Source organism: Pseudochaenichthys georgianus, chromosome 15 (genome assembly GCF_902827115.2).
Source record: "Pseudochaenichthys georgianus chromosome 15, fPseGeo1.2, whole genome shotgun sequence".
In the NCBI taxonomy this organism is placed as follows: Eukaryota; Metazoa; Chordata; class Actinopteri; order Perciformes; family Channichthyidae; genus Pseudochaenichthys; species Pseudochaenichthys georgianus.
In genome coordinates this window covers 33,772,114-33,844,202 of record NC_047517.1, presented here as the reverse complement: position 1 = coordinate 33,844,202, position 72,089 = coordinate 33,772,114, and positions in this window count along the sequence as shown.

Sequence of the window (72,089 nt, the reverse complement as noted above, 5' to 3'; positions counted from 1 at the left end):
ACCGACCCCTCGTCCAGCATCTCTGGAAAGACTGGGAGAAGCTGCTTCCTCATACTTCGCTGCTTGGGGCAAGTTCTTCCCCTCATAGCGAGATCTGGAGGTCTCCTTGGCCACTTCAGGCCAGGGGATGTCCAGCCTGGACGCAGCGCGTTGGCACACGGTCTGCAAGTCTATACTGAGGCAGGGTGAAGCTGGTGTGCTTTCGCCCGGGGGAGCGGACATCGCCTCCGGTTTGGCAGCCTGGGCAGATGAAACGAAGATGTAATCTTCGTGCTCATCCGAGTCGGATAAGAGGAACTCAGAGGCATCCTCTTCATCCTCCTCCATATAATCCAGCTGTAGGACATCCTCCGCGGGTGGAACCACGGTGAGTTCCAGTTGGGAGCCCCAGCTTGACACAGCGCGGGGCTCCGCTCTCGCGGCTCTTGACGCCACCGGGCCCCAGCCTGACACGGCGCAGGGCTCCGATTCCGCGGCTACCGCCGTTGTTGAGCGCCAGCCTGACACAGGGCTCAATCTCCGCGGCGGTCGCCACCATGTCCCGATTGCCGGCCGGCGAATCAACGCACATGAAGGGGTCCCGTCCCGACAGGCTAGCTTGGCACGCTAGCTGTCGGCGGAGGCTCTTGATGGTGAAGCGGGCACAATGCCCGCACGAACCGGTGGTATCGATAGCTTCCTGGGCGTGTTCCAGCCCAAGGCAGGACGAGCAGACCTGGTGTGAGTCCGTGCCCGAGATCCTAAACCCGCAGCCTCCGAGCCGAGCCTCCGAGCCGAGCCTCCGAGCCGAGCCTCCGAGCCGAGCCTCCGAGCCGAGCCGAGCCTCCGAGCCTCCGACTCCTCTGGTGTGAGGGAGAGAAGCGTCCATCCTCATTTGCCAGGGTGTCGGCGCGGAGGGACAAGCTAGTAGCAGGTATGTTACCGAAAAAAATCCAAACTTATCGTTATTCTGAAAGGAAAAAACGACCGGGTAGATCTTTCTTTAAAAAATATTAACTGGTGTATTAATATCTTTCTTATCTCCGTCTCCTCTGGTGTGAGGGAGAGAAGAGTCCGTCCCCGCTTGCCGTGGTGTCGGCGCGGAGGGATAAACTAGCAACAGGTATGTTACTGTTTGAAGAAAAAAATCAAACCTTACCGTTATTTCGAAAGAAAAAACGGCGGGGCAGATTACAATATTAACTGGTGTGTTAATATTTGTTCAATTCTTCTGCAAAGCAAAAAAGTAACCGGCAAGCGCCCGTCGACCGAATGTTAGCTTGGGTTCAGTCTGTGGACCGTTAAGCTAGCCCGGCTACTGATATTCGAGATGTGCTCTGAAGCGAGAAGAGGTGTTTGAATGACGCTGCGACGTAGCGCAAGCTACTTAAAGGGTGGGTGGATTCCCTGACGTAGACGTCAAGATCACCAGCCAATCAGGATTGGCGTAATGAGATTGATGCTTCTGTTTGCATACGCGTTGAGGCGCATCCCATAGTGAGACATCGAACGGAGTGTTATGAATGAGAACACACAATACACACACACACAAACACAAAGGAACTGCTGCATTCGCATATAATATACTTTAACAATGGAAAGGCAATCACACAATCAAGTATCTATGCACAAGTAAGCCCTGCACAACACAAATAAATGATTTCCCCACAGTGCTATAGGATTAGTAATAGGATTCTGCAGAGAGAGCATCTTGAGGCAGAGGTAAATACAACTCGTAGACTTTAGACACCAGTCTATGCTTTAAAATGTAATAGTCTCTGATTTGTCTTGTTTTTTAAATCTGGCAAAGAACACTAACAATAAAGGCTAGTTCTATTTCGTCCCTACTGACCACCAGAGGTGGTGCTTTAGCACTGGATGTGTCCATCGCGCGCATGCGCAGCTCGAGTACCAATAACAACAAAGTCACCTGTGACCCACGTGACACCGGCTATATCAGCCGGTATTGTCAGAGGATCTGTTCCTTTCATCTTCTCGCTGTGCGAGGGTACCGTGGCTACGTTTTTGTAGCCTACAGCGTTCAGGTTTGAACGTTTGATCTGAGGGATTTCTCTGCAAACAGCTGGCCGCGTGCAGCTTCGCGACTGACAGTCGGAGCTACGGGTCATTAAACGCGTCCTCCAGGAGCTGTGGCCGGCTGTGCGCTGTGCAGAGCCTCGACAGACAGGTTTGTGTCAGCTTGTTGCTGGTGATGGCTTTGTTTCCGCACCCTCTCCCAGCCAAGATGTCCTGATTACCGTCTTATTGTTTGTGTCTTAGACTTTCTGGTGACGACAGTGTTCCCGTTTCCTCTCCCATAAAGTTGCCCTTATGCTCTTTTGAAAGTTCTGCTTGTGGCGTTGTGCCCGAGCTATCATTAGCATTTGAGTCCCAGCTTTGGCTGCGTCCCTCATTCAATTTAGTATGGAAGCCCAGAGGGTCATACTTTAAACCCGTTTTTCGTTTAGATGCAGAAAGTAAGGTAAGTACTTTCTATTTCTTAGAAGCTATTATCTGGTCTTAACATTTGTGTTCTGACTTGGTCGCTTGATTGTTAGCAGCAGCCGCTTGGCTAACACCTTGCTGTTGAGCTTAACTATTAACTCAGGGCAGTGCTCCCGCTCCCTGTAGCATAGGGTTTGATTGCAGTAGCGCTAGATCGTTGTATTACTGCTCCTAGTACTAGACTCCTAGCACTAGGATGATATGCAGAGAACATCTTCACGGCGGGTGCTGTGTGCTCGGCATGTGCGGTTACTACTGTAACCAGGCACGGTTCTATGCGGGCTGTTCTCTTTCTTAGAAGCTAATTATCTGGTCCCAAAGACTTTCGTGCCCCATGTTGCCCGCCTTCCAGGCGGCTTAGTGCCCCAGAGCCTTACCGGAACCCCCCAAGAGGCTCCAGGGTCCGGGGGGCTGGGCTCTGAAATCCCGGGGGTGGTCGGCGGCTGCTTTCCCAGCAGCAGCTCAGTTTCTGGGCAGTCTGTACTTCCGTCCCTTGGGTGGTTTTCACCTTAACCCAGGGGTACGAACCGCAGCTCCGGCCCCTAGCCTTCGGCCGGGTCTAATTGACAGTCGTCAGCGATCCGGCAGGGGCCCTACCTCTGGGCCAAGAGTTGTCCGTCCTTTTGTCCAAGGACGCAATCAACCCAGTAAGACCCTCTGCTTAGCCAGGGGGTTCTACTCGGCACACTTTCTCGTGAGCAAGAAAGTCGGCGGATTTCGCCCGATCTTGGACCTCAGAGGAATCAACAGATTCCTGAAGGTGCTGCCATTCTATATGCTGACTACTGCATACGCACAGGTGGAGTGGTTCTCAACCGAGGGATGCCTACTTCCACGTGGGCCGGGCAAGAGGGTGCCTTATATTCAGTTCCTCCGGCCCTTGGGCAGACTGGCAGCTGCCTCGGCCGCTGGGCCCTTAGGCCCGCTGTCGTTGTGCCCCATGCAGATGTGGCTGAACAGCCTTCACTTGGACGCCAAGTGGCACAGGCACAGTGAAGTCAGGGTGTCGCAGCATTGCTCCACTCTCCGTCACGCTGGAGGGGCAGGGCCTATCTCCTGGTAGGCGTGCCCATGGGCGCCATCCCATCCCGCCAGGAGACCATCACCATAGGTGCATGTCTCTCAGGGTGGGGTGCAGTGCAGCAGGGAAGGACCGTTCAGGGTCAGCGGTCTGCCCAGCAGAGTGTGCGCCAGGTCAACGTGCTAGAGCTTTGGGCCGTGCAGCTTGCACTCATGCACTTTCTACCCCAACTGGGGGGCAAGAATGTGCGTGTTCCTTGGGGACAGCATGTACATTGTTGCTTAGACAACAGTCCCTTCTAGATAGTGGACGTTCTCACTCCACTCTGAATTTATGTGGCTGCGATTCACGGCGGCGTCCCCCTTGCACCCCGAGGGCTCCGGCTTGGGACCTGCCCTTGCTGCCGGATGCCCTATCATCTCCTCCCTTCGAGCCCCTGGCCCAGGTGGGGCTTAGGTGGCTGCCCACGAAGGCAGCATTTCTGCTTGCCATAGCCTCAGGGAAGCGAGTCGGGGAGTTGCATGTCCTCTCCATAAACAATACATGCCCGAGGTGAGACTCTCAGGCGTTGCCCTTTGGGCAAATGTGGCATTCCCGCCCGGGGTCCTTCCACAAACCCACTTCAATCAGCCTACCCAGCTGGCACGCTTTGACATTCAGGAGTACGGCACATCGAAGTTGCTGTGCCCTGGGGGTGCCCAAAGGGCGTATATCAAGGCTACTGCCTGTATACGGCAGGAGGAGCAACTCTTGAGTTTGCCCTGGCGGCACTAAAGGAGGTTAGGCCCTCTAACCAGTGGCTGCCCCACTGGGTTGTCGATACCATCTCACAGGCTTACGGGGCCAGTGGCCGCCCCCTGCCATCAGGCTGAGATGCCACTCTACAAGGAGCATCTCAACATATTGGGCTGCCCTGAGAGGGGTGCCCCTGGAGACCATCTGCGCCGCGGCGTCGTGGGCGTCTTCTGGCACATTCTCCAGTTGTCATCAGGTCAATGTCGCCACTCCCCATTCTTTGGGCGTGGTCCTTTTGCCGAGCTCCGCTGCTTCCAGTGGTGAGCAAGGGCTTGGATTCTTCATGACATTGTTGGTATAGGTCATCCAGTGCTAAAGCACCGCCTCGGGCGGTCAGTAGGGACGAAATAGAACGATAGTTACGGCTGTAACTACGGTTCTATGAGTCCCGGATGACCGCCAGAGTTCCCTGTCACTCAGAATTCTTGTGTGCTCGCGAGAAGATTTGGGGAACAGATCCTCTGACAATACCGGCTGATATAGCCGGTGTCACGTGGGTCACAGGTGATTTTGTTGTTATTGGTACTCGAGCTGCGCATGCGCGCGATGGACATATCCAGTGCTAAAGCACCGCCTCTGGCGGTCATCCGGGACTCATAGACCGTAGTTACAGCCGTAACTATCGTTGTGTTTGTATCTATTGGTGCAGTGACTCTTAGAAATCAACAAGCTTTAAGGTAAACAAAGTCCTAAATCTATCAACCTTAATCTGCTTTCGTTGTGGGTACAGTATATTAGACTTGTTAAACCTTGTTCTGGACCATTTAAGAGGAATCTCATTCATCTAAATTACCAGAGTTGCTCAGGGGGCATGTTGTGTTGCTTCAATGCCTCATTCGGTGTTGCTGCTTATAAGACACACTGGCCTCTCAAATGATGAGGCTGCAGTTTGTAGAACCACTGGAAATACTTTTCAGGTTAAGGTATGGTGGTAAGTCTTGATGTATATTGTGGCTATTGTGTAGGACCATGAGTCACATTCTCAAATTGCACCACTGACTGTAGAGCTGACTTGTGAATGCAAAAACAATGCAGAGAGGATTTGTATATGTTTTATTTAGCCACCAAATTAGACAGTATGAAGTGATTTGTAAATATGAATACAGATTTGACTTAATTTTTTCATAAATATATTTTTCTCCCAGTGAAATTGGCATGGGACTTATTTTTACCATCTCAAAGAACAAGAATTGAGAACCGAAAATAACCGGAATCGAAAAGCAGAACCGGAATCTGAACCGTTAAAATCCAAACGAGACCCAACCCTAGCCATCTTAATGAATTAATTATGTTACCATTTCAACCTCATGTGTAACATTTTGGATTCTCAATAAGAGAGATTATTGGCCAGGAACAACATGGAGGAATACAATAACATTTGATTACATTGTTCATACTGTCAACAACAGCGTGGAGTATAGGTTGTTAAACTGTGAATTGATATATTTTGGCCACTTTATGATGTCATAACGATTTCTTGGCTTGTGTAACCATTAGCCAATCACTAACCAAGGTAACCCCCCCCCCCTTATCACCTGCATCTCCTCCTAGAGCACCATTGTGTTATTTGTAACCAAATATCTCTCAGAGGGGCGTGGGGAGGGGCTCCTTATTTTCATCTAAAGTAACAGACAGAGAATCAGCACTTTTGAAACAGGGCTGAAACAGAGGGGATTATGGGATGCTGCAATGATCTGTTTGGTGTTTGGAGCCAAACACTTCAGAGACATGTTTGTATATATCTGAGACCTTTAATATATTGATGAAAAACAGTATAATAGGGGACCTTTAATGTTTGTCAATTTCCCACTGCATTGTCCATCATTTATACAAGTGTAAATAATATTGTACCTTATAACTCATTTCATTATTTCAATGTAATTATATATCCACCTATCTGATCTGTTTCCTCCATCTGTCTCTTTCACTTTGTTATTCTGTCTGTTCCCCATCTCCTCCTTTGTGCTCCGAGGTAATGAGGTTAGCAGCTGAGGCGTACGATTGTGTCACTGTGTCATTTTGTGAAACGCTAAACCCTAATTAAATAATCAGACTGGTTGTTAGTGTGCTCTGTGCAAGTCATTCAATGTTCTATTTGAAAGTTCAAGAGAACAAACTCTGTTTGAAGGTTATGCCTTTTCTGCTGTGAGGAGAGGAAGAAGCCACAGGGGCAGGGATAATAAATATGGAGGATTGTGGCTAAATGAAGTTCTGAAATAACAAGCATGGAAGGAAATACCCAAGACAGAATATCAAGTTAAATCAAGAAGCTCACCATAAACCCTACACTGTAAAATATTACCATGATTTCACAATATTTAGCTGTAATATTTTACTATAAATTACTGTTTTACCACTTTACAGTCTTTACCTGTGATGTTCACAATATAATACTGTAATTGAATTGCACAGTGAAATCAATGCAGGCACAGTTAATTACTGTGAATGTACAGGATAAATGATTACCAGGATTTCACAACATGTTACTGTATTATTTCACAGTACAATACTGTATTCAGACCATCCTCTGTGATAACACAACAAATTAAGTGATTTTCTTGCTTTTATCACTCTTGCTTGGCTTTAAATACTAATTTATTTCTTGGGTGCAGGTTTTACTTAAATTGAAAGGGGCTCAGCTGCATGTGCCTTAAAATAAACCATTACAAATATAAATCTATGTAAAATTGAAATTGTTGTCTTGGCTTATTGTTTTCAGGTGCTTCCTGCACTGTAAAAAAAAAAAAGTTTTTTCACAGAAATGTACTGTATTATTTTACAGACCCTTCTTGTTTTTTTATATTACGTGTAAATACTATAACAATACAGTAAATTACTTTGATTTAAAATAAATAAAGGTTTTATTCTGTAAATTGGTTTGATGAGCAATTATCGTTTTTTTACAGGATAATTCCATTGTTTAATTGTCTTGAATGTTAAATTACATTGAATTCTATGTAAAAACACATAAAATACATATAACTTTCTTTTTTTTGTTGCAGTAAAACCTTAAATTTCATGTAAAAATGTCTACTGTTGTAGAATAAAAAGAAATCTTATTATAAAACATCTCTAAAATGTTAAATAGATGTATACATTTTCACAAAAAATGTAATATTGCAGAAATACCCAAAAATGATTTTGTGTAAATAAAGTAGTTTTCATAGTAGGCTCATAGCCGCGGGAAGTAGGGGTGCTGGGGGTGCTGCAGCACCCCCTGTTGGCGAGTGGTGTACATTTGAAAAACTGAGTGACCACCTAAATAAAAATGATTAAACTACATAAAATAGTTATGCTGTATACAGTAGCATGTAATAGTCATAGTATATATTTGTATATATCAGGTGGCTTGAATTTATTTTCCAAATAAAATCTGAGTCATCTAGGTCGTAGGTCGTGGGGGAGTGACATAATTGACGCGACACACACACTGCAGAGTGACAACTTTCTAGAATGGCGCAAAAAAGGATTTTGGATTTTTTTGATAATGTGTAGTGCAGATTGTCCATTGAATGTGCAAAAAGAAATAATAGTGCAGGATTGTCCATAGAACTAATATTTTTTTTTGCACATTCGATGGACAATCTGCCCTAATGTACATTCTTTTGATCAGACTGGTAGAGAATGGCCAACCATTAGCAACTAAGTTTTAATCAAATTCAAGAGAAATTACGTGATATTCATTTTCTTTCATTTAAAAAAAAAAAGCAGGCCAATTGGCAATGATCATCGGCCTATGTAGGCACAAACACCTGAATATCATCAGCATAGTGGCAGACTGTCCGATTAGATTAATGAAAGTGTTTAATTGAGGTTAAATCAAATAGATTATTATAAACTAATCACATCCAACTATGCTGTAGGAATATTATCACTATGGTTTCGGCAGACATTGATCATTTTAAAACCCTGTGAAGCCTGACACATCAAATAATAGTCCGAAAATTCTATTTTTTGGAAATTGAGGTGTTTATTGCACCTTTTAACAACATATAACAAAAATATTTGGTAATTATTTACATATATGATTTTCTTTTTGTATCATATTTGATACGTCAGGCGTTTATTTATTGAACAAAACAACGTCTCCTTTTGAAACAAAAACAAATATTGATTATTACATTTGGAAGATTTTGAACATGTCACAACCCGAACCAACAGGCTATATAAATACAGAGTATTTCTTTGCCATCTAAAAGTACATGCAAACACAAATGATGTTATACTCTCTGGTCAATATAACATAGATTATGATAGCCAAGGAATTGTTTTAAAAATCAATAAGTTGTGGCAATTATTAGCAAGTGAGTCATTGCAACATTTGACTCACCCGGTTACAGATTGACCGGGTTACAAAAAAAACACGTAAATATCTACATTTTTGCTTTTAATATATTACATTTTAATCTTTAATTTGTTTAATTAAATAATCTAAACAGTGTTGTTGCCATGGTGGTAGGCATAATGAAATGTACTACAATGACACTGATTATTTTTCAGAGAAATGTACTCAAATACCTACTACCTACCTATTTGATACATACATTTTCAACACGATTTTTCGATGAAATAAGCTACAAAATATAAACTGATTATAAGTTGCTTCAATGCAGTAAATAATCATAGTGAAATATCAGTAACAAAAGTAATTTTTACCGTAATTTATTCAATATTGGCAAAGATGTCACTTCCAAAAGCGTCTGCACTGTTACATGACGGTAGCCATTTTGGATGTGGTCATTAAAAGCGCTCTACAGCCTGCAGTGCCCCGATAATCCACCAGAGGGCAGAAGACATGCATCACATTGCAAACAACAGGTATTTTAGGAACGTAAAGGCCAACTAGTGATTTGGATGACGTAGAGTTCTCAGAAACTCTTGTATCAAATATGATACACTTGGCGGTTTTAATTGCCCTGGCTCGGCTTTCTAGTGGGATCTTTAAACCATCATGCTTACGTTTTAGGGGGATTGTGTTATTGCTAAAGCTAGTGCTTGCCTAGTTTATAAATAAAGTTTTATGTTACTTTGAACATATCTAGATCATAAAAACTTTGAACAGAGAAGAAAACTGTACATAGGGATCAAAAGTTATATCGAGATCACAGAAAGAAAGGAAGCTATCAGTAAAAAAGCTTTCCCAAAATCACACACTTAACAAAGTACAAAGTATTGCACCCTTAAGAGGAACAGCAACATGAGCTCAAGGGGGATATTATAGGCTTTTAAGGATTGGCACAGCTGACGCCGCATTTCTAAACAAGGAATCTCCCCACCAGCCAAGAGTCTTCTGAGCCAAATCATAAAGCTTATTTATAGGGACAAAAATTAGCCCATATGGGGCGAAGCCTGCGAGCTAGTTCAGGCAGTCAAATTGAACACCAATCATACATTAACCTCGTCCCTCTTACAACTAAACACATTCTCCTAAACATGCCGCTCTATTTAGGCTGCAGGTTTGCCTTCCTCTGCCTCACTATTGCTGCTGCCACTGTGTTCACGTTGCTGCTGCTGCTGCTGCTGTGTTTCATGTTGCTGCTGCTTGCCTGCCCCACCATCACCCAAGCTTCCACTCCAGCTTCCATCCCAGTATCCACCTGTAGGCTCGGGTGATAGTTATCTAATCATCACTCAATGTTCTTTGTAAATCTGTGGAGTGATGAGGCCCGAGCCTAGACGCCAAACTTAAACTATATGCATGCTTCTAATAAACATATTAAGAAACACGTGAGTTGTCTGACTGAACTGCAGATTTAAACAATAAATAACTAACATATCTGTTGATAGGTCTGTTGGTCAGGATCAATGACTCAACTATTATTCCACAAGGTGAACGTGAGAGTTTGTTTTAAATAGTCCTTTCGCACCGTGATGCAACAAAATAACAACTTTTGTAGGTCAAAAAACTCCTTGCAAAACAGTTGGACCAACTTCAAACTTCAGAATGCTTCCTCTATTTAGTGAAATAACTTGGCTCATGTTCATTTTAGCCTTTCTATAAGTGATTTCTCCTATTGATTATTTGTGTTTTGCATCAGTCTCTTTAGTATATGAACATCATGTTAATATGCTGTGTTTATCCGTTGGAAATTAAAATAATGCAATCAATAGTCATAAACTGTTTCCCTAACAGTAACAATGTGAAGACGAAGTATTTCAGGTGCATTTTGTTATTCTTGATGAATGTGTTCGATTATTAATGCAATATCCTCATAAACTCTATGATCGGATGTGAGCACAAATGTTGTTGTCCTGGCATTTAAAGGCTTTGTTTTGATAAAGTCTTAACGGTGGGTAACATAATTAGATAATGGGAGATGGGAGATACTAGCTGGAAAGCAGGTTGAAAGATTATAACATTTAGTCTGTAATGGTGAAAAGAAATTGTTCTAAACAATGTTTTTCTTGGAAAAGCTCACATTGCTTCAGTTCTATGTTTATCACATGGCCTCGAGTGATATTTAATTCACTACTTGCACTTTAGTTTTATATTTTTGAAGAGAAGAAGTTTAATGAATACAGAATAATGTTTTATCAAGGCTTTAGGGGATGCAGATCCAAACAAAAGAAAGGTTTTAATTTGAAAGAAAATGAATCATCATCCTTTACTAGTTATTAAAGGTTGAATCAAAAACCCACACAGAAATCTATTGCACTTCTGTGTTTCATTGAAGTCCTGTCCTGTCCTGTAAGGACCTCATAATGTTGGATTACGTATTGTAACCCTTGTTATATTAGCACAGGCAGAGCCCTCTACTGGACTCTATGGATACTACCTTACCCTGCGAGCATTCTCCCACTGAGACTTCTATAGACGTAGCCGGCCGTGGGCGGGCCTACCTGAATGTGCGTGCACCACACCGTATAAAAGGAGGCCTCGCCTCCTGACTATCATCCTACACCTCTCTTCAGCGAGCGGAATAGTACAGACAGTGCCCTGAGTAGAGGGTTCCGCCTGTGCTAATATACAAGAGTTACAATACGTAACCCAACGTTATATCTCTCACAGCCGATGTATACGCGCACTGTCGTCCAACAACAACATTCCACCCTACCGCCCCTGACCGGCTTTTCTGGTCAGCAGCTGTTGCCCCCCCCTTTAATCCGGTTGTGACCGTGGAAAAGTCTGGGCTGCGGCTGACAGAGCACACCCTGCCGCGCTTACCTCGCAGAAGGTGTGCTCAAAAAACAGTGCCGGGGGACCCCCCCGCCCATAGACGGATTGGGAGAGCCCCCTCGGCCCCGAATGGGCTTACTACACGCCTGCCTCCCTGAATCCCTAAGGATAACAGGGAGAGCGCCAGAGCCCATGCCCCACACTCAAACACTGACCACGTGCAGAGTGTGTGGACTAAAGTGTGGAGGGCTGCTCTCACCCATCCCGGGACCCTCAGAGGGCCCGAGAACAGCGAAGTCGCATTACGTCCGGGGAGGGGGTAATGTGGGCACGAATCCCCGTGGGGCAGGCTCTCCCTGCCTGTCCGTAGGCATGTGCAATGCACTCTCAGAGCCTGAGCCAGCCTGCCAGGCGTTTCTTGGACAGAGCTTTCCCGATCACCCCGCCCCAGAAGCACACGAACAGCTGTTCGGTGCGTCTAAGGGAAACCCCCAAAACCGGAGGTTGCCCTCCACCCACGGACTGGGATGGTCACCAGCCGCCATTTGTGCCTCTTGGGATCCAAACGCAGGCTGGAGAACCACCTCTGCAGGCGGCGCATATGCAGTAACCCCAGCGGGACCACAATGTGAGGAGCCGCCATGAGACTCAAAGTCTGCATGACAGTTAAAGCTGTCACTGTCGCCCCCTGTCACAGCCTGTGAACCGCCCGGAGAAGGGACGCACTTCTGCTCTCTGACAGGGTGGCGCGTAGCGCACCTGCATCGAGCACACAACGCCTGTTGGTGAGGAATGGGGGTGATCTTTTTTCAATTGATCGTAAAGCCTAATTTGGTTGGTATGTGATCAATTGTGCTGTGCAAAAATATTGCCTGTTCCTGGGACCCAGCCATGACTATGAGGTTGTCTACTAAAAGAAAACTCATGCCGTGGGCGTGCAGCGGTTGAAGCGCTGTGGCCACACATTTGGTGAATGTGCGTGGGGATAGGGAATAGCCGAACGGCAGCCTGTTGAACTCGGCTGCCGTTCGGATAGCGTAGGCTTTCCCCTGGAAGGCAAAACACAGACACTTTCTGTGCTCTGGAGCAATTTCTACATGAAAGTACGCATCTTTCAGGTCGATGGTGGTGAACCAATCGCCTGGCTGCACAAGCCCCAGTAACAACACACTCTCACTCCCTAAGCGTCCAATAGCGACGTTTGGTCAGTGTCCGTGGCGTCCAATTGTGACGCTCCTAGGCTCCTTCGGCGTCATAAAGGGACGCAAATAGCTTTCAACTGATTGCAATGTATTCCCATCTGCGTCGGGATTTGACGCTCATGGAAGCACGGCATTCGTTTATGTCGGCTGCCCTTAAAGGTAATGTGAGCGTCCATTCCCAGGAGTAAAGGATGGCAGAAGACACTACACTACCCAGAATCCCCAGCTATCGTTTGGACTACACCATGTGCTCTGTTTGACAAACCCCGTTTTTTTCACCATTCATATGTCACATGATCTTCAAATTTCTCCCTGCAGAAAAAGAAAACATGGCCGAAATTCGTTTTATTCTCGGTAGAAAATGCCTATTTTAAAGTTAGTTTGGCCATTAAAATGCGTTTTGATGTCATTTGATGCGAGAAATATGAGTTGTTATTTCAGATTATGTGTGCAGTGGATGTACATGATCTTTAGTTTGCTAGTTATTACGAAGATTACTTCAGGAAATCGCGACGTTTTCATTGTTACCAAGGTGGTTGCTAGGGACGCTGCTATCGATATTATTTCTGTTATGTAACTGTTTAATGGTGTTATCTTTATTGCTGTTTGACAAACCCCGTGATAGTCCTCAAGCTCTGTGATTGGAGAGTGTGCTCCGAGGGTTAAGCCGATTCTCGAACAGCACTTGAAATGGGATGGAACCACGGCAGACTGTCCAAAACTGTATTTGAACGGGTCCACCACGTCCCCCCTCCCCCACCCCATCCCCAGAACTACACATGCTGGCTATTCTGTTTCACAACATGTTCTCTATGGCACGTCTCTACTGGGAGTTGTAGTTTTAAAAGACGTTTTCGTATTTCCCATAATAAGAAGTTGCCAGTATTAAACTGTGTACATCCCTGGAGGTTTAGGGGACAGGAAACACTCACATTTAAAACATATAATTAATAAATGGGTGAAAATTGCTTGTGCCCATTATGGGCAGTATTAATATATATAGCCTACCCACATGCCAGCTAAGGTCAGAAGAGCTTTATTTAACAGCTGGTCTTATGTGTGTGACCCCTGTGATAACATTACATTACATTAATTGATAAGCCTGAAACATGCACTTGTCAAGGTTCAGAGGCACATTTTGCAAATATGGCAGTAGCCATCGATCAGCTTAAGATAAGATATACTTTATTGATCCCAAGTTGGAACATTTGCGTTACATCAGCATGTGTAACAGTTAAATATGCAGTTGTGTTTATTTGAAAATCATTTAGTATAATCACACAAATTCTGTGTTTTATATTCAACAATTCTGTGTTCTTTATTTATTGATTGTTCAATATCTGACAAGGCCGGAGATGAAATATCTACATACATCTTATAAGAGTATAATACATTATGTATAATATCAGTTAAAATAAGTGCTTCAACATAGTTAACATTGCTGGAGGTATGCACAAATATTGATAGATGTCTTGTAATGCACTATTGAGGAACCTGCAACCCGAGTTTTTCATTCAGTGCAGAACTACACCATAGTTGTGTAGGCCTATATGATATGTCAATAAACCTTAGAAAATCATGAAATCTTGAAAGGGATGTGCAAAATAGTCATTACATACAGTCTTTAATTAACTATTAGTAGAGAATAACGAGTAATTAATATACTTTATAGGGATCGTATTAATATCTAATAATAAAAATAATTAAATTCAATAACATGCTAAAGTATTATTATTATTTTTAAAAAATGTTTTCGGTCTGTTTCCGGTATTTGTTAATGACGATGTGCTGTGAGATGTGAGACTGGAATTGCACAGGGGGGAAATAACGTAGGCTATCTTTAGATGCGGATTTTGTTAAACTAATATGTTTAGGCTGTGGACCAACACTATACATTGACGGGGAAGGGGGTAGCAATAAATATAACACCATTAAACAGTTACACAACATAACAGAAATAATATCGATAGCAGCGTCCCTAGCAACCACCTTGGTAACAATGAAAACGTCGCGATTTCCTGAAGTAATCTTCGTAATAACTAGCAAACTAAAGATCATGTACATCCACTGCACACATAATCTGAAATAACAACTCATATTTCTCGAATCAAATGACATCAAAACGCATTTTAATGGCCAAACTAACTTTAAAATAGGCATTTTCTACCGAGAATAAAACGAATTTCGGCCATGTTTTCTTTTTCTGCAGGGAGAAATTTGAAGATCATGTGACATATGAATGGTGAAAAAAACGGGGTTTGTCAAACAGAGCACATGGTGTAGTCCAAACGATAGCTGGGGATTCTGGGTAGTGTAGTGTCTTCTGCCATCCTTTACTCAGAAGAAATATTTGTTTCTCCGAATCGAAGGGGAAAAATACAAAAGCATTGCACACAATTTAAACCAATCAATGTTGTGTAATTAACAAGGATAATCTGGTGTTTTTTAGTCGATGAGTAGTGCAGATATCACTGTAAAATCAATCGACAGTAAGAGGAATACTTACTTCCGGGTGTACAATTCTCCGTTATCCAATGGGAATGGACGCTCACATTGCCTTTAAGGGCAGCCGGTATAAACGAATGCCGTGCTTCCATGAGCGTCAAATCCTGACGCAGATGGGAATACATTGCAATCAGTTGAAAGCTATTTGCGTCCCTTTATGACGCTGAAGGAGCCTAGGAGCGTCACAATTGGACGCCACGGACACTGACCAAATGTCGCTATTGGACGCTTAGGGAGTGAGAGTGTGTTGCCAGTAACTGTTTCATAGTTAACATGCGGAATTTCCTGCAGGAAATGTGGCGATTCAGGCCGCGGAGATCTAGAATAGGTCTGAATTCCCCTGTCTTCTTGAGAACTAGAAATTACATGTAATAAAGATAATTTTCTCTGTGCTGAGGGTGCACAACAGACACAGCCTGTTTCTGCACCATAGCCTGAATCTCTGCTGAGAGGAAACACATCTCCTCCTGGGAGAACAGAATTACCTCTCGCATGCCCATAAAAAGAGGTGGGTGTGGGACACCCACAAGACAGTGGTCCATGTTATACAGTGGTACAGTGTATAGACATGTGGTACAGTGGGACGCTGCAAAACTGGAGTAAATGGCCCCGTTTCAGCGTCCTGTCCCTCCACCTTGTTTGCACACAGCTGAGTTTCCATTCCCCAGAACATTGTGTTAATGGACAAGCCCTCAGCTGTGGGGCCGCAGCTATGAAGCTGTGATACTCTCTGGTGACCCGTTCCGCCGCAAAACTCCCCGCGAAGGGAAGATTTGCCCATGGAGGGCTGACACAGAAAGCGCTGATTATTTACTGAGGACCCTGAACGCACCGCCGCACGCTCTTATGTGAGCGCGCGCTCCTACGGCCCGTCTACACTACCGGCATAGAAAAATGCTTTCAACGCTTCGCCCATTTACTTGAATGGGGTGACGTAGAAGATTTTGAATCTTCGCCGAACTGCATTGTGGGGAGCGGAGCATGGCTTTGCAAGCATCGTGAGCATCAAAAGTTGAGCAATGTTCAACTTTTGATGCTCCCGATACTTTCGAAGCTGGCATCAGCCAATCAAATCCCGTGTATGCAAATCCCGTCAGTACAAGCGCTAGCCAATCAAACCGCGTGCAAGCTGGGAGAGCCAAACCGCTGTTCATTTCCTCATATTCCAAACGAGAAATTACGGTAGCAAATCACCCGGTTCTTTCCGACCAGAACTATTTACCGGGATACAAACCGGAGGAACCAGGCATGGAGGGAGGTGGCAGAGACAGTGGGTGAAACTGGTAGGTTTTCGCCTGTTTGGGGATTTTATATCCAGTTTACTTCATTTTAACATTGCTATTGCTTTGTATGTCGGGGGCGGGAGATTCATGTGATTGGTTGTTGGTCGCGTTGCTCGCAAATAATCGCCAAGCTTCAGACACGCCCAGCTTCAAGATTTTTTGATGCCTGTAGTGTAGACGGGCCGTCACGGTACGTCCACTAGTGCTGGGGGGAAACGATTATTTCGAAAACGATTAATCGGGCGATTATTTGATCGATTAGTCGACTAATCTAACGATTATTTTTCTGTTGTTCAATTCATAAAAAACGTAATGTAAAGAAAACGTAATGTAAACATTTTTTTTTTCACGATACTGTGTCTCAGGGGATCTTAATATATAACAAACTATTAATGTGTTATACCAGATTAACAGAAATAATCTCAGCTAATTGACGATACAAACCATGTTTACCAAAACAAAACACAAGTCTCATAAGAAGCATCTAAATGACCCATGAGCGAAAAATGCTAACAGACATTGGCACAGAACTCAAGATAAAAGTACCCTTATTACTCATCGTAGCTGCACATACAAGATATCCGATTAAAGCTGAGACTCCACAGATTATGTAGGTATATAGTATCATCACTGAGTGATCCGGACTCGCGACAGGGGAAGCAAATACAGTCATCACAACACGTACCTTTACAGAGCTTCTAGGGAGATCGTCTCACCACCGTAGCTGTCAATCTGATCAAAAGACGTGTTCAATGGCATTACAACGAGAAAAAACGCGGCTGAATCGGTTAATCCATAGGTTTTTAACGTCTATGTATAAAAAAATGATTGAATTTATAATCCATAATTCCATTTTTATGTAAAAATCGGAGAGCAAATGCTAGCTGCTAATGGTAGCCACCACAGCTAGCTGCCGCTTTAAATGTTCCAACATAGCCGTTGTGCTTGTGTGATATGCCAACTCCATTTGGCAAAGACTGCAAATGACAATATCTTTGCGTTTTGGACTAACTTTAAAATATTCCCATGCTTTTGAAGACCTAGGGCGAGATGTTTTAGTTTGAGGGCTTCGTGTGCAATCCTGTGAGGAGGAGGTGGTAGCCGTTTCAGTCTCCATTGTGTTTGAAGTGCGATTGCGAACTGCTTGTTGCTTTGTTTACACACCCACGTGTGTGGAGCGACGCATCGACGCGGAAATATGTCGTCGACGATATTTTGAAGTTGACGCGTAGACGTCGTTGACGCGTAGACGTCGTCGACGCGTCGCTACAGCACTAACGTCCACACAGCAGCTTTTCAAAAATCTTGAACATCTTGGAGCTGGGCGTGTCTGAAAGCTTGGGGATTTTTTGCGAGCAACACGACCAACAACCAATCACATGAATCTCCCGCCCCCGACATACAAAGCAAAAAACCCCGGGGATTTTATGCGAGCAATATATATATATATATATATAAACTCCCCAAACAGGCGAAAACCTACCAGTTTCACCCACTGTCTCTGCCACCTCCCTCCATGCCTGGTTCCTCCGGTTTGTATCCCGTTAATAGTTCTGGTCGTAAAGAACCGGGTGATTTGCTACCGTAATTTCTCGTTTGGAATATGAGGAAATGAACTGCGGTCTGGTTCTCCCTGCTTACACGCGGTTTGATTGGCTAGCGCTTCTACTGTCAGATTTGCATACACGTGATTTGATTGGCTGACGCTTCCAGCTCAGCTTCAAAAGTTGAACATTGCTCAACTTTTGAATCCTGGAAATCCTGGAAATCTACGCTTCGCTTCCCCACAATGCAGTTCGGCGAAAAGCGAGGCAAAGTGACGTCATCCCCATTCAAAGTCAATGGGCAGAGAAGTGTTGGAAGCGGTGGAAGATTCGTCTAAAGCTGCTGTGTGGACGTACCGTAATGCTGTTCTCACCACTACAGTAAATAGCATTAATCTGAGTCTTTATAGGCGCAGTGTGTTTTACTAAGGTCCCTGACGCACCGCCACGCGCTCTTGTGTGAGTGCGGGCTCCGCCATAATGCAGCCTTTACCACTACGGTAAACTGCATTGGAGTCTTTGCTCTAGGCGTAGTGTGTTCTCTCGGTAGTATGGGTAGTACCCATAGAGTCCAGTAGAGGGCGGAGCCCGTGAGAGATATATCTAACCACCATGTGCTTAGACATGTGCATAAACCAATATGTATAAATGTCTTATCCAAAACACATTTGCAGTGAGTCTAAAGCATTCAATGTTAATCCAGCAAAAGTAAAAAATAACATAACCTGAAGAACTTTAATCGAGCAAAGCAACAGAACATTTGAAATGGTTGGCAAACTGAAAGTTTCTTGGCTTGCCCATTTACTTTTACCTTAAATAACACAAACAAATTAAGTTCTTGTCAACGCTAACATGCCCATGATGACAACTTTCACATACTAATGTTAGGCAGGTAATGTCAACATCTTACTTAGGATTGTCTCTATCTTAGTTTAGCGTGTTTATATACTAACATTTGCTAATAGCGCTAACCACAGAGCAAACCTTTGATTTTGATATAATTTATTAATCCCCATGGGGAAATTGTTTCTCTGCATTTGACCCATCCTAGTGTGCTGTCATTTTGAACGGCGCCCGGGGAAGATATCACTGTCGTTAAGCACTTTCCTCTGACATTTAAAACACTTTATTTTTTATTTAACCTGACACTGGCATTAGTTAAGTAATGAATAAGATATGTGTAATACATGTATGTGTAGGAAATTTAAAGGAAGGATAGTTCATTTTAGACCAAATTGCAAGACAAAATACATCCAGACGGTTACTTAGGATATACACATTTCAAGCTGTGGGCCTGCTGTTGAATCAGCTTTCCATAAATGAGTCTAGGTCGAGGTTAAACATTTTAAAAGGTTTAATAGTGAGTTATCGCTCCATGTAGCTTCTTGGAAATGGACACTTACTGCTTTAGAACTAGTGCAATGTCATGAATTGAAACCAGGGCTTCCCTCATTTATCCTCTTTTTACCATTACATCCTTTGCAATAAGAGTATTGATTCCTGCCTCTGGCCAAGAGGATAATGATCCTGATGATTAATGGATTACATGAAAGCTACTGAGCCAGCAACATGAAGCTAATGTGTCAAGCGTTGACTGGTTTCCCTGGGCTTAAAGTGGCATGCAACCTGCTTTTAGAAATGTTTCATTTTGCCTTATTCCTTGTTGTATTAGTACTGTCCAGTCATTGCATAAACCTAGTTCAAAGCATAGATATAATACAAAATTATCCTTTGTTTATGCATTTTTATTCAACCTCTATATTCCTCTCTTGCCCCCTTTCTCGGCTTCACATTGCCATATCCAGGGGCGTCGCCTGGGGTAGGCATCCGGGGCTTTAGCCCCGGATGTTTTTTCTTTAGCCCCGGACAAATTCTCCCTCAATAATATAATACATTAACCTACTTTACCTATAGGACGGACGGCATAATTGGAATTTCCCATGTTCAGTGAATGCAACACAGAGGCAAGACGACGCCACCAGACCAATCAGAGAGTTGCATGGAAATGTTTTATTGGCTGACAGGTACGTACCTCTCCTCTGTGACAATGTTTAAACTTTAAACTGTCAGCCCCGGACGCCGAGATTCTGAAGATGGACATTAGACATTTCTTTAATAAAAAAGACGACAAGAACCCCAGAGCCACCACCGGAGCCAGGTGAACAAGGTATGTACCTGTCAGTAAACTTACAAGTTATGTCAACATGTAAGCAAAGCATAAATTATAGCTACGTTGACGTTACTTTGAATCGCGCGGGTAAGCTAAACCGTTAGCAAGTAGCTATAGCTAGCCAGATATATTAAATAAACACTTTGTCATACAATCTAAATGTTGTGTTTTTTAGCTTTACTTGGTGATTTCAAAGAAAGCTCTCTGGGAAATGTTGACTTACTGTCTGTGTTCGACATGAAGCTAGAAGCTACCTTACAGTAGTAGATGATCCTGAGTCCTGCCAGTTAAAGTGTTTCATAGTTAGCTTAGCTAAGCATCAACCTAGCACTGAAATATATATGGATGTTATGTGATGGTATTTCTGAGAAAAAGTCAGCTGAAATGGTGGCATAGTTGCCACTGCTCCACGTGTCGACAGCATGTTTGAACGTATTTGCAGCAGTAAATGTGGCTGTCTGGCCACTGACGTTGCCATAACAACACCTGCATTTAAATGTGCAACCTCTTTTTGTGACAGATTTTTGCATGAAAATATAATTCTTCTGATTGATATTTCTTATTGACAGCTAGTTTCTATGTGAACATTATGAGATGGACAGCCAGCTAACAAGCTCTTTATACAAATATTTCATATCAAAGCCAATCCAGTGGGGCTCCTGAAAGGGAGCAAAGGACACTATGCTCCCAAATATTAAGCCTTGACCCGCATCTTAAAATTGATATGATCAAAAAATGATCTGCATTGTCGGAGGGCTTTTTCCCTCATTATCATGTCAAATTGTACAGCTTTCCTTAGTGTTGAATGCAGAAAGATGACTATATTAGAGTATTAAGTGAAAATGACTATATTAAAGTGTGAAGTGAATATATTAAGTGAATTACTCAAACTGCATTTGTATAGGAATGATTCTGTCCTATTGGCAGATACCTACTCCAACAGTGATATCTACAAGAGGTTTCCAATGTAAATGTAACTATTTTCAATTGGTTAGTATTACATTTTGTGACTTAGTTTGGTGACACTCATTTTAATGAAGACAAATGTGTATATCTTGAAATTCATTTATTTGACAGAGCTGGAAACTGATTGACTTACATACTTGTTTGTGTTTACCTACACAGTCATCACAGATGAGCCAAACAGAGTAGAGGATGAAGAAAGGAGAACAGGAGAAAGGGACACACGAGAAGGAGATACAACAGACAAGAACAACAATGAACAGGAACACCAGGGGCCTGTACTACGAAGCTGGTTCAACCTAACCTGGATATGTTTGAGTTAGCCGGTTGGCCTAATCCAAAACATACGCGCTCAAACCAGCCGTGTCCTATCTAGTTAGGTGCGCGTTCACATGAAAGCGGTGGTATCTGGAGCATTCGACCAATCTTCTTCGACAAACATGGAGAAGCGTACTGACAGCGCAGCGTCACACTTCCTAAATGAAAAGTCAACTATAATATTAGACACATGAAGAAGTTAAACTTTAAACATCCATGACTTAAACACTTTATCCAGGATAAAAGCCACATAGCTGCACCTGCAAGGTGAATACAGCTGGCAAAAGAAAAAGTGTTTGAATGCGTACATTAACAGGTTTATGATATCACTGCCCGGTCTAAGACACGATCTGACTTTCATTACATTTGTCTCGAGTGTTTCGTCAACTTAATGTGTTGCTTAAAATAATACTTCTGCATACAGTACGTGACACTGTGAGTGTTGCACGGCCAGATACGGCTCAGCTGACTCAGATAAGGAGATATATGATACATTATGAAGTGATGTGCCGCGGACTGTACTTAATGCACTCTGATCCGGTTACTTATGTTGTGGCAGATATTACGTAAGCTTTCTTAACGCTAATGTTATAATAGTCAGATTGCTCTGAAGATGGGAGGTGATATTCTATTAATGTTCACGTTCACACAGTCGGTGATTTTTGCCGGCCGTCTTTCCTGCGACGGCAGTTTTTCTGTATTTCCTTTCTCCTGTAATATGACTTGATCGATTTGAACTCCGCACACTGAGCTCTGATTGGTCAGCAGGCAGTGCTTTCACTGAGTTGAGCTCTTAGCCTGCAACCTAACCAGGGGGGTATACTGCGAAGCAGGATTTTCGCTTAGCCGGCTAAATTCAGGGAAAACTCCGGCTTTCCGGTCATCCGAAGCTGGTTCTCTTTTTAGCAAGCTAGATCTCCATGGTAATATATGCTAAGCAGCTAACCTGGTCGGGACCAGGTTAGGTTGCAGGCTAAGAGCTCAACTCAGTGAAAACACCGCCTGCTGACCAATCAGAGCTCAGTGTGCGGAGTTTAAAGCGATCAAGTCATATTACAGGAGAAAGGAAATACAGAAAAGCTGCTGTTGCAGGAAAGACGGCCGGCAGAAATCACCGACTGTGAACGTGAACATTAATAGAATATCACCTCCCATCTTCAGAGCAATCTGACTATTATAACATTAGCGTTAAGAAAGCTTACTTAAATATCTGCCACAACATAAGTAACCGGATCAGAGTAACATTAAGTACAGTCCGCGGCATATCACTTCATAATGTATCACATATCTCCTTATCTGAGTCAGCTGAGCCGTATCTGGCCGTGCAACACTCACAGTGTCACATACTGTATGCAGAAGTATTATTTTAAGCAACACATAAGTTGACGAAACACTCGAGACAAATGTAATTGAAGTCAGATCGTGTTTTAGACGGGCAGTGATATCATAAACCTGTTAATGTACGCATTCAAACACTTGTTGATCCTGGATAAAGTGTTTAAGTCATGGATGTTTAAAGTTTAACTTCTTCATTTTTGACTAGTATTAAAGTTCACTTTTCATTCAGGAAGTATGACGCTGCGCTGTCAGTACGCTTCTCCATGTTTGTGATTGGTCGAATGCTAAGAGAACATTCGGCTTCGTAGTATACCCCCCAGAACAGACAAGAGTCAATGGGTAACATGACTGATTTAGGGACTGCAGATACAGGGCCAAGGCAAGTGAGACACCACTGCTTTCCATCCAGCATGTTTGGCCAGCAAAATAGATAATTTCAACCGCAAACAGCAAGTGATGAAGGATTATTATGTCCTCCTTCCATCCCTTTTTTCTGTTTAATCTGATTACTAACAACTTCTAATAATTTGACATAGTTTATGATTTAATTGGAAAATGAAGTGTTTTTAAATAATAAACCCGTTTCTGATTCTTTGATTTTTTTTTTGACATCTGGGTGTTAAGAGATGTATCCATATCTCTTGATGTTGCTCTCAAAGTGCACAAGATTGATGCTTTTAACTTCAGTATTTAAAAAAAATCTTCCTGGGGGACCCCAGAGGAGGTGAGTTCCCCCCAAAATAGCACTTTATCTCTGCTTATGTAACTCTGGTGTAGTGTCCCCTCGGCAACAGATCACTCAGAGCTGATTACTTTCCTGCATTTCAATGGACAGCATATCAAAAGGACACGTGAGCTGCATTTCTTAAGAGATCCTCACATGCTATCTCTTTTACAAAATAAGTGTCCAGTCAACAACAAAACATCAGTGATCGTATAGTGGTAGTATATTTTTCACAAGCAATGTGAAACATTAAACTTATACAAACTGGTGTACAAAACTCACATACCTGCGTTGATCTCCTGGAGTGTCTCTACTCTTTCTTCTCCACATGTCTTGTCCACCATCAGAGATTGCAAACATTTCAGAAACAGCTAGAGGTAGGGGACAAACAACTTGTTCGCTGGGCATGTCAACAACCTCCCTGCTTTGATCAAGACTTTGGGGAGCCTTTCAGCCCCTCTAGCAAAGGGACTGGAAAGCAAGCTTTGAACATGCAGTACCATCTACATGCTGTCATGTTCCAGACACTGCTCTCAACACTCAGGGCTTCCAGACACTGCTCTCAACCACTCAGGGCTTCCAGACACTGCTCTCAACCACTCAGGGCTTCCAGACACTGCTCTCAACCACTCAGGGCTGCACAAATACCTGCAGAAAGAAACAATTGACTTGGTGCAGGCAGTAGATTACAAAACAGCAGTTGAGAACACACTGAAAAGTTACCGAAGTAACGAGAAAGCACATGAGGTCTATGACAAGACCAAGGCCCTGTGCAATGATCTTGATATTCCCGAAATTGTGACACAGAAGAAGAAGCATAGAAACATGGAAGACTTTGTAGTCAAGGCATCATGTGGAGCAATGTGAAACATTAAACATAAATAAACTGGTGTACAAAACTCACATACCTGCATTTCAATGGACAGCATAAAAGGACACAAGCTGGGTTCTGGTGCTCAGATTAGCTATTGATGATCACGTTGATAAATCATATAAAACAAATAGCCAATCACACAAAAAACATGTTGCTGTGACTGTGAGAATTAAACAATTAACATTAAACTAAACAAACACAACAGTACGTTATTGTCCTTATAAAATAAAAACATACATTTTCTCCACCGAGATAATACAGGCACCTTACCCTCAAGAGATCCTCACCTGCTATGAGAATCTCCCACAATCCATTGCCGTAACAAAGCTAATGCAGGCACACGTTTGTGACACCAGATGGCGCAATTGTGTATGTGCGTGTGGGGAGTCTTGCAGTAGAACATTTGACTGTAGCGCCGCCACTGTGGGCTAAGCCCCGAATGTTTCCAGGTCCAGGCGACGCCCCTGGCCATATCTATTTACTTTTTTCCATTCTTAGATAATGTAACCCCTCTGATTTTCCCTTACTTTCTTTTCCTCTTTCAAACCCTTTTTTAGTGAACACAGTGGAGAAATCCCCCCTTTTTGCTCACAAGTTTAATTCCTCTTAAGTCAATGAATGTATGTTTTGTTGCTTCAATGCCTGAAAACTGCCTGTATATTCCTTTAACCAAGCTTTAACTACTCAACTATTATCTTGAGAACATAAAGTCATAAACGATCAAACAATTGTTGAGAGGGAAAAATCCACAAAGAACAACATTTAGGCAATCAGACACATTTAAATTAAAATATTCCTGTTTACAAATGTGTCTGTGTACTCTCTGTGAATATCTAAAAACACAGAAACAAAACCTAGCTGATACTAGCAAGTCACGTTTTTTTAATATATCAATGTATTCGCTGCAGCAACCTAGGGAAACTATTCCATTATCTTATTAATAGTGAGGGAGTTTTTAAATTGTAAAAAAAAACACAGACCATTCCAAATTATATAATAATGAGGTGAAACTAATGGTTTTGACTTTATGAAATTAGAATACACTTTTTTTCATACGATAAAGACAACAACCTGCAAAGCAGAAAATAAAAATATGTCTAATTTAAGATAACATCCTCCTGAGATAACCATTCCGTTTGTTTCGTAATTATCACTGCAAAGGTCAAATTGGTTGCTTTAAAAGGTCTAAATTACAGTACACATTTTAAAAGGTGAAAGCTACAATCGCTTTGCTGTGATCTTTAAATTAGTTGAAAGACACCAGCTACTAGGACATCTTTAAGGACTAAAATAAGGATTGTTCATCTTTGAACTGCTAAAGCTCACACAGTAACCAGAACAACCCAAAAATACATGAAAAGTACGATTTGAATATTTTATACAAAAATACTGTTACGATCTCAGGCACTTAGGATGTTGGACCCAATTGCAGACAGGGAGACGGAGGTAAAGTATTGGTAAGATACTTTATTTTTCCAAAAAAACACGATGAACAAAAAAAAGGTCACCAACTAATCTCAGGATGAGATGACAAAAAATGAGACCAAAAGGAAAATCGCTCACGTAGTGAGGAACAAAACTATTCTTGAGCACAAAAGAGCATATACCTGACCATGGCAAGAGACAATACGAACTGACACTGAACACTGGGAGACAGGGGAATTTAAACACAGGGTAACTAGACACAGGTGGGAACAATCAGGGGCGGGGCTGACACTGATGAGCACAGGAGACACACAAGGAGTGACAGGTGAAAACAATCAGGAAATTAGACACACCAGGGAAACTAACGACAGACATGAAGACACAGAGAAAAGAGACCAGACAATATACAGGGAGGAAACATGACAAGGAGAACGGAAAAACACCCACACCTAGACATAGAAACGTGACATGACAAAATAATCCGGAAAAATACTTCCATGGCTGACAGGCACATATCCTCCAAGGGAGAATCCACCAAACACACACCTTTGAGGTGTTGTTTGCAGAAGTGAAAAGTTGTGAGGAAGAAATGAAACACCTCTCTAGTTCTTTCAGAACTTGCCGTTCTGAAATGATGTGTGAATGCAATGTGATAGTTGTACACGATGCTTATATAAAAGGGAGACACTTTAAGTTTAAAAATGCTAAGAGATGTAAGATTATACATACGTTTAAGAAAAAGGAGACTAGTTTAAACCGCTTAATTGTTTTGTTAACTAATAATAAACAAACACTTTATTTGAATGCGTACAAAACAACGACACATAGAGAAATGTCCCTAATCAAAGTTTGCGGCTAAAGAGACATTTTAGAAAATTAAGAAAATGGCAAATATAACTGCTTAAGCAGGTGTTGGTAATTGTGACATTTACTTGTGAATATATTATTCTTAAAGGAACGACAGTTTGATAACTAGCTCTGAAGTATTCTGCTGATGAAAAATCATGAAAAAGTTTTAAGTAGGGGTGTGTGCTGATGATGCTTCAGACCTTCAATGCACCATGGAGATGTTGTGCATCAATCATTGTCTCAGGGGAAGGACCATCAGGTATAACTCCAATCTCAATGTGCCTGAGGCAAGTGAACATCACTGAACTAGTATGTAGATTGTAAACACACAAATGAATGCCGTCGTATATCAATAAATTATGGGCTATTTATTAAAACGGCTAAAGATTTAACCTTTTTAAATTCTAAGAAACGTATCCGCACTAAGCTTTCTTGTGTGCTCCTCTGCATGTCTATACAACTGAACTATTTTTAGATTGGTCAAGGAAAAGAACATAGGCTTAATATAACTATGAAATTGGCAGTAAAGTAAAGTTTCAGGAAAAAAGATTCGCTCACTTTTTGTCCTGATCCATTTATATAAAAAACTGTCTAAAAATGAGCTGATCAGATTTTGGCCACTTTATGATGTCATAACGATGTTTTGTCTTGCATTTCTACAATGCCATTCTGCAATGTAATGTGTCCTGTATAAAATAAAGCTTTGCATAACTAAATATTGGGTTTTATTACGAAGCAGGCTTTGAATGTCAGCCAAATGTCTGGGTTAACATCCTTTCAGCAGGCGCGGTTTGGAGCAGGTCTAAGGAGGCGTTCTTAAGACAATCTCCACGACGGCTTCAAGTGAAATCGAACTCAATTATAAACCGTAAACACCTGCTACACAATCACACACAACCAATACGAGGAGCGAGTATGAATTATGTGCTCACATAAAATACATATTCCCTGCTAAGCAACAAATGCACTACGACAGTACAAACACTGGGGCATCAGAGCATAACCAGCGAGAAAATACATGAACAGGGAGAATGTGGATGTGGAAAAAAGGTCTCTGTCTGGAAAGAGGGGGCAGTAAGACAAGCAGGAGTGTTGTAAAGACGGATGACAGGATTACAAGGGGTAGAAGCAGAGGCTGTGTGTGTGTGTGTGTGTGTGTGTGTGTGTGTGTGTGTGTGATATAAAACATCCAATTCCATTAAGTGCTGCTAGCTAGACACTGCTTTCTCATCTGAAGAGGGAGATGGAGAAGAATACAGATTACTGGCTAAACGAGCAAGCCCCCCCCTGCCCCCCCCCCCACACACACACACACACACACACGCACGCGCACGCACGCACACACGCACGCACGCACGCACGCACGCACGCACGCACGCACGCACGCACACACACACACACACACACACACACACACACACACACACACACACACACACACACACACACACACACACACACACACACACACACACCGTATGTCACTTACTGGTAGAAGGTATTATGTGAACCTCAATGCATAACATTTAAATCTAGAGCACTTACCCACCTAACCAATAATGTATTGTGATAGCGTCTTACGGAGAGATACGGCAGGTCCTTTCTCCCTGCAGTGGTCAGACTAAACAAGCACAAAAACACTGACCACAACACCACTGTGAAAAAAAAACCTTGTGCGATACACAAATGCTTGTGTGCAATATACACTTCTGTGAATAGGTCTGTTAATGTCAAGGGCTCCATCAATAATTTATATATTCAGTTAAGTTGTTTTTTTAATACTGCTACTTCTTTTTTACCATGGTGTACTTGTGTATTTGTTCCTTGCTTATTCATTGATCAGTGGCGACCCTCTGTGAGGGCCTAAGATATTCTAAAATATAATATTTGAAAACATAAAAAAAAAACATTTTTTTTTTAAATGTTTTTTTTTATATATGTTTTTGTTGTTACATTTTTCATTAGTTTTACCAAAATAACTTGATTTAATTGTATTTAAAATAATATTTCCAAAGAAATAAATCCTTCGAATCTGCCTGTTCAGTTTCTGTTAGAATGTGAAGGGTTAAATGCCGTCTCTGCGAGTTACTGTGAAGACGGGAGAGCTTGTTGGTCCCTCTCTACATTCACAGAGGGCCAGCTAGTAACTCAACGAGAGAGTAATGTCAAATGACAGTACAATTGACCAATCATATCTTCCCTCTAAATGGGCGGGCTTTATTTTCGCGGACTTTATGCCAAGTTCCGCCCGCTGTGAGGTCTATGCAAGTGGTGCAGTGACGCGTCCTAAAACCCGGAAGTAAGCTTCGCTCGGATTCCCTCGACAGAAAGCAGTGGGATTTCTCCAGAGGATTTTGGAAAATAGCTCGAAATAAGGTCTGTGGAAAACGAACCTGTTAGATAAATGCACGTTTTGTTCAGACAGATAATATCCACATGTATTGTGTACCCTACTTTTATTATTTTCGATAGATTTATGATCGATATATTTATAATTAGCATAAGTTCGTTCATGATGGCTCACTTCAGTGATAGTGATGACATTGTTGCGAAATTATTAACCGAGTCATTTTCAAGATTGAGTTACAATGATAAACTGGAGTGGCAAAGGATCAGCAGCATGACCCGCCACCAAGTGCTTCATCCAGAAGGACAGGAGGATGGACTTTGTGTATCAGTGATTTATCATCAAAGGTAGGCCTAAGTCATTTTCAATGCGGGCCGCCATGTCGACTTAATTCATTTGTAATTGTTACTTGGCTGTGGGTGCCCTGTCATGATAGGTGTTTATATAAATGGTGTTGTTCTGTGTGGTAGAGGGTCGCTGTCATTGATGCGTTTTGCACCCCGGGCCGCTGTTTTGATATTCCGCTGAAGTATACGCTCTGACCTGTGACTGTGTGTGTGTGTGTTTATATATACAGTCTATGGCTGTGACGTAATATCTCTTCTTTTTTTTCGAGGGAAGGGGGGTCAGAGGGCCTATGTATAAAAGTCACGGCTCGCCACTGTCATTGATATATATATTTTAATGGCATGTGCTTTCCTTTGTTTAATATGTACAGTAAGTCTAAACCCTTTCCTTTATCCTTTTGTCTGCAATGTATCTTTGTTGCTTTAATGATGTCAATTTCCCCGCTGCTGGACAAATAAAGGACTTCTGATTCTGATCAAGTATTGTGTTTTTTGGGGGGTTTTGAGAAGCGGTTGGTAACGCCATGTTTCCCAAAGGTAGTAGCCTATAGGGATGTCTAAAGTTAATCACAGCCATAACCAAATTACTAATAACACAAAGGAAGTGCAAGTACTATTTATTTTTAGCGCACAAATCATAATCACATGTGGAATATTTTACTTTTTCAATAGAGCAAGTCCTTAGATTGAGCAGTCACCTTTCAAAAAGAACATTCGGTTCTTCCTTTGTAAAACAACAAGAAAATGTAAGTCCATTACCTGATTCAATACAATACAATGCATCCGTATTTTTCATCAGGGTGGATTATTTTCATACAAATGTCACATAAGTAAACACAGCATTCAAACAACTCTCTACTGTATCCGACACGCACACACACACACACACACACACACACACACACACACACACACACACACACACACACACACACACACACACACACACACACACACACACACACACACACACACACACACACACACACACACACACACACACACACACACACACACACACACACACACACCCACACACACACACACCACACACACACACACACACACACACACACACACACACACACACACACACACACACACACACACAACATGCCAGAGCCGTGAATGGCAAACGTAATGATTCAATTAAATGTAGAAGACACGTCTCAAGACAAGGACATATGTATGGGAACCAGAGATCACTTAAACCTGTCAGAGAGATATGATGAGATAAAAGCTCACCATATGACGCTCCTTCCTTTGTTTAAAGTGTCACGTTGATCATAAGAGCGTCTGCAGACTCATTAACACCACTCACTGGAAATATGCTGGCAGTAATGTTACTGCTGGCAATGAATCAGTGTACATAATTTAAATGTAGCATGCATCAAATGCAATAAAGTTAAGTGTAATTCAAGCTGAGCTTTTAAATTGTTGTAGTGCAAATTCATTTTTTTATTTTTTATTTCATGAATGGTAACGTTATCTCTGTTGTTGTTTTCTCTCTCTTTTTTAGTACAACTGATGTCACTATTTGCAGTGTGTTCCTTTTAAAATAAATTACACATTCTGGTTGCACTTTCAGCATTTCTCTAAATGGCACACAGGCTGCTGTATTCATATTTTATCCACACTAAGCTGCCCTAACAATGAGGGTACAATATGTCAAGGTCTTTGGAGTTTCCCAAGGGCCTGTGTGCACATAACTGGTTTATTTAACTTTGGACACGAGGCAGGTTTTAATGGAGGTTTTATAGTCTCAAATCGAGGCTCACAGTTGCACAGTTACAATTTAGGGGCATTTATAGTACACAGTGGCAGGAAGCAGACAGATTAGGCAAATACAAATCAGCAAAGGCTAAGTGACAGATGATGGAGATCATAGCAAACTATCCAGACTAACCCTTGGACTCTGCTTATGTTTGCATGTTCACATGAAAGTTTACACATCATTCTCTACTTCGTCCATGTCCAAAGTGCATGTGATTAATAATTGACGGCTGCACTATGCTTAACCTGTAATTGGTGCACCACTGTGAATATGCATTTTGACCTAAATAAACATACATATTTCAAATATAAAAGAAGAAGTTTGTCTCATTAAAATAATTACTTGGGAGTGTTTTAACCACCAAGCTGTAAAAAAAGAAAACATCCATACCTAGAAATGCAGGATTTGAACCTATACAGTAGGTGTAAAAAAGTAAGATGAAAGTGTTCTTATACAATATTTATTAAGATCTATCATCTTCCACACCTTGGCAAACATGTAAGTTATCTTCTATCCCATCAGCTGCCTTCATCAGCTCCTCTTCTTCATCAGGGTGGTATCCATGTAGGGGGTCACATTGTAAACAACTGAAATCATACATGTAAATCAGTATTTCTATGAAAAATATTACAACATTTGAACCTCTCCGGTCAAAATGTCCGGTAAAATTATTCCTCTTTAGCACAATTTTAAAATGTATTAAAAATACAGGCTGAATTGACGAGTTGTCCCACAGATAACCTGTTGAAATACTCTCCTCCTTATTGTTTCCTCTGGATCTGCGAGGGTTTATGTGAAGTGACACTCTGAAGTGCGAGTGAGTTGGGATCAGTTTGTAAAAAGTGCAATTGAGTGTGAAATGTCCTCAATACATAATAATTGATTGTTAGAATATAAATTGCACAGAGGACGGAGAGGAGGTGAAGGAGGATGAATATAATAAAACCAGGTTATATACAGCTGTAATTTATCACAACGGTTGGTTTGAAGCTCAGTTTGATGCTTGTTAAGTAAAATGAGTGTGCACCCAGTGTGCAATGTGTTGATCACTTCCAACAAGTGTGCAGCCAGTATGTTGGATAGCAAGTTCCAGGAATAGCCAAACCAAAAAGTCGTTGAAAGCAGAAAAACATGTGACCTGACTTCTGTAACACGTTTATCAGACTACAACTTATGTACTACAGCAACCGTTAAAGCAAATTGTTCATTATGTAGACATCAAACAGCGGCAATATGTGATGAAACTGCAAAGCCTTAAACAAACTTAACCAATTTACAGAAGCAATGACTTGCTCTGCTACAATATCCTCTTTAAGAGTGAAAAATATGGAGTTAGAAGTTGCTGTTCAATAATAAATCCCCTTTGTTCTGAAGTTACAGGCTGACCTGTCTGTGCCTGTCACTTTGATTCTGAATAATGTAATAAAGTGAAATGCCACGTCAGGATAACTGCCAATCAGGCTGACATCTACATCGACATTTTGAAATGTCATAAATGATTTGTAGTTTGTCTCATCATCAATGTTATAATTGTCAAAGTCTGTATTTAAAAACGTTTGAATGCTAAACCAAATCTGTGTTAACGGTATGTAGGGAGGGAGGTTTCTGTCTTTTCCCTCCCTTTGTATGTTGCCCCATCTCCCCTCGGCTCATTGTTTCCTCTCTATCTGGCTCTAGTTGTCTTCCTTTCAATTTCAGCTTCTTGAACATCTTCTTTCTTTGGGTGCCTCTGTCTCATCAAACTAAACAACGAAAAGGTGTTAAAAAACCTCTGCAACATTCAATCCTGTAGTGTCAGGGAAAGGGAGATACAAAGTATTTGCCTTTAGAGGTTGCATCTTGTGCATTGATGTATTTGTATGGGTGTAGTGGTGGATAGATAAGTCAATGTAACCACTGTGCTGTTAATCTATTTTATTACATGGATTAGTTGAATACTCGATTCTGATTGGTCAATTCACAACACGTGACACGTTGTTAATCCATTAGTACAGACCGCTGTCATGGATTTATTGACCGTTGTTAAGGACGCTCACATCTGCAGAATGTAGTCTGGTCGATTTAACAGTCGAAAAGCAAACTGCATGCAGTTTGCTTTTCAAACTGTTTGCTTGTCTTTAGTCTTCCGTTGTCTCCCGTCTGAGAGCAACATGGAGGATTTTAATATTAATTTTCCAACCTGATCTCACCAGAATGCGTGACTCCACCACGACTCCTTAACACCGCATTGCTGGTGGTGTCACGAACTTTGTTACATTTACGTGTCTGCACCACGCAAACAACCCCAATGTAAAGTGAATGAGGCTCCTTTGTCGTGGTGCACACACGCATTTCTACAACGTCCCGCAGTGAGCTTTTATTCTATACAACGTTTTTAAAATCTACTTTATAGCTTGTAGTAACTCACGGGAGGCTTCTTTTATTTTATTTTTCGACAGAATGTATTATGGTGCATTAGTTACGAATTTTTGTTCTCAAAAAACAGTGCATTGTGTGTAATACAACTGGGATTTTTATTAGATTAGTTTGTTTTTAAGGAAGGCCAGAGCTTCAGCTGTGTCAAATAGATTGTTCCCTTTAGTTAACGTTTTTTAAAAGAACATTATATTCCGATTTGATCATGTCCCCTTTATTGTATTACGGAGAGCAATGTGAGCATCCATTCCCATTGGATAACGCAGGATTTTACACCCGGAAGTAAGTATTCTCTGTCGATTGATTTTACAGTGCTATCTGCACTACTCATCAACTAAAAAACACCAGATTATCCTTGTTGATTACACAACATTGATTGGTTTAAATTGTGTACAATGCTTTTGTAATTTTCCCCTTCGATTCGGAGAAACAAACATTTGTTCAGTTTAGGATGGCCGAAGACATTACACTACCCAGAATCCTCAGCTATCGTTTGGGACTACACTATGTGCTTTGCTTGACAATGGTGAAGTTTACGCTGAGCGACAAACAGCATTTTGAAATGGAATGAAACCCATCGACGGCACACTATTCAAAACAGGAATCGAACGTCTCCTCCCCCCCTCCCCCCCTTAGGTCACAGGCTCCTCCAACAGTGCAACACAATACAACAGATAAACAGAAAAAATAGTGCAAGTCAATACAAAAAGAAAAATAGTAAAAAAGTGAAATAAGAGTCTATACAAGTGATTGGCATATGATATATTAGACAAATCATTTCTAAGTAGCAGCCAGATGAATGTTATGGATGTTATTTCAAAGTGCAGGTGTTTAATAGTCTTATGGCCTGTGGGATGAAACTGTCCCTGAGTCTGGTGGTTTTGGTCCGGATGTAAGATAAGATAAGATAAGATGGTACTTTATTGATCCCAATTTGGGACATTGTTTTTGTTGCAGCAGCATAAAAGACAAGGCATTTTACAATAAAACAAAACCACAAATAAACAAGAATAGAAAGAAAAGAAAAGAAAATAGAAAATATACGTGTTGAAATAGAAAATATACATGTAGATATTATATATGCAAATATACATATTCAAAAATATATGACAATGGAATATGGAATATCAAATATTGAACATATTATATATGTGTACAATGTACAGCGAGGTTGTATTAGAGAAACTATGGAGCAGAACTCTTCCAGCCAGAGGTGATTTATTGTACAGAGTTATGGCAGTGGGCAGGAATGTGTTCCTGTATCGGTCCTTGTGACAGTGGAGCTGCAGCAGTCTGTTGGAGAAGGAGCTCCGTTGACTGTCCAGCTGCAGGTGGAGAGGATGGGTGGGTTATCCAACAGCCTGTTCAGTGTCCTCCTCTCCACCACAGCTTCAAAGGGGTCCAGCTTGATGCCGATGACAGACCCAGCTTTCCGGATCACTTTATTGATCCTGCTGTTGTCACCGGCTCTGATGCTGCCCCCCCCCCCCAGCAGACCGCAGCAAAGAAGAGTGCACTGGCCACAACAGACTAGAAGATCTCCAGCATCTTGCTGCACACGTGGAAGAATCTCAGCTTCCTCAGAAAATAGAGTCTGCTCATCCCCTTCTTGTACACAGCGTCAGTGTTGATCCTCCAGTTCAGCCCATAAGTGCACTCCCAGGTACTGTAGTCCTCCACAACAGCCACATCCTCTCCTAGAATGCGGCTGTTGTGCCAGATGGCAGCAGACAGAACAGTTTGTGGCTAGGGTGATGGGGGTCTTTTATAATCCTGAGGGCTTTCTTTAAGGTTAACCAGGTATTTTTACTCCACTACATTTATTTTAGTTACTTTACAAATTCTGATTAATGATGTGAAATATAAACAACCCTTAAAGCAGACTTTAGTTACACCTGAGTAAAATTCAGGGAAGGTGATGTGCCAACAATCAGGAGAGATATTTGATTGGAGGACTGGCTTATCTAAAGCCAGTTGAGTAGCACTTGAAATGTTTTTGCTCTATGAAGCCTGATGTACTTTATGATTCTGTTTTCTTCAAGATTGTATTTTGTTGGTCGAACGCACTTATTGTAAGTCGCTTTGGATAAAAGCGTCAGCTAAATGCAATGTAATGTAATGTAATGATTGTTGGTGCTTGAGAAGACTAAATATTTATCTGCAGATCTCTATAAAGTATATACATTACTCGTTATTCTCTACAAATAGTTAATTAAAAACTGTATATAATTGCTATTTTGGACATCCCTTTTCAAGATTTCAATATTACTCTAAACGTGTAATAACGTGCTTTAACCAGTAGGTGGTTTGGGTTAAAAATCTGTCAAGTTTACAGTGTTAACAAAATAAAATATACTGCTGTTTCTGGTTTAGTTTACGACGGATATATTTAGTTATTGTTTTGATATTTGTAACACAAAAGCGATGGAAAAACCCCACAGCAACACAGAAAAGATGGTCTTAACATGAGTAGTTAATAAAAAACAATAATATCAAAACAAATTATTACTTCTAACTTTATTGTGAAATTAAAACAGAACGGTAAAAGAATAGTTTCCGGTCTATTCTGAGCCAGATCTCTGTAGATAAATACAAATACAGAACTACGACAGATGTGTAATATTTAATGCAGCCAAACCATTTATTGCAATGCATTCATGTGATGACTTTCAAAGAGTAAAGCAAGCACTGCTGAATAAAGTATGGTTTATCTTTTACGTATGGAATGCAGTCAACCAATCACAGAGTTTGAGGCAACGCAGACAATAGCTGAGGATTCTGGGTAGTGTAGTGTCTTCGGCCATCCTAAACTGAACAAATATTTGTTTCTCTGAATCGAAGGGGAAAATTACAAAAGCATTGTACACAATTTAAACCAACCAATGTTGTGTAATCAACAAGGATAATCTGGTGTTTTTGAGTTGATGAGTCGTTCAGATATCACTGTAAAATCAATCGACAGTAAAGAGTATACTTACTTCCGGGTGTAAAATCCTGCGTTATCCAATGGAAATGGACGCTCACATTGCTCTCCGTAATACAATAAAGGGGACATTATCAAATCGGAATATAATATTCTTTTAAAAAACGTTAACTAAAGGGAACAATCTATTTGACACAGCTGAAGCTTTGGCCTTCCTTAAAAACTAACTAATTTAATAAAAATCACAGTTGTATTACACACAATGCACTGTTTTTTGAGAGCAAAAATTCGTAACTAATGCACCATAATACATTCTGACGAAAAATAAAAATTATTATGAATACAAATAAAATAAGAGAAGCCTCCCGTGAGTTACTACAGGCTATAAAGTAGATTTTAAAAACGTTTTATAGTATAAAAGCTCACTGCAGGACGTTGTAGAAATGCACGACAAAGGAGCCTCATTCACTTTACATTGGTGTTGTTTGCGTGGTGCCGACACGTAATTGTAACAAAGTTCGTGACTCCACCACGCAATGCGGTGTTAAGGAGTCATGATGGAGTCACGCATTCTGGTGAGATCAGGTTGTAATTTTCATATATTTGGAGAGCACAGTAATTTGGATGAATTACTTAAATGAATTACTTGAATTACTGAATTAATTAGTGGCTGATGAGTCCCCAGCGAAGAAAATAAAAAGACAAGAGGGACAAGAAAACAGCGGAGAAGTAACGGGGCAGAAACCTTCAACTGCGGTTCTTTTTACTCAATGGTCCAGACATCAAACGGCAAAACATATTCAGTTGCCAGTTACTTTGGCAATAGGGCAGGGATATCTAGATACTTTCCAAGGTTTGACATAATGAATTGTGCTACTTTTAAAGCAAGCAACGTTGTTTTAAAATCTGTAATCAAAAAGCTCCGCAAAAACGCTGTCGAAGCTATGTAGTTCAAACGGTAACAACGGACTATTTTTCTTAGCGGATGCATGTCATTTTAAATCAATACAACTATTTTTTAAATCAATAAAAACATTTTCTAAATCAATAAAAGCATTTCAATTAATATTGGGAGTCTTGTCGTTACTTTCTTGAAAATGTGGCCTTGTAACAAGCGGGATAAAGTGCAGCGAGGCGGTCAGTATTTTCCCCGTAATGACCGCCTCGCTGCACATTATCCCTTACATGTCAGATGTCAGTATTATGACAGCTTTTATTGGAAGTCTGCGATGTGGTTACTTTTCAAAACATTTTTGGTTTATGCCCATTTTATGTTGTTGTTTAGCACTCCGCCCCATTGTTGAACTTTATTTTCTAATACGGTCAATAATAGTATTATTAAACTATGACCATGATCATTCCCTAAATCAACAAGTTCTTTCTCCAATGTGTGCGTAATAATGCGAGTGCTGACAACAAATGAGGTGTACATCTCTGGGTTGTGGGTGGAAAACACAATTCCAATGCTGTTGAGCAATGAGCTGACTTTGTAATGTTTAACCTCAACATAAGGATTTTGGGCCCAAAAACAGCCTGTGCAGAGCAGTAAATGAAAAACTACAAAACAACTAATTAATTTTCATTCGGTCCCAAGCCTGTCCATTACAGTCAAAAAGCTTTTTAATTAAAATCCTTTACTCTTACTTCTCTTAAATATATTCTGGGAGATAGATTGTTAGGGTTAGCATTTTTGGGGGATATCCAATTGGTTTCCATTGTGCACGGCATACCCCATCGATCCAGCAGCAGTAATTGAATCCACTGATGAATCCTCCCCATTTGGCAAAAAGGACCTTTGATCAGAATGTGCCTGTTCAGAGAAAAAACAATGAAATTAGATATTTTAGGACAGTTTTTTGGAGACATTACACTATCAACGGGGAGCACTGGCATATTTATTCAGCTTCATGGTGGGAATGAAACAACGAGATTTGACATTGACAGCTCCATGACAGATAGGACAACATGTGCTTCTGATTAAGATGTGCAATATGGTCAAGAGCTCAAAATGCATGAGGAAAGTAACTTGAGGTAAGATTGATCTTTGACCAATAAAGTATTTCGTACAAGTATCCAGAGAGCCTCTTTATACTTTAACAAAATCAATGACATGACCTTCTCTTGACCTGAAAACCAAGACATCATGTAATGGCAATATATATGTTACGCTCCTCGTAAAGAGACTCAAAACTTGAACCCGCTATGCAAGAACACTTGGGACGGAGACTTAGGTGTAGTGTAAAAAAAACTGGATTTATTTACGTTCCTCAAAAAACAGGCAGGAGACAAAGTAGACTCTCAACAGAGTGGGAAGAACGTGGAGCAGGGCTGAGACGGAGGTTGGGCTGGACGTGGCAGGCAGGACGGAATGGAATATGGAGTATCTGGAACAGGCACAAACTGGAGTTTACCACTGTGAGTATACGAAGAACTGGCGAAGTCTGATGATCGAACCGGAGTTTTAAGCAGCAGCAGGTGAGTAGTGGTAATCAGTGATGATGAGAAACAGGAGCGGAGGTGAGTTGGCGGAAAACAAACAGAAAAAAGGAGAAGGAGATACTGCAATTCCTCACAATATATCCCAATCCATAAGTGTAAAACAGTAAGAAAATAACAATCAAAATGTGTGACCGCTGTGAAACCAAGAGTCAACTATAATTTAAGATCCCTAACTTAAATGATAAAAAAGTAAGGTGCATAACTCTGATAACCTTTTGACTTTATTAAAGCACTTAACACTAAAATGAAAACTCGGAGACAGCTTGTGTCCGCTCTCTTGCGTTAGGTCATACCCCCCTTCCCATACTATTTTCGGTCAAAATTAACCGGTGTGTTTTGCACAATGATATCTCTGCAACCCCTTATCCAATTTTGATGATTGACATCTCATTTGAACAGTCAAAGCAAGTAGAATCAAGGGGTGACAGACATAATGACACCAGGGGTGAATTTCATGTTATAATTTTGCAGTAAGTTCAAAGATAGTGCTTACTGTACATTACTGTATATTATAAAATTGCTTGCCATGTAGGCTGTGTTTACTGGAGATGGAAATGCTTTAGTTGGTGTTGTAGCTGAGATTCTTCCCGTTCTAATGATTAATGAGATGTATTGATTTGATACAAGCAAGTCATTGTTTCATTGTGTACTTGAAAAGTATATGGTCCGGACCCACCGGTGGGCCCATCAAGTTCAGCATTCACTGTGATGAATATAAAATAAGACACTGATACTGTTTTCCTCAATGAATATTTAGAGAAAAATAAATATTCAGGGCTCCTCTCCCTCAGGGGCCTCTTCCTGGTCTGTTGACTGTTGGTCAGGCTCATAGTCTGGATCGCTGTTGTCTTACATTTCTGAGACATCGTCCTCTACGTCAGGTTCAATCTCCACTTGATCCGGTTCAAAACATTTGTCCAGAGCCTCTCTGACAGAAAATCGCCTAATCGGTCGCCTACTCATTGTGTCAATGAGTCAAATGTGAGCAAGGCACAAATATAACTGCATGAAAGACAGTAATGGAGGGGCATTTACTGCGAGAAAGTGAGAGGTTTTTCTTTCTTGAGGGGCACAGAGCTCTCACCTGTGAGAAGGTATGATACATTGTATCATACAGCACGAGAAAGTGAGAGGTTCCCGTAATTTAGAGTAAATTGTTTTGTCTGGAAGGTGTGGGGGGACATAAGCACAATAAGTGTGTGTGTGCGTGTGTGTGTGTGAGAGAGAGAGAGAGAGAGAGAGAGAGAGAGAGAGTACTTGTGTATTTGTTCCTTGCTTATTCATTGATATATATTTTAATGGCATGTGCTTTCCTTTGTTTAATATGTACAGTACGTCTATACCCTTTCCTTTATCCTTTTGTCTGCAATGTATCTTTGTTGCTTTAATTATGTCAATTTCCCCGCTGCTGGACAAATAAAGGACTTCTGATTCTGGTCTAGTATTGTGTTTTTTGGGGGTTTTTGAGAAGCGGTTGGTAACGCCATGTTTCACAAAGGTAGTAGCCTATAGGGATGTCTAAAGTTAATCACAGCCATAACCAAATTACTAATAACACAAAGGAAGTACAAGTACTATTTATTTTTAGCACACATATCATAATCACATGTGGAATATTTTACTTTTTCTTCTAAGTCCTTAGATTGAGGAGTCACCTTTCAAAAAGAACATTAGGTTATTCCTTTGTAAAACAACAAGAAAATGTAAGTCCATTACCTGATTCAATACAATACAATGCATCCGTATTTTTCATCAGGGTGGATTATTTTCACATTCGTGTCACATACGTAAACACAGCATTCAAACAACTCTACTGTATCCGACACACCCACCCACACACACACACACACACACACACACACACACACACACACACACACACACACACACACACACACACACACACACACACACACACACACACACACACACACACACACACACACACACACACACACACACACACACACACACACACGCACACACACACGCACACGCACACGCACACGCACACAGCACACACACACACACACACACACACACACACACACACACACACACACACACACACACACACACACACACACACACGCACACGCACACACACATATAGCCACCAGCGAGTCTTTTGATCTCTCTCACAAAGTCACCCTTTTTCCTTTGTACTTTGCACACCCATCCATTTACTCAAATGGGTAAACAAGCACACACAAACACACAACTTTTGGCTTACTAATACCATGGACCAATGGCCAGAAAAAGAGAGACAGATTGCCAGTGAAGTCACTTCCAAAGCCGGAAAGCAATTAAAACCCGCTATAATTAGTACCACTGTAGAGTAGGTCATTATTCTGAGAATGTGTGTGTGTGTGTGTGTGTGTGTGTGTTGGAGTGTGTGTGTGTGTATGTGAGTGCTTACACGTGTGAAACTATTATTTTTATTCCAGATTGTCAATTGTCTTTAATAGGAAAGTATATTTCACAGCTTTAGGCCCACAAAAACAAATATTGACACATTAGATCTCATTCAAAACAAACCACAATCATTTTCCAGTACAGAGAAACAGTGTCTAAAACTTCACAAAATGATGTGTCTTTCTGTCCAGAGAAGAAGAGATGTTTTTGGAAGATGTAACAAAGCGTTTCTCAAAAGATTAACGGCATCACAGTAAGCTTTGGTACTGCTCTTTATGGGTTTAAACATGCTGCAAACGGACCAAATCTCGATCAGTGATACCACTTCACATGTTTTACATCAAGTGCTACATCTTGCTAGCATCTCGTGTCCAAGTATTAATTGTCAGCCTGCCAGTGGGGGGCTGGCGTACTCTAATGTGTCTCAATGGGGTTCCACCACTCTGGTTTGGACTGAAATATCGTATTTAAGTATTGAAAGTAATGCATTGAAATGTGGTTCAGACATCCATGGTCACAGTGAAATGTTTTGACATACATTGCATGTGTGGGGTGGTACATTTACTATTGTCCCCCAGAGTGTCAATTGTAGTAATGTTATTGACATTATTCCATCATTTTCATCAAGCGGAACCAAAAGTGTGTATATTACATTCTCATAGCGTCATTGCAATGTTTAAATTAGGTAAATTATGCCTGCTTAAAGGTGGGGTATGTAATTTATTTCAGAATTTTTTTTTTTTATATTCCATGGAATGCTCTTAACATCCCGATAGCAATGAATATATTAAATGCTTTGACAATAAATACATAAAAAATGTCATCTGTGGAAGCCGTGGCGCTGTAAAAAGCACGACCAATCATCTGAGCCGGCCCGGCTAAAATAACTGGATGGCCTACCTGCCTGTCAGCCTTCCATCTCGTGCACAAACTTATCTCGTGCCCTCATTGGTCATGTGCACGTTCGTGTGTGTTGGAGGAGGGGCTCTGTAAGGAAGTCTGAAGGAAGAGGCAGATTTGTTCTGGTTGTGTACCAAATTCTAGCGCACTCGAGCTGGTTTCTCCAAAATTACATACCCCACCTTTAACATCAGCATTTTAGTCATTGTGAGGCATTAGCTGGCATTAGCATTTGATAAAAAGCATCGTATAGCGTTACAGAGAGACTCTTAGTCTTTCTAAGGCCCCGTCCACACGGAGACGATATCAGTTGTATCCGCTAACGTTCTTTATCAATCAATCAATCAATCAATGTTTATTTATATAGCCCAATATCACAAATGTTATCGTATAGACAGTTTGTCCACACGAGGCCGAAAGGGAGCCGTGGCTTCGGAGCCCGAAAATGATACACTTTGAAAACGGCTCTCAAAGTGGGTAAGTCTGGAGACGAAACACTTGCAGCTCTGTGTGGACACGATCATTTTCTGAATCGATGACACCATAGCCCTGCCTCTCCCCACCTCTCCTGCTCACCCCCGCATCATTGCTGATTCGTTTCGCCAACAACAACGACAACAATGGCGGATCACAGGGTTGCGTTCGTGCTCCAGACACTACTGACCATGATACAGATTTGACCTTTTACCGTTTGTTTATGCCTTATGCCCATGCTTGGGGGGTCTTATTCACTGCTTTTGGTGTATTTTATGGCGGAAGTACAGCGCCATGTACAGGCCCGGCATATGTACTACAGCGTCTCCAGCATTTTCGAGTGTTTTCGTGTGGACGGACACATTTCTTGCGCCGATTCCGTGTGGACGGAAGACTTTTTTGCAATCGACTTCGGATCGAAATCGGTTTCGTCTCCGTTTCATCTCCGTGTGGACGGAGCCTATGCACACCAGAGATGAAGAGCACAATACATCACACTCAGAGCTACATTTATTTGCTTAAACTCTTAAAGTTGCATAACTGCGGATTAACAAAACATAGATAAATAAGATAAGATAAGATAAGATAAGACTTTATTCATCCCGAAGGAAATTGTTGTGCCAGAGTAACAGAGTAACAAAATACAACAAACACAATAAACACAGCAGAAAAAGAGCAATTAAACATCCACCGACAACATGAAACATAGAAACATAGATGGTCACACAATCAAAAATAAAATAATAGTGAAGGATATAATAGTATAAATGAGGTACTTGTGAATCGTGTGACTGTACCGACTGCATAACTCCAACAAAGTACACTTTACCTGGATTGTACTATAGAAAAGCAGAAGATCACTTCCTTTAATATAATTCCCTGAGGGGTAACTGACATCCATTAGGTATGTTCAACATGCCTGCTTTGATGTCTATTGAAGCCGTTTTTTATAAAGAACATTTAGAGGTGAGGTTATTCAGTGAATGATGATGACCTGTTCTGTATTCAAGCCATGTTTCCACTGTAAATTGTAATGTGAAAATTGTTTTTCTTTGAGGATTCCTTATAACATGAGGCTGGTGTTCTGGACCCGAGTGGAGACGTGGGAAGTAAAATAAATAGAGTGAATGATTTGGGCTTTAGGTGCTTTGATATTGAAGGCTTCGGTGATGAGGTCGGAAGCAGGGAGCCCAATTATTTTTGATGCTGTGTGGATGATTTTAATGGATCTGTTCCTGTCTCCAACTGAGAGCACACCCAGGAAACAGATGGAGAGAAGGAGAAGGGCAGAGTTCATTACACCAAGTTCACCTATGTGCAATATGGCTTAGTGTGTGTTATTCAGAGAGAGTGCATGTCTCTTTACAAGTGCATATCTTATTAGTATATATCAGAGATGGTGCTTGAGGTAGAGACGTGTGTGAGTGAGGCAAATCAGAGATGATAAGCTTAAAGACATCTTGAGTGAGAGAAGTTAACATCCTTCATATTATCTCTGTTCTTCACACTTCACACTTCACACTTCACACTTCACACTTCACACTGTTCTTCACACTTGGCCAATTACTGTGACTAATAGTGGGCATGTCAGATTCTGTCCGTTTAGGCAAGTTACAGAATATTTGTGATGCAGCTCCAAGTTTGGAAAGGTGTGCTTGAAGTGGGACTCAGATGTTGTTCAACAAGCACTGAAATATAATTTCCTCCAAAAGGTACTTCACTTCGTTGAGTGGAATGTAAATCTTTGTCGTTTGTAAATCTGTGGGGGTGATTTCACATCAGGACTCAGATTAAATTACACTTCTGCTTAAGGTAATTTTAAATCAAGATGCAAGTTTTGTCAAGCTGTATTAATAATGTCTTGTTTTTTAATGACCAGAATTTGATCAGTCAAGGATTTGGAAATCAAGTGCTTATAATGTATAATGTCCTTTATTGTTTTATGTTTCATGTGGAATCTATATGCTGCAGGTCTCCCTTGAAAAAGAGATCTATGATCTCAATGGGACCAATCTGAATAAATAAAGGTTTGAAATGAAATGAAATGAAATGAAGTGCTAATTTTCCCATTGAGATCATTGATCTATTTTTCAAGGGAGACCTGCTCAAGTAGGTTCCACATGAAACATAAAAACATAAACAGAACAACAAAAAGGACATCATACAGCATCATTACAGAGATTTACAATTTACATAACTATCCACATGAACAGGTACCAACAGCTTCCGATTGAGTAGCATCCAACCGAGCTTTAAAAACATTTAGTGGCAACTTGATTTTAATTAAATCAAGTTTAAGTCAAATCTCAAGTTCACAAATCCTTAGTCTTAACCAAGCGTTAAGTTTAGAGGTATTAAAGTGTCCATATATGCTTTTGCGTATGTAGCCTTCCCTGTAGTGAGTTATATAGGTTTTTGTGCATGTAAATGGTCTGCAAATACTAAAATCCCAAAGTTTCCTCATAAAAAGTAGTTTCTATCCCACACCCCCCTCCCCACCTGCCTGAAACGTCTCCTTTGGACTTCTTTGTTAACTTCAGTGACAAAGTAAAATCACTATGAAACACTCAGGCTTCTATTGGCTAGCGCTCCAACACATTGTACGTGATAGGCTAAGGGGCGGGACATCTCTAAGAGGTTGTCAAATCAATACAGAGACGGCCAGCTAACCAATCAGAGCAGACTGGGCTCTGGTTTCAGGCAGAGGGTGAAAAGAGGTGCTGCAGCACAGGCAGTATGAGAAAAATAAAGAGGTTTTTGAACATTAAAGCATGGAGACATGTCACAGTAGAGGCACTAAATACTAATATGAACCTGAAAATGAGCAGAATAAGGCCCCTTTAAGAAGGCATCTAATTTGTGGTTCCTACACACACTCATTAAATGGATAAAAAAAAGATTAAATGACAGCTTGACTTTAACTTGAATCTGGTGATACATACTGTGTATATGTTGGCACAAAACAGATTATGTACTGTATGTGTGTCTAATGTTTATCTACTTACATCCCTATTCGCAGCACACATGCTAATCTTCTCATGGTCTGAACAAAAGTTGGTTGAAGAATAGTGAATGTCCTTGTTTGTCCTTTTGTTTATCAATGTGCCTGTGTGTGGGCACAGTGCAGAACATATTAAACAGCGTGAGGAGTAGAACTAGGATTGGTTCAGCGTGAGGAAGAGCTCATTAACTTTCCATTCTCCATTGTCTGTCAGTTTTCATCTCAGCTTTTAATTATAATTTCTTGGTTTTAGTGATAATTCCTGATTGTTCATTAAATGAATGAGCTGCTTCCATCGAGAGTCACTGATTTTCTGCCTGTGTGGATAAAACAGCACTGATGCTAATTTTACCAGGGTGTGTATTCATGCAAGTTTATGTGTTTGTGTGTGTGTTTGAAAGAGACACATCTATGGCATGTGTGAAAAGAACACAGTTGGTGTGTGGGAACCGTGTCATTCATGTATGTGTTTTACGTGTGGGCTATTTTAGTGTTTCTGTCGTCAATGCATGCTGTTATTGTGCGTGTTTGAATATATTTCACAAAATACACTACTATACTGATTACTTTACTTACGTGAAAATTATAATATTCGATATGTTGGAGATCAGGTTATTCTTCCATCAGTTCAAAGTAAGAGTGTCCACTGAACTGAGCTGGAGCTGCATCCAGAAGAATAACACACTCAAAAATAAACTGCTTGAAATGCTTTTATCTCGGCACCAAAGCCTTTGTGACACATTTCTTTGAGCTGATACTGCTTTTCTTCCTGTGCTTCTTTTCATGTTCATCCAAGGAACAGACCTGACAACCTGCTGGAAGGTAATGACAGAATATTTCTTAAGACTCGCCAGGTTTTACTGCAACATTTTTGATTTGGTTTAGTTGGAAATTAAACCGGGTTTGCCTCCCACAGGTTTCCGGAAAGTCTGCATTTCCCTTCAATCAGAACTTTTTTAGCAGATAGCTTTTACATTTTTAACCGAAACTGGTTTGTCGAAGAAATATTGAACTCATGACACCAACCGATCTTGGGAATCGAACTTATTGCAGAATCGTTGCTTTAGCGCTATGTAATGTGAGCAAAACATCTTTGGTGCAAACTTACTGTACAATTATAACAATAGCATGAGACCTGAACACACTGCAACTTAAGAAAGGTGAGCAAATGTAAAACATATCCTACTTTCAACACATATGACACAAAGAAATATGCTCCCTAACGTATTTTCATTGCGCTATTGGTTCATAGTAATGTCCTCCTAACTAATAATTGTAGAGAAAAGCTAACTGACAGCTAACAGCACCCCTTTGTGGAGAATGTGCCTCCTGTCTAACACATGTTTGTGAATGTGTAAGTACAATCATCCCTCCATTCATGCTATTCCAGTAACATCTCTGTCTATCTCTGATTCACTGCCATCTCCCTCCCTCGTCCTTTTGGCAGACGGATAAACCCCCCCTGGTTCTCCTTCCTCCCTCTCCCTTTCTCTCATTCATCATGGTAAGCTCCCATGACAGGGGAGCGCTGCTCGGTGGCAGTCCGCTTAGTAGAGCCTGACGCATACAGCCTTGAAGACAGCCACACAAAATGAAAGTGAGAGAGAGAGAGAGAGAGAGAGAGAGAGAGAGAGAGAGAGAGAGAGAGAGAGAGAGAGAGAGAGAGAGAGAGAGAGAGAAAAGCGAGGGACGGAGAGGTATCGGACAATATGTAAATGAGGGAGGAGAGACAGAGGAAGCAAGAGAGAAAGACAAAGAGGTCACATGCTCTCCCAGGGGAGCTGTCATTGGCCAACACTTTGTGTGCATGTGTGTGTGCTTGGTAGGTGACCTTGGGAACAATGGCTTTGTATCCATCCTCTGTGTGTGGTTGTTTGAACATGTCAGCAGTTGTAATGCAAAAGAACAGACCCACACACTGTATTCCTGAGACACACTGGACCTTCTAAATATTCATATTTCAAAATGTATTTCCTTCTTCTCATTCAGAGGTGTGTGTGTGTGTGTGTGTGTGTGTGTGTGTGTGTGTGTGTGTGTGTACGAAGATGTTGTTGACTCTGCTGCTTGAGACATATTTGCATAACGCCCATAACAATGTTTTCTAAATGCTGTCTTCCATTAAAGCAGTTAGAACTTGTGATGCTTTTTTTGAGAACAATTAAATAATGAAAAGCCATGAAGTTTTGTCTCGTACTTGCAATAGATAATAAAAAGTAACAATGTGTGTCAGGTTGTATGTATTTAAGTTGTTGTTCTGGACATCGAAAGACGCATGTACTTAAAGAGCAGAAGAAAAAATGCAAGTAAACATTTAGACATTTGCTAACAGTACATAAGATATCCAATGCAACTCAAGCTTCAAAGGAAAACACATACTTTTATAATTAGTTATCTATGTGTCATCCTCCATAACACCTTTTAACCCAGATAACATACTTTCATACTGAGTGACTGTGGGTGCAATAAGATGTGTAATGTTCATTGCTTATGAGCGGGTACCAGCCCCTGTGTTATATAATGTTCAGAGAGACCTGCATTATGGATTGTCTGGAGCCTGTGTTGCTGTGTTAGAAAGTCAATTTTTATTATGTTGAGAAAGACAGCCCCAAATGTGGTCATGAAGCTCAGTTTAACCTATGGGATTGGCCGACAGCTTCAAACCCTGTGGCCAAGAAGGACATCAATTCCTGACGAGTGAATACAAAACAATGCGCCTTCCGCCGTGTGAACTGCACAAACAAATCAAAGAAAGAAAGATAAGTCAAGCAGGACATTACAGCATGTTGTTTTGAGACATTTTCAGATTTTCTTATGATACTTATTTATATTAATACTTGGATGGCTAGAGGTAAGCTGTCAATGTTTATGGAGGAAAGGCAAGGAGGAGAGCGACAGAAGATGGATCAACTGAAAGGAAAAAGAGGGGATGCCAGCTGGAAGAAAGTGTAAGAAGGAAGATATGAGAGGTTAGAGGAAATAACTGGGAGAGGGAAGAGATCATTTTTGATGGATTGAAGAAAGTAGATTGGATGCTTTTAAGACCAAAGCTACGTAATAAATAGGAAACAACAATTCCAGTGAAGAGAAGATTGAGTGACAGGATAAAGAGGAGTTAACGGGAAGTGCAAGGCAAGAAAGGAAGGGAAGCTTAGGGAGAGCAAATGTTTGTTGGAAGAAAAGTAACAAATCGAAAGGGAGAGATTGAAACACAACAATGAATTCATGCAGGATGCAGAGGGGGAGGGGGGGGGATGGACGTGGAGAGTGGCCACAAGCAAAGTGAAATTGCAGAGTTGCGGTTTCTGGAAGAAAGGAATATGAGAAAGGTACGAGCCCAGGCGAGAGGGGGGAGTAATGAGACAGGTGCATAAAGACGAATGATAAGGTAGAGGGGGCAGTGGAATTCTGTATGTAATCATTTCTATAAAGGATGTCAAGAAAGTCAAGAGTTGTAAATAATTCCTATGTTTGCTGATGAGGTTGGATATTACTTCGGAGCGCTGAATTTGTCATGGATGCCATTTAACATAATTCGCCCTCCATCGGTACATGAATTATTTAAAGGATTAAAAACAACTCACAGACAGAGAAAAGCGTGTGTGTGTGTGTATTAAGACAGAGCTTTTGGTTGCTATTTCTCTGCTTTGTGGGAGTTGAGAATCAATAATCTATCTTCCCATTCACTGGCCTTTAAACCCCAACAGCACACACGCACACACCAACACATCAAAAAATGTACATATTTTACACACATTTTACACATAATTTACCCCTAATAAATGAAACGTAACCATGCACACAGACTGGCAAGTATATCACTCAGTACGATATACTGAGTACTGAGTGATATACTGCTGTGTTACCCTACACACACTTCGATCTGAAGATGTGTATTGACAGAGTTGCTGAGACAGTAACTGAAATGTTCTTAAATACAACGTCTAGTTTCAAATGGTTCACTGACTGCATTGCTCACCATCTTCACTCCTTTCCTCCACACTTTCATCTGATACGGTCCTATCGCGCTTGAGGTAGAACAAAGCTGGGGTTAGTGGTTCCAATCCCACCACAACATACTTTACCCCAGCGAGTCAGCGAGGCATAAAGGAGAGTCAATATAATTGTTTGCAATACGGAGATAAGCAGACCTAGATATGATTCTCAGCACACAATAACATATGACTATGACTGTGTCACAAGAATGCACACAGATACATTTTACTAAGACAAGACTTTAAATTAACTGGAATTTGAGTTGTGTTTTGAATCGAGGTATACAAAGTATTTGTGTATCACAACATCTCTAATCAAGATTTCATGTGATATTATTCTATTTAAAGAAGAAAATTATCATAAAGTATTATCGCCCACAATTTTGTATACTGTTAAAAATTAAAATCAATGTTTTGATAGCATAGTGCAGTGTTTCTCAAACTTTTTCATACCAAGGACCACTTCACCAATAAAAAAACACTCGCGGACCACCTAACTTCACAAATATCCAAAATCATATCGTTTTTCTAGAACAGATTACAAATCGCCTGAATATGGTACAAACAAGTGGCAAGATGTGTGATGAAGGTGTTGCGGTGTTTAAGCTCGCTCCCTTGCGGAGATATTCCCGCGAGAGTGCGGAAAACTCAAATTAATTAATTAATTTCAATGTGGAATGTTACCAATATACTCACGGACCACTAGGGGGCGGACCACACTTTGAGAAGCACTGGCATAGTGCACCTTAAACATACCGTCAGTTTAAATGCTGTTTTATACTGAAAAAACAGAAGTTCTTGTGCACAACCAGTTGTTAAGCTTTTATTCTGAAAAATCCTTCATCTCCGGTTAGCATGAGGCTAATATACCATTTACTATAGTGAATTTAGCAGTGATATGATATGATGTTGCACAGCGAAACCTACTGATTTCAACACTACAACTATAGACGTCGAGATATTATTATTGTTGGAAAAGGTACAGTTTATTTGAGTACGTTATTGTTTACAGATGTGGGTAGCACCAATTTGAAACAATCTCAGAGACTCCATTTAGTCTCCTTTTTAAGCTTCTCTCCTGGACGCGAGAATAACCAACACAGATAACATTTGGGACCAGCTGACGTGATGTTCGTTGGACCGGGAGAGACTATACAGCCGGCTGTTGCCCGGAACCGCTGGCAATCGTTCGACACACAGAGAGCTCAAACAATTCGGTAAGAAGAAGCCTGTTAAGTCAAATTCTTCAATAGTTTATGCAGGACAATCTTAGGACTGTGTGTTGGACTGCTGCTTCCGGTTCCTGAAAATAGCTGGGCAATAAATGTTAAAACAACCAAATGTATAACAACAACAATCATATAACACGAGGCGTTGCTTTGTCACAAGCAGGGTGAGTTCAAATTACTTATTTTTCTTATATTTAACCCTGCATGCTATTCGTTTGTCTGTTATTACATGTCGGCAAAAGGCTAATCGCTCCAATAAGTGTTTTTTGTTACGTTTTAAGTTAACATGAATGGTTTGAGGCTATTTAGCAGTCGGGACTGCTTGAGACAAAGTGGATCACAGTGGAAGCTGAGAATATTGGAGTGAGTGTTTGTGTTAAAGACAGTGTGAGGCTGTTTTTCTTTTTTAAAAGTCCTTTGTGTGATGAGGGCAATCATTTCAAAAAGTGTTTCTTGTTACGTTTTAATTTAACGTGAATGGTGTTAGGCCATTAAACAGTGGGGACTGTTTGAGACAAGAACACAGTGTTAGGATTTGTCTGTTGGTATTTTTCGTGTCCTTTTCTATCTTTGGGTTTCCTATTTTATTTTGTAAAGTGTTCACCCCCGTTTCCTGCCTGTTTCCTTTCTGTCGGTTTCCCTCTCTGATTACCCAATTGTGTTCACCTGGTACCTATGTGTTTTCTCCTCCCTCCTCACCTGTCTCGTGTTTATGTGATTAGTCCTGGGTGTATTTAAGTTCTGGGTTTTCTGTCTCTCTTTGTCGGGTTGTCTTGTGTATTGGCTTGTCCACGGTGAGTGTTCTGTTCTGTCATTGTCCTTATAGCCTTGAAATAAAGGAATTTCACGTAAATCTGCATTTGGGTCCTACCTGCTTCACACATCGTAACATTACAACCCGACCACAAATGGACCCAGCAGATGATCCATGGGAGGTTGAATTGCAGCATTTAACCTTCTATCTGGCTTGCTGCTTCGATTGGTGGAAGGGAGCGTCCAGTGTTCGGCAGAAGAGGGCCGCTCTGGTAGAGGCGCTCCGGTTGGCAGCAGAGAAACCATGTTTCGTTGAGTTCTTACCTGACTGGATTTTGGACTTCCTTCAAGCATGTGATTCCCGGCCTGCTAGCCCTAGGCATGCTAGCTCCATGTCTCCCAATTCCCAATCTGGCACCATACGCCTTGGTGGGTTCCGCCTGAAGTCAACCCGTGCTTCTGCCCCAGTTCCTGCTCCTGTCCAGGAGTCGTATTCCGGAACTCGTCTGGCTTATGGAGGTCCACGGAATATTCAGGCGGCTGCTAAGAGGAGTCGTCGCAAGGCCAGGCTAGCAGCCCGAGCCCCAACAGCCATGGTTCCGGCTCCAGTGCCGGCCCCTGCAGCCATGGTTCCAGCCTCAGTCCTGGCCCAAACAGTCATGGTTTCGACTCCAGCCCCTCGTCTCCGGCCGACGCCAGCTCCCCGTGTCCTGTCGGCGTACCGACCGACTCCAGCACCTCGGCTCCTGCTGGCTCTCCAGCCGACGCCAGCTCCCCGAGTCCTGTCAGCATACCGGCCGACTCCAGCACCTCGTCTCCTGCTGGCTCTCCAGCCGACGCCAGCTCCACGAGTCCAGTCAGCATACCGGCCGACTCCAGCCCCCCGTGTTTTGTTGGCGAACCAACTCTCTCAAGTCACCACTCCAGTTCCCTCTCGAGTCTCCTCTCGAGTCTCTTCTCGAGTCTCCTCTCAAGTTCCCTCTCAAGTCTCTTCTCGAGTCCCCTTACAGGTCCTCTCTCGAGTCTCTTCTCAAGTCCCCTTACAGGTCCTCTCTCGAGTCCCCTCTCGAGTTCCCTCTCAAGTCTCCTCTCGAGTTCCCTCTCAGGTCCCCTCTCGAGTCTCCTCTCGAGTTCCCTCTCAGGTCCCCTCTCGAGTCTCCTCTCGAGTTCCCTCTCAGGTCCCCTCTCGAGTCTCCTTTCGAGTTCCCTCTCAAGTCACCTCTCAAGTCACCTCTCGAGTTCCCTCTCAAGTCACCTCTCGAGTTCCCTCTCAAGTCACCTCTCAAGTCTCCTCTCAAGTTCCTACCCGAGTCCCCTCTCGAGTCCCCTCTCGAGTCCCCTCTCGAGTTCCCTTCTCTGGTCCCTCCTTTAGTCCCTCCTCGAGTCCCCTCTCTAGTTCGCCTCTCGAGTCCCCTCTCAAGTTCCCTCCTCTAGTCCCTCCTCTAGTCCCTCCTCTGGTCCCTTCTGTAGTCCCTTCTCTAGTCACTTTCCTAGTCCCTCCTCAGGTCACTTTCCTAGTCCCTTCTCTAGTCCCTTCTCTAGTCCCATCTAAAGTCCCTACTGAAGTGCTGTTGGAGGTCCCGCAGACTACTCTTCTGCCGGGGGTCTTGCCAACCCCAGGTCCTGTGCCGTTGGAGGTCCCGCAGACTACTCTTCTGCCGGGGGTCCTGCCAACCCCATGTCCTGTGCCGTTGGAGGTCCCGCCGACTGCTCTCCTGCCGGGGGTCCTGCCAACCCTGTGTCCTGTCCCGTTGGAGGTCCCGCCGCCTACTCTCCTGCCGGGGGTCCTGCCAACTCTTAGTCCTGTGCCGTTGGAGGCCCCGCCGACTACTCTCCTGTCGGGGGTCCTGCCAACCCTTTGTCCTGTCCCATTGGGGGTCCCGCCGTCTACTCTCCTGCCGGGGGTCCTGCCAGCTCCTTGTCCTGTCTCGTTGGAGGTCCCGCCGACTACTCTCCTGCCGGGGGTCCTGCCAACCCTTTGTCCTGTGCCGTTGGAGGCCCCGCCGACTGCTCTCCTGCCGGGGGTCCTGCCGGCCCTTTGTCCTGTCCCGTTGGGGGTCCCGCCGTCTGCTCTCCTGCCGGGGGTCCTGCCAACCCTTTGTCCTGTGCTGTTGGAGGCCCCGCCGACTGCTCTCCTGCCGGGGGTCCTGCCAATCCCGTGTCCTGGTCCTATTCCGTGGGGGATCCTGCCGAGGCCTGTCCCACCAGCTCCGACACTGGGTCATGCCCGGCCTCCGGCGCTGTCCCGTCAGCGCCTTCCTGCCCGGCCTGCGGAGCTGTCTGGTCTTCGCCCTCGGGCCCGGCCCCCTGACTCTTCCTGCCGCTGCCTTCGCCCCTCCATGGTCCCCACCTTGGACTCTGTCTTGCCCCCGGGCCGTCCGCCCGAGTCCCCCTTTTTGGACTCCGCCTTACCCCCGGGCCGTCCGCCCGAGACCCCTTCCTGGTCCACTGCCTTGCCCCCGGGCCGTCCGCCCGAGTCCCCCTTTTTGGACTCTGCCTTACCCCCGGGCCGCCCGCCCGAGACCCCTTCCTGGTCCTCTGCCTTGCCCCCGGGCCGTCCGCCCAAGACCCCTTCCTGGTCCTCTGCCGTGCCCCTGGGCGGTCAGTTCAGTCCCATCCTCCTGACCCCCTCCTCCCACCCTGGTGGCTTAGTGATGCGATTTCACGTAAATCTGCATTTGGGTCCTACCTGCTTCACACATCGTAACACACAGTTGAGTGAGTGTTTTAATTACAGTGTGAGGCTTTCTTTTTAAAAAAGTCCTTTTCTGGGAAAAGGCCTGAAAAGTTTGAAGCTTTCAGTGGTTGTTTTTTCTGTTTTCAAACAGACATTGCGTGTGGATTACGACGAGAAGTGCGACATTCTTGCGTTAGATAGACGATATTCTGCTGATTGTGTTTGATTAGCGTCTTACTTTGTCCCATTATAGCGTGTTTAAACAGAGGAGATAACCATACTGGCTCTTAAAGTCAAAACATTACGTACATAGGTTGAGGGCTATGACGTAAGGGTATGAGGCCCATTTATAAATTGTACATTAAATATAAATGTTATTTTAAACTGCAGTGTTGTTTTGTGTTGAATTTTAAACTCCGCTGTGAGAGCCACGAGGTGTTTTCAAATCCCTTTGTTCTTCAGGTCAAAGGTTGGAAAATCAGTTGCCATCTTGTCTTGCCCGCATGTTTACAATGAACCACACGGCAGTTGCCATTTCATGAATTGCTAATTGAAAGTACTCTGTTTGTTTTTACCCAGTCCTACTCACATGACGCTAGGCACTCCATCTTGAGAAGGACAAATCATATTTCTTTGCAGAGTTGGAACTCTAAAATAGACAGGTTATCTTACCGTGGGAAGTTTGGTATTTGTAGGGATCTGATTTTGGAAGTTTCTTTTCTGCTTGCAAGTGTGAATTGACGTTTTTTTTAAATATTCCAGTTTGAAAATGTGTTTTGGCGGTTATGTGCTGTGTTGTTTTACCATAGTGTAATGTTCTTCACCATGTCATTCTCTTTCCATTTTTAAGAAGAAAAATAATCTTTTCTTGTTAAATACAGGTTAGTTTTGCAACAGTAATCCCTAGTGGATTAAGCTAGAAATCCCTAGTGGATTAAGCTAGAAATTACAATAGCGTACTCTGCTGGTAGTACAGAATTATTACATAGAGGAAACACTCTCTTTGAAGTCTAATTTTAAGTGTTATAAATAAACACATGCTTCATCGCCGAGATAGAATTGCAAGTGGTTTCTAATTATAAGATAAGAAACTTTATATAATACTCTTTCAAATAAGCAAACAAATGTATTGAAGCGAACACAAGTTATGACATTTACATAATTTCATACACTTCGGTATGCACAGTGCATATCTACTGTACACAGTAGATTTAGATTTTCACCAGATTTCTAATTTTCATAGTCAAAACATACACTGTACAATTTTTATTTTTAGCATTTCAGATTTAAAAATGTGCATACTTTTTATCTTTTAATTAACTTTATTAACCTGTTAAGCCCGCAGGTCCCCGCCGGCGACACTGTCTCAGGGCATCTTAATATTTAAAAACCTATCAATGTGTTATACCAGATTAACGAGAAGAATCTCAGCTAACTGACAATATGAACAATTTTTACAGAAACAAAACACAAGTCTCACAAGAAGCGTTAGCATTAGCCCTTAGCTAAAACGGGCAGATGCTACTTCCGGTGCTAACTAACAAAAACGATCTTTAAAACTTAATATTTTCTGCACAAACTACATATCATCTGAAAGCTGATACTCCACAGATTATTTGGTTATAAGTATCATCACTGTAGGACACAAACTTACTGAGCTAGCAGCCAGAACAGAGAAGAAAAAAAACAACAGTTTTCAAAACCATAACAATAATTATATCTTACCGTTGCTGTTTTGTGATCAAAGCTCTTGTTCAAGGGAATAAAAACGCTGCTTAAAGTTAATCCAATGTCTCTTAGTCACTTTAGAATTGTTCCTGATAATCTATCATTACATTCATGGCAGCAGAGTAGGTATAACGTTTCGCAGTCCTGAGCTAACGCTGTCTCACGTGCTGTTTACGCAAACCTCTCTCTACTTGACGTAAGTGTTTAGCGGGACTTACTAACTGTCACTCGATACTATTGGCTCTAACGGTTCAGAAAAGGTGTCAATCACCCAAATCGACCAATGGGTTCCAAAGATATGATCCTGCGTAGTATAAACTACGCCTGCTCTGGCTCCATTACACATTATGCAGCCAGAAGGGAGAGCTTCACCACAGAGCAGGTGCTAGAGATGCTAGCTGACGATAGCTATGATCATACCAGATGACTCTTCGTCGGATGATGAAGATCTCCTCCAGCCAGACCTGGATCCGGACAGTAGTGACTCGGATGTTGAACTTCCACCACGGGAAAGGTATGTAATCTCTCTGTTTTTATATATTACGTGTTTGGTGAAACTGCGTCACAGTGCTAGCTTAGCCAAGAAGCTACAGGAATGATTAGGCAAAATGCTAAATAGTGTTACTTGTCTTTTTGGAGTTACATTTTCTAAATGAATGGCCAGTGAATGAATATATATATATATATATATATGTAATATTATTCATTTATTGTCCAATATTATCCTTTTTATATATTACTTTTGTGTTTGGTGGAACTGCATCACAGTGTTAGCTTAGCCAACAGGAATGATTAGCCAACATGCTAAATAGTGTTACTTGTCTTTTTGGAGTTACATTTTCTAAATGAATGGCCAGTGAATGAATATACATGTGTTTACTAATTTATTTGGTGTAATATTATTCATTTATAGTCCAATATTATCCTATAAGTATAAGCCAGTGAATTAATCTAATCTCTTTGTTTTTCCACATTTGTTAGATGAGGTGTGACCCCAGCAGGACAAAGCCACACACCCAGAAGACTTTCAGGGAGCAGCTTGCTGCAGAATTGTTGGAGTTTGCTGAAGGCCCTGCTGAAGGCCCTGCACCTCCACTACCCCCTCCTCCACCACCCACATGCATGCCCGAGTATTATGGGGAAGATGCCACCAAGGTCAGGAAGAACTGCAGGAGGTGCCTAGATGCTGGACTCAAAAGGGTGAAGACCTGTGTACTGCAGGACGTGCCAGGTCCCTCTGTGCTTCACTGTCAAAGGGAACTGTTTCAGGGAGTGGCACAACCTAAATACTGGAATATTCAGGTAGGTATAAAGTTCAGGTAGGTTTAACATTTTGCGAGTGTTTATTTAAAAAAAAAAATACTTGTTTTTATATACCTAGTGTGATTTTATTGTATAGTGTGTTGGTAAAATATTTGTTGTTTTTACAAACCTACAGTGTGGTTTTATTGTATAGTACGTTGGTAAAATGTTTGTTTTTACATGCCTATAGTGTGTTGGTAAAATGTTTGAAATAAATCTGCCCCAGTTGGAGTCAAATGTTACCTATGTTTCCGGGTTTTTTTATTGTGCAAGTACACTTACACACAATGACCTACAGTGTAGTTTTATTGTATAGTACATTGGTACAGTTACATACACACACAGCTACACTTACACATACACACCTACACATACCCACACAGCTACACTTACATACCCACACAGCTACACTTACACCTACACTTTCACACACAAAAAAAAATATTTTTAACATTTTTTTTTTTTGGGTGGAATGAATACCTATAGTGATTCAATGTAATACAATACTTTTTATAGTCTGGTACCTGAAAAATGTCAAATGGCACTGATGGAACCAAATGTGCCCAAATGTGCCCAAAGCTTATTCCGCCTGGACTTTATTTACATAAACCTCTCTAAAAAGGTCAAATGTCACTTGTTTTGCCTCAATCTTGATACAGGGTACTTATTATGTTATATTTTGGATTCCTAAAGCTTTTAGGCTACTAACCCATCATTCAAGGTTGGTCTTCACTATAAGTAATGGGTTTTCTTTAGGCGGAGACAGGAATTTACATTTTTTTTTTTGCTATGTTCCATCTAAATTTACTCTGACACAGAACAATCTATATTGATTCTGACACTTCTACATCCAACTCACAGATGTAACATTGCTTTGACAACAACAATTATTCATATAAACCTTTTAGAAGTGAAGTTATAGTCATTTGTTCTGTGAATGTCATTTTCGAGCCTGAAACCTGAAAAACAGGCTCGGGGTTTAACAGGTTATTCAAAATATTTAAAAATCTATTAATAAAAAAAAAAACCCGGATTTAACTATTCTGATGACATAGGATATTTTTGAAGGAATACAAAGGTACTAGTCAGAGGACTAGTGCTTCAATCTTTGATCATTCGAATAGTTAGAGCACATGTCACCAAGAGAAACTAAGTTGAGACCAGACGCAGAGCCAGGCTCGACTGCAGATATCAAGGGAAGGATACAAATCAGATCAGATGCTTTAACCTTTCCAATTAAAAGACAGAAGACATGGAACCAAATAGAGAAACTGTTGGAACAGTGGCAAACAAGAGGACTGGTTCCAGCAGATGATCAACCTGGACCAACAAAAGCCCATAGAAGAGCAGTACTCTACTATGAGCACGAACAATGCCTACAACAGCTAACTATATGGAGAGAAGCTGAAGAAAGATTTATAAGAGTTACAAGTCTGATACTCCATCTGGAATATGCCAGCCTATTGGCAGACAGCATACATGTGGTCCAAGTAGCAGACCTGGCAGTGAGGGAAGACATAGCAGAAAAAACCAAAGAGGCTCCAGTTATCCAAACTCCGAAGCTGTATCTAAGCCTGGCCGAAGTCCCTCCTCCCTCCCCAAATGTTGGTTCTATAGGAGAAGTCTTGCAGTTGGATGGAGTCTCCATGGACAAACATCTCAAAGAATTGGAGTATTTCATTTCATTTCAAACCTTTATTTATACAGATAAAATCCCATTGAGATCATTGATCTCTTTCCCAAGGGAGACCTGCTCAAGTAGTTCCACATGAAACATAAAAACATAAATAGAACAACAAAAGGACATCATACAGCATCATTTACAAAATTATCCACATAAACAGGTACCAATAGCTTCCGATTGAGTAGCATCCAACTGAGCTTTAAAAACATTTAGTGGCACCAGATTGTTAAGTTTCCATTTAATTTGCAGACTATTCCAAGACAGAGGAGCTGCACATCTAAAAGCTGTCTTCCCTAAGACAGTCCTAGCAGTTGGCACATTTAATAAAACCACAGCATTCGATCTCAGGCAGTAGCCACTTACAATTCTCCGTGAGATCAGGGAGCAGATATAAGATGGAAGTTTCCCTAACATGGCTTTGTATATAAAAATGTACCAGTGACTGAGCCTCCGTACAGTTAGTGAAAGCAAACCAGCCCTTGCATACAGGGTACAGTGATGGGTTAATGCTTTACAGTTTGTCACAAATCTCAGTGCACTGTGATACGCAGCATCTAACTTGACCAGGCAATTGGCAGGTGCATTCATATAGATCAGATCCCCATAGTCCAGCACAGGTAAAAAGGTCACAGTGACTAGCCTTTTCCTGGCCTCAAGCGAGAAACAGGACTTGTTTCTGAAAAAGAACCCTAGCCTAACCCTCAGTTTTTTTAGCAGGTTATTGACATGAAGTTTAAGAGAGACAATCATCAAGCCAGATACCAAGGTATTTGTAACAGGCAACAACTTCAAGTTTTGTTCCTTGCGTAGTTACAATATCTAAAACAGGCTCTGGTGTCTTTTTTGCTTTTGAAAAGAGCATTACCTTGGTTTTATCCACATTTAAAAGAAGCTTTAATTCAGAGAACTGAGTCTGAATAGTGTTAAAAACAGCCTGTAATTTAACAACAGCCTCCTTAATGGTGGGACCTGTACAATACATCACAGTATCATCCGCATACAAATGTAAAGTAGCTTCATCCACATTATCACCTACGCTGTTAATATATATGGAGAATAAAAGTGGTCCTAAAACAGAACCTTGTGGTACACCATTAGAAATGTTTAACCACTCAGAAGACAGTCCATCAAAATGAACACATTGGGACCTTTCAGAGAGGTAGTTCACAAACCACCCCACTGCAAGGCTGGATATGCCTATACTGGCTAGCCTCTGCTTTAAGATGCGATGATCGACGGTGTCAAACGCTTTGGAAAGGTCAATAAACAGAGCTGCAAAACTCTGCTTATTATCTAAAATACTAGTAATGTCATTCACCACTTTCATTGTGGCAGTGATGGTGCTGTGTTTCTTTCTGAATCCTGACTGATGATTAGACAGGATGTCATTTGTACATAAAAACTCCTTTACCTGTTCACTCACTAGGCGTTCAAGAACCTTAGCCAGAACTGACAATTTAGAGATTGGCCTATAGTTATTTAAAATAGTTGCCTCCCCTCCTTTCAGTAAAGGCAAGACATAAGCAGACTTCCATACTTTTGGAATTGTATTTGTGCTGAGGGAGAGGTTAAAAAGAGAAGTAAGACGTGGAGCAATAAAATCTGCAGCTATCTTTAAAAAGAAAGGTTCCAAGTTGTCCGGACCAGCCGGTTTCCTAGGATCTAGCTTAGATAAGGCTTCATGAACAACATTGACAGTAAAAGGAGTAAAACTGAAAGGGTTTTCCAGACCACATTGTTCAGAGTCACAGACTGTAGTGTTCACAGAAGCAGAGTTAGTCACAGAATCAAACATAGAACCGCAGGATACAAAATGCTCATTAAAGCAATTTAACATAGTGGCCCTGTCCGATATAGAGCCAGATGCTGTGGTGAGGCACGGAGGCAGCTCATTACGGATATCACCGGGGGATATCGATTTTATTGCTTTCCAAAATTTCCTAGGATTATTTAGGTTTTCTGTGGTAACTGACAAATAGTACTTCGACTTTGCGCTTTTGACATTTGAAGTGAAGCTATTCCTTAGCTGCCTAAAACGCAGCCACTCTATCTCTGAGCCTGATTTCCTAGCCTTTGCCCAGGCCTTGTTTCTCTCATGAAGGAGACTAGACAGCTCAGCAGAAAACCAAGGATTGTCTCATCCCTTTACTCTAAATGTACGCAGGGGTGCATGTCTATCAATGATCTCCATAAAACCAAGATAAAAATAAGACCATGCGGTTTCCACATCAGCACACAGATCGATTTTACCCCAATCAAAATCAAACAGATCATGCACAAAACCCTGCTCCACAAAATGTTTTATGTCTCTCTTGATGATAATGCGAGGTTTAACCTTTTGGACCTTAGTGTCCCTAATTGTGGCTACAACACAGTGATCGCTCAGATCATTTGCAAATACTCCCACAGATGAATATTTATGGGGAACATTAGTTAAAATGAGATCAATTAGGGAGGATTTATTAGGGGACTTAATATTTGGGCGAGTAGGACTGTCCACAATCTGAGTAACATTCAATGAGATACAAAGGTTTTTAAAATCCTCTGACACTGCAGTTTACCAGTCCCAGTTACAATCTCCAAGTAGGACTATTTCCCTGTAGTCTAGTTGTGATAAAAGATTTTCTAGTGAAGACAAGGAGTCTTTGACAGCTGAGGGGGGTCTGTAACAACTCACTACCATGACCTGTTGACCCTTTGCCACTTCTATATTTAAGGCTAAAAATTCAAATTGCTTACTGATCAATTTGGAAACTAATGTGGTTACACTGAAGTTATTCTTAACATAAATTGCAACGCCACCACCTTTATTAGGCCGGTCGGTATGATACACATTAAAACCACTTAAGGCAATGTCAGAGGCCAAAATAGACTTATTTAGCCATGTTTCAGATAAGACAATGACTTCAGCGTCAGTCGAGCTCGCCCAGATACGGACAAAATCTAGTTTACCTAACAGACTGCGCACATTCAAGTGGATGAAACCCAACCCAGACCTAGCTTTAAAATCAGCAGGAGTAGCGATCTGACTATTACTACTGGGCGGACCAGGGTTAGGTTGTACATTTCCTGACAGTAATAACAACAACAAAAACAGGCATCTTTTCCTCTTAAATGACACACATACATTGTCATCTAATTTAGAAACACTCTTATGAAGTAAGAGTGCTAACCAGTAAATCAAAACACCTGATAGAAGAGAACATACGATTAGAAGAAATCACAGAAGAAAGACAAACACAAAAGACAGAAATGGAAGCACTACAACTGAGACTCTTGAAGATGCAAATAGCTGAGAAAGATACCGAAGCTAATAAAAACATGAAAGCGGCAAGGCAAATGGCAGCTACATCAGGGATGGCCATAGAACCAGAGAAGGCAGGTCAGACACCTCCAACAATTCAAGCTCAGGAGGTGCCAGAGATTCAGGTGCAGAATCAACAAAGAGGGGGAGGAGGTTTCCGAGGAAGACAAAGTGGCAGAGGAGGAGGGCGTTTCCAAGGAGGAAATCGATCAACAGGAGAAGGTTTCCAAGGTGAAGAATGCTCCATATGTGGTCAGTTCTCACATTGGGCCAGATATTGTCCGCAACACAGGATGCTGCAAGTACCAGAATATTTTCCCACACAATTTCGGCAACAGCAAACACCTGCATATCCTCCTACCCAAGTAAAGCCACAAGCACAGGCATACACTCCCATACAGCATCAACAAAAGGGACAATGAAGAGGAGAGCCACGATCAAGACGAAGAACAGATGAAGGCTGCTACAAATATGGTCAGCTGACACATTGGTCCAGAGAGTGTCCGCAGAACATTGCACCAAACAACAGCCCTCCATGCAGTTACCCCGGGGAGGTTTCCATGATGACAACGGAGGCAGGGGGTCCCAGAGATGTCAAAGACGAATGAGGAAGCTCAGAGGGCCAGACCACCAGGTGATGCATCTTCAGCACTAGGGTATTTTGAAAACCAGCTACATTGAGCCATATCTGTCACCACAGGAGGGAGAGGTTGAATGTTATTTAAAAGATAGTGAGTAGCATATTGCATTTACACATAAAGCATAAAACATAGTAGAACATTTAGCAGACTATTTTTGTAATTATGAGAAGGAAAGAGATTACGAGCGATGTTGTTCCCCTACACAGAAAACTATTGTGTCCACACAGCTAGTGAGGTCAAGACGATGGGTTTCCACCCAAAAATATGAAGACGTAAACCTAGTACTCGCCCAAGACGGAGAATCCTTACCTCCTGTTTACACCGACTGCAGTTCAAGGGGCGGCGATACACCTGACGTGGAGCTGTTGAGACCTAAAAAACAAACTCGATTCTGCTGTGGTGAAGTCTGGCTACAAAGGGAGGTGTCCGATAGGGTCGCTTGTCTCAAACCAGTGAAGAAGTCAACAAGAACCCAGCAGAACTAGAGAGTGACTGTTAGCGGGAGAACAGTGACGGAGCGACAGAGACTGGCACAACATTTTCCAGCGAGTACATAGATAGACCCCGTCAGAAGACCGGGGCTGTGTTTAAAGGGGAACTTCATTTATTGTTAGTGGAAGTGTAGTTTTTTAGTCAAACAATTATGTGATTTATGGAGTCAGATTACATTTTTCTCATAAACAACATTTTATAATCGGTCTGAAATATCTGTTTTAAGGCAATGAGCTACAGATTAAATAACATAACACTGATTGAGAGCTTGGATGAAGAAGTTGTAGGGTTTTTACAACAGTTTAAAGAATCAGTTTTTATTTATTTATTCTTGAGTAACTTTACTGATTTATAATGTAGTGCGTAAGGCAATATCTCATTTTGAGTGAGGGGCACCAGCCCTTCATGCATGTCACCCTCGGTGAGCATAGTTCGTATTTTCTCTCTAGTTTAGAGGGATATTATTTTATCATATCTTTGTTTAGCAGTATCAACCAATCCTCTAATCCTAGAATTATTGAGACACATTAGCGACACCAGGGGTATTGTTTTTAGTAGCAACAATGATGCATAATACCATGACAAAAGCCATTATTGCAACAAGTAAACAATTTTTTGTGCTAATGGCAGATTTTAGTGAATATGTTTTTATACCATCAGAAAGCCATACATCATACGATATTTTTTGTACACCTTATGGGTACACGGAGAAGTTATATTTATTTGATGCAATGTTATGGGTTTTACATGTCCTGTTCAGAATAGGGTAATCATTGCAATATTGATTGAGCATGTTATGCTCAAAGGAGGGACTGTCATGATTATACAGATATGTTGATTTCAGTGACGTTGTAGTTAATAAATAATAACATGTAGTAAATAATAGGTCTCATAACGACAAAAGGTATGCCGAACCTTGGGCCTCCTCCAAGGAGGGAGTGGTCCAGTTTTAGATATTAGACGAAGAAAAGTGATGAATATGTCAGAACTCTGAGTAATATTATCCAAGTTTTGTCTACACAGGCTAGGAAAGCTACAGAGATACCAGACGAGACACCAGAAGAGACTCCTGTTCGGCCAGGTGAATGGGTGAGGCTGAAAGTTCACAAAAGACAGTGAGCTGATCCCGGTGGACGGAACAGTGAGAAGTTGTAATGAACTTCACACGCGCTCCGGTTTAAAGGTAAAGAAAAAGGAGCAAATTGACACCACCTCACACATTGTCACCCTTCACTGGCAACTTACAGAACATTATTGGGAGTTAGGACTGATTTGGCAGAGCTGGAACAAAACAATAAATAGAAATAAGATAAAGATTGAAACAGCTCAAAAGACAAATTGTCTAGATTGTTATAGATTGTACACTAAAGTGAAAACCTATTTTTCGTTTTACATCTGAAAAAGAGTCACATTTTTGTATACGTTATTATAGTACTCATTATTTAAATTCTGTAACTGACACAACCAGGGAGAAAATGGAGATGATGTCAAGAACAAAGCCAAAGCAATTGTGGGGTCGCCTAGGGATAAGAGTTAGAATAGCATTGTTGATTGTGCTCATTACACTTGGCACCTTTCTGGTTGGATGTGGAGTACAATATCAAGTAAGACATGGATCCATTAGTTCACTCATAGATAATGCTCACATCACTAACAAAACTCCAGCTGTGTTTCAGAGAGTTTCACTTATCCCCAGAGCCAAAAGATCAGCTGAGCAACAAGAGGAGGAGTTAGAATTACTCGGTCCCAAAGGTGAGGCAGTTACAATCAAGATGATTCACCCCCATATATGCAGTTCTTTTATCAAATGATGAGATGGTTTTAAGTGATTGGGATATGTAAGTGATGGGGATTTACAGATTAGGGGAATCTCCAAATACACTGGATCCATGTTTTAGTCCAGAAACACCCCCTGTTAAGTTTATGGACAACCGACCGGTGACCTGAGCACCATTATTGAAAATGATTACAGTAGAAACAGGCTACTAACCCACAAGTACAGCTTTGTACGTACAAACTCTATGAACAAAATTCCCCAGCAGATTGTGGCGACATTGCAGATATAATATGTCCAGTCACAAAAGTTACTTATGTTCTAAATAACAGTGAGATTTAAAATAATGGCGAAAATATGGGGACGTTCTTTTATAGTGTGTGAAATATGGGGTGCTTGAAACATCTAGGTATTTCAGTTTATGGAAGAAGATGGTTTCCTGAAAGAGTTATTTGCAGTAAACATGTTACAGTGGGTGAAAACAATGTTTAGGGATATGGCACAACCATTAGTAGATATTAATTGGGTTTAGATGGCATTTAACATCTAAGACAGATAGTAAGATTAGGAAAATGGAGTGGAAAGGATTGGATTTATTTTACCTTAGTGTGTTAGAATTAACTATAGGTAATGCGGCCCGAGATCTCTCTCTCTCTCTCTCTCTGCCTGTCAGAAAACGCTACGACCCCATCTTCAGACAAATGACCTCACCACAGGAGACTCCTCCTCCATCGAACAGACAGAGAACCCGAGCTGAACCAACAACGACCTGAGGCATCCAGAACCATCTCCACCTGAGGCATCCAGAACCAAACCAGTATGCTGACAAAGAGGCAAACTCTCATCGGTCCCTCAGACAGGACACGAAGTTCCAAACTGAGCCACGAGATTTGGCATAAGAGCAGAGTGTGGGACATGAGAGCGGAATACGCCCTCCATGAAACAGCGAAGAGACTGTAAAGGAGGAGATGAAATGCAAAGCAGTTGGGCCACTGAAAAGTGTGACAGCGGAAGGATTCAAGAACGGATGGACTGAGGATAAAAAATAAACAAATTATTCTTTAAGAGATTCTTATTCATGTGTGAATTTGGGGAAGATTTAATTTGTTACAATATAGATCTACAGTTTAAAGCAGGGGTGGGGAACCTTTTTCCTCAAGGGCCATTTCAATTTTTTCAACATCCTCCGAGGGCCGTACAAATTGACGTCTGCTTAAAAATACTAAAATCACAGCCCATTCATTTGGCCTTTCTTTCATGCTGTGCAAAGAAAAAGCAACCTCTTAATCCAGATATTTTACCATGATTCGCGCATGCATGCACGTGCACGGTTGTGGCATGGCCACCAAAACAGAAAGATATGGACACAAGATGTGTGCAATTTAGTTTCCTATCCATATGAACATGATTTAAGTGGGGGGGGGGGGGGGGACCTAACCTCCTGTAGGGGGGTCTGGGCCCGGGGCATGTTCCCCCGGGAAGATTTTTTTTTTAAATGTTGAAGTTTGGTGCACTTTGAGAGCAACATTAGGAGATCTATGGATACCTCTCTCAGCACCCATATGAAACAGAACTGGAAGCAGATTTTCTTTTTCTTTATGGATATTTTACAAATCACTCCCCTTTCAAACTGTATTCTTGTTTATTAATAAAAACTTTTTTGTACTGTCATATAGTATTTTATACCCGTTTACTGTATTCTCTTATTTTTTTTATAACTATAATGATCATATAAAGATGTGCCTTTACCTCACTGGTAGTAGAAAAAGCTTCTTATATTCGTTAGCATAGCTAGCTAACCAGATGCTAATAACAACAAAGTTATCGACTGTATGATCAGTATGACAGATGAACAGATCGCCACTGGGCCTTCAACTAAAGACACAGCCACGCAAAAACTGCGGCATGTGTACGGCTCCTTATGGGTACTGACATTTGTGAAGTCCCGGCCCGGAGCGGCGTTCTGGTGCTCTGCTCTCCGGCAGCTCTAAACCCCTGTCGGAGGAGACATATACCACGTGATGACACGTTAGGCTCGTGTTGTGTTCAAGGACCCTGACCTTGGCCAGGAAAAACAGGTACTCGCTTGTTACATATTTTGCGGTCTAGATTTCTTAATTTTTTTTCTTTTTTGCGTGTGTTACCTCGAGGGCCGTATCAAATTGTCTCGCGGGCCGTATACGGCCCGGGGGCCGGAGGTTCCCCACCCCTGGTTTAAAGGGATAGTTTAATAACCACTCTATAAAGGCAGACAAATCTTTATTTGTATGGAAAATGTTAAAGGTAGAGCTAGAACCAAGCCAAAGAAAGTATTCCAATCTGAAGTATTGATTTCACCATTGTAGCATGGATATTACCATAGGAGAACTGTTAAGGTGGAAACAACATTTGTTTGTCGTCCAAGATGTAGAGTTTTAAAAAAGACACTAGATTGCAAATTTTTATTTTGAAAAACTAGTATAATTGGGAGTAATACATGCGGGGCCTTAGCTCACTCATTTTAATGGTGCATATTTTTGACAACAAATATCGTTTAGGGAGAAGGGGTCGCTCAACCCACCCTGCAGATGTTTTAAATCTTACTTGCCGCTTCAGGGGGAGCGCACAGCACCAGAGTATGAGTTTTAAAAGACAAGTGCCACCACCTCCTACTGCTCATCCATTTAATCAGTGATGACCTGACATTTAGAGATGTTATTTAAAGGAGAAACATATCTGCCATGAGTGAACATTCCTGAATTGAACTAATTATCACATGCTCGGGCACCCAAGTTTCCACACACTGTAAAAGGAGCTGGCATGGTTCTTCAAGGAGACCAGAATTGAAGATAAATTAGTATAATGAGTTATTGATATTCCACCGGTTTTCACACCATTTCAGGGACTTTATCACTGCATTAGAACAGACCACCCAAAGCCACCAAGTAGGAACTTTTAAGTGATGAAATTCTACAACTGTTGTAACTGACCAAAATCTTCTCCCAGAAATGACTGTCTAAAATGTCGTACCCCAGAGTAGATGTTTGGTGGTACTGTGGAACTAAAACCTTGTACTCAGTCTTGCCACAGGATTGGGCTGGGACCTGTGCACTAGCACAGCCAGTGATGTTTTTAATCAACATGGCGAAACTATCCAAAGTCAGTAGGGCTACCAGTCCCAGGGGGAGTTTAGGCTCCAGGGTACAAGGATAGCATAGGGGCGCCCAGGGGAGGCCTAGATGTTGCATTAATTCCATGTCCTAAAATACCGATTGATCACGACGGCCTCTTCTGGAGAACATATTACTTTCATACCTTAAATGGTATGAAAGGAGGGAGGGTACATTTCTCATGAGGAGACAGTTACAAATGCTAGTAGAACAGGACGATCCACCCCCATATACAGATGTTGATGAAAATGATGGTTTAGTTCGAATGATGTTAAATGATATGGATGTTCAGAGATGAGGTTGTTCAATGAATGTCCAGCCGATGTGATTCTTTAAATGATGAAATCATGTGAAGAAGTGAGCAAAATAAAATGCTAAAATTGAGTGTATTTTAATTTTTCTTATTACTCTACTATTCAAAGATAGTGTATTTTTATTATTACATTACACTGGTCCAAGATAGTTTATTTCATTTTTATTATTTTTCACTGTTCTATATGGTAGATTTCATGTATTTTAGAATCATTACTATTTTAAAATGGGTCGTTTCTTTTCACTTTGTAAAAACAAGTGCCTTAACACTGAGCGTGGTATGAGAACGGTTTCTGTGAAAGGAGGGAGGAAGAAATGTTCTGATACCAAGCCATTGCTGCTATTTTGAAGAACCATATTGAATGTTAACACTAGAAGTTATGCACAAGGGAAAACTATTATGTTTGAACACAGTCAAAATATTTTTGTAAAGTTGAGGATATTCGAACCACTCCATTTTGATTGTATGTTTTTGATATGAGTTATGTAGCTACTATGCAGAGTTCAGATGAAGAACTCATTGATTTCATTATTATACACACCTTTTAGGTGTGTAAGGAGGGACTGTTTAAAATTAAAATCAATGTTTTGATAGCATAGTGCACCTTAAACATACCGTCAGTTTAAATGTTGTTTTATACTGAAAAACCAGAAGTTCTTGTGCACAACCAGTTGTTAAGCTTTTATTCTGAAAATCCTTCATCTCCGGTTAGCATGAGGCTAATATACCATTTACTATAGAGGTGAATTTAGCAGCGATATGATATGATGTTGCACAGCGAAACCTACTGATTTCAACAATACAACTATAGACGTCGAGATATTATTATTGTTGGAAAAGGTACAGTTTATTTGAGTACTTTATTGTTTACAGATGTGGGTAGCATGTGACAACATTCGGAACGACCGGAAACCAAACTGCTGTGAAGTATTTCCTGCATTTTTAGGAGTATTGATTACAGCGTTCAGAATGTGTTAAATGAAAAGTCATGAAAGTATTAAGGAGGGGAAAGGCGTGTTTAGATATATATTGAATGTACAATGTCTGTATCCTCTGATATGCGTAACAACGGACATTGAAACATGGAGAGCCGGCCCGCAGGGAGGAGCCAGCAGAGGATATATAAACAGCGCGACCTGAGGGGTTCGGCCTCTCTCTCCGCTTGCCAGAGCCAGAGACACAGCTGCTTTTCTGTTGGACAATATCCTGTTTGTAACATTACCACGCTTTTTATTAATTAAAGTACCAATTTGAAACAATCTCAGAGACTCCATTTAGTCTCCTTTTTAAGCTTCTCTCCTGGACGCGAGAATAACCAACACAGATAACAATCCTGAATATGTTCTTTTATACTGTATAGCACACGATCATCACCATATGACAGTATTCCCCGTTTATACTGGCGTACTTTTATACCATACGACTTAAATGTATTTTCTTACTGGAATCATATATGTCGTTTCACCTGCTGCATTTTGGTTCTTGGAAAGCTACATTTTTTTATGTAATAAAATGTTATGAATGCAGCAGCTGCACATAAAGCTCACGTTGCATCAGCACATGTGCACAAGGAGTAGCTGCAGGCGTAAACACATTCTCTCTCTTTCTCTCTTTCTCTCTCTCACACTGGTGGATGCACAAACTCACGTACACAAAACACACTGTTTTTGTTTTGATTATGTTCGCAACCATGTAACTGTCATATTACTGTTTGTCATAACATACACAGAGCAGACACATCTCTTCTATAGTTCAAGTGATGTCGTGTTTGCGTGTGTGTGTGTGTGTGTGTGTGTGTGTGTGTGTGTGTGACTCTTCTTGCCTGACAACAGGACTTTACGTTGGCTTGTGAAAAAAGGAACTAGGACTGAGGGAAGCAATTGTTTGTGCACGTCTACAAATGCATTCAGACAGATAGTGTGTGTGTGTGTGTGTGTGTGTCCGAAAGACTACTACTATCTCCACGGGTGTTTGGTGTTTTATGAATCGGTTTATGTATCCAGAACAAGTGACATAAACGGACGAATTCTGGGTGAAGAAAATGCATAAATAAAAACAATTTTTTGTGAGAAAAACACTCAAAAATAAGAGTCAAAGGCTAAAAATATGGTAAATTTGAACAGGTCAAAAAAATAAAACACGTCTAAAGCTGATGTTTTCACTACATTACCTAGACTGTGAACAAAGCGTCACGAAAACTGTAGCTCATTTGATGTTGAATACATCATAAATCCCAAAACATTATACTGACCTGGGTAGTGCATTTATACCAAAGGTAAGGCAGAGGTCATGTTGGTGAGAACACTGACCTGAGCACAATATGCTTGCTTTTAATTAAACAGTTTGCTTTTATTGGCCAAATGAAATAATTACCTGTAGGGCAGAGCCACACTCCAGCTTGTAACCACAGCAGGATTTTATTTAAGTTTGTATCAAATCTGCAGCGTGAAAGTCAGCCAACAGGGAGACTATTTGCTCCGGTGGGTTTTCAGTTATTTTTAAGCCTTAGGCCAAAACAACCTCCAGGCTCCTCCAGCTGTAAACTGTAACTTAACGCAGCCGTAGCGCACGGGAATAATTCTCCATTTGTTGTAGGGTTACAAGTGGATTCTAGCTAAGGTAGGGAAAAGAAAGTCAAACGGGCAGTGAGTTGTTATTCAAAAGCTTTAGAAATGTAATTGTAGAATGCAGATCTTTAAACCACTGCTGACTTCAGGGTTAGTGTTAACAATGTAACCATAGTCCCCTCACACCAGTGTTTCTTCTCATTGTGTCTGATAATCCTGTTCTCCCGCACTTGTTAGGGGGCCGGAAAAAGTCCTGCACTTTCACATTAAATGGTGCTGCATTTGTGTAGGTCTGTTTATATCCGGTACTGATGATACAGGATGTAACAACTCAAGAAATGTAAGGTAAAGTCATTGACAAGTATAACTTTTCAATAATTAAAATAAATGTGGTTATTATTTGCAGAAACACTTTTAGATATCACGGTATTTGTGCTGAGAATCAATTTAAAAAGGAAGGAAGAGTTCCAAACTTTGCCTAAAAATATTTGTCAGCTCGGCGCAGTTGTGTGGATAGACCGCTCCTCTGTTTTCATTTAAACAGCTCCTTATATCCGTTAGCGCAGCTAGCTAGCACCCGATGCTAACAACAACAATGCACGTAAGGTCTCTCCCTCGCTCGCTCGGGCCACACAGACACACACCCTCCCGGTCCTCCCGATGGCCAGTCGGTGCCTGCCGGTGAGCGTGGAAGTGTGGTCTGCCACAAGCGGGCAGCAGGAGCGGGGCTGTCAGCATCAGCTTGTAGATGGTATTTTAAACTCGGTGCGCTCTGAA